Here is a 70,789-nt window from a genome sequence, read left to right on the forward strand (position 1 = left end):
ATTCTCCAATTGATGGTTATCTACTATTGGGTTTTTGCTGCTACAAAAAATGCTTGAAATAATTTTGATATATATGGAATCTTTCTATTTCTCTTTAACCTTCTTGGGATATATCCCTAGCACTGGAATTTTAGAGTCTAACTAAAAGCTATTTTTATTCAGAAGCTGGATCCAACCTGAAAGTATGTTCTTTGAAGGCAAATTTTATTTTTGTCTTTTTAATACATTTCTATTTAATTTCTAGCCTTAACCTAACACTACTTCATATACTCCCCATAGTAACTAAACTGGACTATTCTCTATCCACTAGTCTACTCTTTCCCATATGTATGCTTTTTCTTACCCCATTCCCCATACCCGAATACCCTTCTCCATACTATGTCTCATACCCCTACTCAGAATCACAGAATCTCAGAGTTGGAAGGTGCTTCTAATGTCCTATACCTGTAAAAGGAATTCCCCCAAGTGGTAGCTAGGTGGCGCAGTGGATAGAGGACTGGCCCTGGATTCAGGAGGACCTGAGTACAAATCCCACCTCAGACACTTGATACTTACTAGCTGTGTGACCCTGGGCAAGTCACTTAACCCCCATTGCCCCACCCTACCCCTCAAAAAAAAAAAGAGTAGAAGACCATGTAGAGTTGAGTTGGTTTTCAAGCAGAAGAGTTATGACCATAGTTATAAGTTACTACTGCTGCTTAAGTCTTTGCTAACACATGCTTGTGAGACATGTTTTGTTTTGTTTTGGTGGGGCAATGAGGGTTAAGTGACTTGCCCAGGGTCACTCAGCTAGTAAGTGTCAAATGTCTGAGGCCGGATTTGAACTCAGGTCCTCCTGAAGCCAGGGCTGGTGCTTTATCCACTGTACCACCTAGCTGCCCCCATGAGACGTGAGTGTTAAGCATTTCTTTTTAATATTTGTTGATTTGACTTTTGTGTGCAGGAAAACATTAGCTGTTCTAGACTTGATTTGCATTGCATACTGAGTATCTATTTCACCACCTTTTCGGGGAGACCAAATCTAAGCTTTAAGTGAGTCTCCTTGAGGGTATGGGATGGAAGAGCCATAAGAGCCAGATAGTGGAAGAAAAAGTTGGTTGAGAGAACTGGATATGTTTAGCCTGGAATGGATCCATGCATGCAGACCAGGTTCTATCCTGATGGAGCTTGATAATTTCGTTATATTCATCCCACCATTCTGGCTTGTTGAAATAGTTTTGGAAAAATATTGACAGGCATTCCAGTTTTAAGATTTGTTATCTGTAAGTTTGAAAAACATGACATTTGTGCTTTTATCCAAATCACTGATAAAGATCAGCACAGGATCAGGGACAGATCCGTGGGGCTGTGTCCTTGAGACTTCCTTCCAGGGTGATATTAATCCACTAATCATTACTCTTTGGGTGCTTTCATTCAACCAGTTAAAAGCCATCTAACTTTAATATCTATTATCTGAGGGCAGCTAGGTATCAAAGTGGATAAAGCACTGGCCCTGAAGTCAGGAGGACCCAAGTTTAAAATCCAGCCTCAGACACTTGACACTTATTAGCTGTGTGACCCTGGGCAAGTCATTTAACCCTCATTGCCCTCCCCCCCCCAAAAAAATCCCAAGTAATATCTATTATCTGTTCAATTCAACAACTACTTAGGAAATGCCTGCTATGTACAAGGCACTAGGCTCACATTTTCCTATGATGTTCATATAGATAGCATGTAAAACTTTGTTAAATGCTACTTCCCCACCCCACTTCTCCAACTCTCCATACATTTTCTTGGCAGCCCCATAGAGGCATGAACTGAGGATACTCTCCAGTGCTGGCTCCTAACCCCATGTATTCTGCACTTGAACAATTGATACTTCATACTTAATGAAAGACTTTATATTTCTAGTCTGTCAAGAATTTTTTATCCTGAGTGTATTCTAACATCTTAACTAGGTAGATGTTCTAGCCTTATGTCATCTATAAATCTCATTAACTTGCTATTTATACTTTGTTCAAGTCATTGTCAAAAATATTTATAAAAATCCCATATCTGATACTTATTACTTGTGGGACTTTGGGCAACATCTCTAGGCCTAAATTTCTTCATCAGTAAAATAAGGGGAAATATCTTTTAATTTTAGATCTATGATCCTGCAATCCTAAGGGTTAAACAACACGGAATGAAGTATAGATTGCTGAGGCACTCCACTACTGAGTTCTCTCCAAGTTGACAGAACCTTTGTGAGAAATAATTAATTTGGACCCCTACTCTATTTCAATCAGTATTAATCAGTTTGATATGGTTCCACAGGGTAGTGAATATAAATTCTGTATATTAGGCCCCAGAGCTGTGAACTGCAAGTAGTAGGTTCACTTTCTTTTTTTTTTCTTTTTTTGGTGAGGCAGTTAGGGTTAAGTGACTTGCCCAGGGTCACACAGCTAGTAAGCGTCAAGTGTCTGAGGCTAGATTTGAACTCAGGTCCTCCTGAATCCAGGGCCAGTGCTCTATCCACTCCACCACCTAGCTGCCCCTATAGGTTCATTTTCTTAATCATAGGAAGCTAACTAGAGGTCTTCTACCCTTGTTTTTGCTTGTCATGGTGACCAAGCCCAGTGTGGCAGAGGTTACTCAATTACATGGAAAATCCTCCAATTTATCTTTGTACCTCTGTACTACACATGAGCAAATGACCATCTCATGACTATCCGGTCAGCGGAGATACTCCTTGCTTCACCCAACCTGTAACCCTGCTGACATGCTTCCCCCCCCCCCCCGCATTATTTCCTCGTTTTATTTAGAAGTCTAGGCATATCTGTTTCATGAACAACAAAGGATAAATCAAACACTCAGATGCTAAGAATTGGTCTTCAAACATTATATCAAATGGTGCCACTCTTGCCTATGATATTGCCAACATAAAACCACATACATACCTCAGTGTCCACCAAACTATTTAGCAGAGCTTCCTTAACTGTGAGATTTTTGAAGCTACCAGTTTGAGCGGATGTGATTATTTTTCTCAGGCTCTCAATGGCTCTGGGGATCTCAGTAGGACTTGGAGGAATCAACTCAACCTTGGCATAGTGCCAAAATGTGACCAATCAAGGCTTTGAATAAGTTGCAGCAGCAATTAGCAGGACCAGGGCCTTTTCGATGGCATTGCTGATCAGCTGGGACACAGGGGTGGGAGGCAAACAGAGGTGAGCACGGCTAGTCTGAACCGACCCTCAATCCTGACATACTATTTTTGTTTATTTTAGCTTATGTGTCATATGCCTACCAATGGAATTCTGTACTTTATATAGTCACTTTAGAACATCCAGGTAATAGATCTGGTATCAGACCTTTTAAAGATATGGCCCTGGAAGGAGGGATCTCAGATCTTGAGGAAGATCTGAAGTCTACTTCATTGGATAATGAGTGAGATGAGCAGAACCAGAAGAACATTATACACATTATATGTTGATCAACTGTGATAGATTATTTTATTTTATTTTTTTGGTGAGGCAATTGGGGTTAAGTAACTTGCCTGGGTCACACAGCTAGTAAGTGTTAAGTGTCTGAGACCAGATTTGAACTCAAGTCCTCCTGACTCCAGGGTTGGTGCCCTATCCACTGCGCCACCTAGCTTCCCCGACCATGGGCCTTTTAATAAAGTACCATTGGCAGATGATTTTGATTACATTAAATTAAAAAGGTTTTGTACAAATAGAAACAATGCATCCAAAATTAGAAGGGATGCAGAAGGCTGGGAAACAATTTTTATGGCCAGTACTTCTGATAAAGGCCTCATTTCTTTCTTTCTCTCTCTCTCCCTTTTTTTTTTTTTTGCAGGGCAATGAGGGTTAAGTGACTTGCCCAGGGTCACACAGCTAGTTAAGTGTCAAGTGTCTGAAGCCGGATTTGAACTCAGGTACTCCTGAATCCAGGGCCAGTGCTTTATCCACTATGCTACCTAGCTGCCCCCAAAGCCTCATTTCTAAAATATATAGGGAACTAAATCAAATTTATAAGAATCCACGTTATTCCCCAATTGAGAAATGGTCAAAGGATATGAACAGGTAGTTTTCTGATGAAGAAATCAAAGCTATCTATTCCCAAATGAAAAAATTCTCTAAATCACTATTGATTAGAGAAATGCAAATTAAAACAACTCTGAGGTATCACCTGACACCTATCAGATTGGCTAATATGACAAAAAAGGAAAATAATAAATGTTGGAGAAGCTGTGGGAAAATTGGAACACAATCATTGTTGGTGGAGCTATGAACTGTTCCAACCATTCTGGAGAGCAATTTGGAATTATGCCCAAAGAGCATATGCCCAAAAGTCATGCCCAAAAAGTTGTGCATACCTTTTGACCCAGCAATACCACTTTTGGGTCTTTTTCCAAAGAGATCATAAAAAAGGGAAAAGGACTCACATGTACAAAAATATTTATAGCTGCTCTTTTTGTGGTGGCAAGGAATCGGAAATTGAGGGGTTGCCCATCAATTGGGGAATGGCTGAACAAGTTGTGGTATATGGATGTAATGGCATTCTATTGTGCTGTAAGAAAGCAGGAGGAGTTCAGAGAAACCTGGAAGGACTTGCACGAACTGATAATGAGTGAGATGAGCAGAACCAGAAGAACATTATACACATTATATGTTGATCAACTGTGATAGATTAGATTCTTCTCACCGATACAACGGTACAAGAAAGTTCCAAAGGACTCATGATGGAAAAGGCTCTCCAAATCCAGGAAAAAACAAACAAACTGTGGAATATGGATACAGATTAAACCATACTATTTCTTTTGGTTTTGGTGCTGTTGTTTTTCTTTTTTGAGGTTTTTCCTTTTTTGCTCTGATTCTTCCCTTATAACATGACTAATGCAGAAATATGTTTAATGTTATTTTATATATACATATATAAAAGCTATATCAGATTACCTGCTGTCTAGGGCAGGGGGGAGGGAGGGGAAAAAATTGGAAACTGGAAATCTTATGTAAACAAATGTTGAAAACTATCTCTACATGTAACTGGAAAATAATAAAATACTTTCATCAGGAAAAGAAATAAAGTACCATTGGCTCAGAGCTCTGTCTCAGTCTTTTTTATTGTAGGTTGGACAATTTTAATACCTACACTATTAATGATTTCACTCTTTGGGTCTGGTCATTTAATCAGTTCCAAGTTCATCTAATCATATAGTAGTATCGCCAAGCCTACATTTTTCCATTTTGTCCCTAATAAAATGGAAGAGTGTAAATTCTTTTATTTTTTTCAAATGGAGATATGCCTTCAGTATTCCTCTGCCCCCAAGTTATTAAATTCTGCCATTTCTTCAGGACCTAGCTCAAATGCCACCTCCCTCAGAATTCTTCCTTTTCAATCCTCCTCTCTCCAATTTTTCCCTCAGAAATACCTCTTAGGGGCAGCTAGGTGGCACAGTGGATAAAGCACCGGCCCTGGATTCAGGAGTACCTGAGTTCAAATCCAGTCTCAGACATTTCACACTTACTAGCTGTGTGACCCTGGGCAAGTCACTTAACCCCCATTGCCCTGCAAAAAAAAAAAAAAGAAAGAAAGAAATACCTCTTTACTTTTACAATAATTAATTGCCTTCTGTGTACCAATCTAGCAAGCAATTATCGACCATTTGCTATGCCCATCCTCTCCAAGCTACTTTATCTTCCTAAACCACAGATCTGACCATGTACCTCTATCCTCCCCACTCAATAAACTCCAGTAGCTCCCTATTCCTTCTAGGATCAGAATATAGAATTCTCTGTATGGCTTTTCAAATCCTTTACCACCTGCCCATTTCCTACCTTTCTTACACTTTGCTCCTTTCCATATACCATGCCATGATCCAGAGACAGTGACCTGGTTTACACAGAACACCTATCTTCTTATTCCATGCTTTTTCACTGGCTGTCTCACATGCCTGGAATGCTTTTCATCCTCAACTTTTCTCTAAAGACTCAGTTCAAATTTCTCCTCCTGCAAGAGGTCTTTTTCTCTCTCCTCAGTTGCTAATGCCTTCTCCTCTATGATTACCTTTCATCTATGCTGTATATATATCTTACATGTACAGAGTGGTTTGTATACTTTCCCTTCACTAGAATATGAATTCCTTGACAAGAAAAGACCATGGTTTTGCTTTTCTTTGTATGTTTTGAGGGATAGTAAACACTTGATGAGTATTTGTTAACTTACTGGTTCTAGGCACTGTGCTAGGACCTAGGAATGGAAACTAGCATTCAAAGTAGTTTCTGACCTTAAGGAGATCACATTATACTAAGTAGCTACAATGTAACAAATAGACGATAACTTGAGGAAGAAAAAACATTGATAAGTAGGGGTCTACGGAAAGGCTTCCCCCTGGAGGTGACACTAGCTGAGACTTGAAGAAAGAGAAGGATGCCAACAGATAGAGGTGAAGAGTGAATAAATTCCAGGCACAGGGATGGTGGGGGCAGAAAATGGAATTATGGCTTAGAGGAACATTATTAAGTCATTCAGTTTGGCTGTCATGAAGAGAGCTTGGAGGGAATAAATGTGGAATAAGTCTAGAAAGGCAGGATGATCATGTAATTGTGTATTATAGTTTTCTAGGTTTAGCAATAATAACCAATTCTGGGTTCGGGAAGGATGGGGCAATCTTACTCTCCACTAAAGAATACCTCTGCTGGAGACTCAGGCATGGTGATCTGTACTGAGCTTCATTGGGGAGGAACCTGGATTCTAATTACATAAATTAGGTTCCCTTATATTCTTTGGCTTGTTACACTCCCACTAAAGTGCCCTGGAGAAATATTAGTCTACTCAAAAGGATGGATCACAATATAAATCAGGTATGTTACAAGTATCTATTTCTTACAATGGTGAATGACACCAAAACACTCATCATGCATTGATAAGACTGAAGAAATCAGTAACATAACTATTGTTATAATCTTCAGAGACTGAATCATAAACATTGGAATTGAAGCAGTTTGTGGAACACATTTCACCTTGCTTCTGCATTGTCCAAACAACTACTGGTCTATCTCTTTTAAAGCCAGTGCTGGCCAGGGATTTGGGTTGACCCCTTTGTGTTGGTCATTTGCTCTAAGAACACTGATGTAAGGACAGCTAAGAGGCACACCGGCTCTGGAGTCAGGAGGACCTGAGTTCAAATCTAGCCTCAGATACTTGACAGTTACTAGCCATGTGACACTGAGCAAGTCTTTAAACCCTGATTGCCTCCAAAAAATAAGTTAAAAGAACACTAAAGTAGTTGCCAGAGACTCCTCCCTTTTGCTAGTCAAAAGGACCACAGAACCTCTCTAACCTACAAGGCGGCATCCAGATCTGGACATGTTCATGTCAAGATTGATATTCATTGGGGCAGCTAGGTGGATAGAGCACTGGCCCTGGAGTCAGGAGTACCTGAGTTCAAATCCGGCCTCAGACACTTAACACTCACTAGCTGTGTGACCCTGGGCAAGTCACTTAACCCCAATTGCCTCGCTAAAAAAAAAAAAAAAAGATTGATATTCATTTACCTAAGCTCAGGAAAGAAAAAAAATTGAAAAGCAGCAGCCCAAACCCCCAGGATGAGGATTTTGTAGAGTTTTAACTGCCATATGCCCACTGCAGCATGGTTGCAAAAGTGGGGGGATAGGGCAAGTCTTTCTTACCATCTTTCACAGGAAGTGGCTTCAAACAGTTCTGATATGATCTTTGGAAGAGAACCAGAAGTTGAGGTCACTCCCTTTTTAAAGACCCACTCAATCATGGACTCTTCCTTCTCAGTGGCCAATAAGAGGATTGATACATTATCTAAAAGTGCCAAACTCCCTCAGTGCTTAGTCATGCTCATATGGTGTGCCCAAATCAGGAAAGACAGTTTTTCAAGTGCCCAGTATATTCCCAAGTTATATTTGTATGTATTAAATTCTGTTAGTATCAAGCAAGCAACAAGCATTTGTTAATTGATTATGTTCCAGGCACTGTGCCAAATATTGGGAATACAAAAGCAAAATGGAAACTATTCCTGTCCTCAAGAAACTTACATTCTAATGGGGGAAAATAACACATATATATTAAAATAAACAAAAGGTGGTTATGGGAGGAAGGAAAGGCACCAGTTACCAGGGAGACCAAGGAAGACTTCGTGTAAAGGGGCTTTCCAATTTTTGTTGTCCTCTGTACCCCTTGGATTTCAGTAAGCATTCCTGTACCCTATATTTAATGAAAGGAAATAAATGTCATATCTTTATATATGACTTAAAATAGATTAATTTCTCATAAAAAATTATGTAGCGTTTTTAGTATCATATAAGCTTGTTCGGTATTTATCAGAATAGTCAAATAGACTCAGCTGTTTTTTTTTTTTTTGCCAATCAAGTTTTATCGTTGTTATGATTTTTGAAAGAGATACCTGTATATCATGTTCAGCTTCCAATTTGTTTCTTGCTTTAGACTGGATTGGGACCAGGACCTAGAATCTTTTATTCGCAAAGATAAATTGATATAAACGAAATTTAAAACCTTGTAGTAAGAATGAGATGTATTCTTTCAAGAGTATTCAAAAAATATTTTGTACTCTCATTAACTGGTAACCATTTGGGAGTTTCAGGTTATTTTGACTATCAATTATTTTGCATTTCTTCGAGTACTTGGTTGTTTTGTGTTTTGTTCTGTTTTTTCCCCGGAAAGGTTTCCTATCCAAACCTCACTTATCTGGTTTTGGTTAGCAGAAATTATTCCTTTATCTGTCTCTTACAAATTTTTCAGCTCCCGCCATCTCACCTTTCTTTTTCCAATCCATAATTTTCCCCCACTATTGCTACTACTTTTGAAATGTCTCGAATACTCCTTGTACCCCTGGGAGGCACAAAGATCCTAGGAAGCAATCCCTGATGTAGAAGATGGTACTTGAGTATTCTTTTTTTTTTTTAAACATATAAGGTATTTTGTACTTGAGTATTCTTGAAGGAAACCAGAAGGTTCCAAGAGATGAGACGGAGAGCTTTCTAGACAAGGGGTGCTTAAGGAGCTAGGAAGCAAACTGTGCTTAATCTAAACTTCTCCTTCCCAACAGCTGTGCACACAGTTGAGCTTAATCTAAACTTCGTCACCTTCCCAGCACCTAGTAAACAGCCGTGCACACAGCTGAGCTTAATCTAAACTTCGTCTCCTTCCCCAAAACCCAACAAATCTCTCTGCACACAGCTAGAGACCCTAAACTTTGTATCCTTCCCAGGTCCTGGTAAAGTGCTCAGCACACAGCCCTGCTCAATCTAAACTTTGTATCCGTCAGTAGTCTCTGCACACAGGCCGGCTTTAATACTTTGCTGGTTGAATTTAATGAGCCCCAAGCTCAAGTCCTGTCCACCTAGTCCAATCTTTAATTAAACCCTTCCTCCCCACCTGTCAGCCGTGCCAAGAAATCCCAGGCGGTGTTAAATTCTTCCCAGAACTCATAAATAAGTCCGGGCTGCGCGTTTAAGGAGGACGCCAACACTATACGTGGTGACGTAAGGGAGCACGTACCACCCAAGAGGCTAGGGGGAAGGCGGGGCGCTTGGGGGGGGGGGGAGGTAGAGGTGGTGGGGGGGCCTGCCGCTGGAAGAGCAGCGGCTGGAGCCGGGGCGATGGCGAAGCTACTGAGCTGCGTCTTAGGCCCCCGGCTCTACCGGGTCTATCGGGAGAGGGACTCAGGACGGACCCAGTCTAGCGTTCCCGGGACTCCGGCTGCCATCGCCACCTCCCCGGCTGGCTCCTGGGTGAGTCTTTTTCTTCTACCCCGGCTGGAGTCATGGTACGGCCCAAACCCGTTGCTGCTTTAGTCTCCCGGAAGCACCCATAGTTGGAATTAGGGAGAGCGTGTTAGCCTGCCTATTCCCGCACAAATACTGCGCACCTGGGTCTTTCTGGTGTAACTGGCGTGCTTGGGGGGGGGGGGGTGTCTTTTTGCCTTTCTCTCCATCCATCCACTCACTCCTTTTCCGTATCTCATTTATCTCATTTGCCTTTTTTTATCCACCCCACCCCCACTCCCGATCCCCCGTACAACACCCCACCCCTCGTGTGTGTAGTCTTGGTTCGTGCCGGACCCCAGGTGCTGCCAGGAAGACCCTGGAAGGGTGTGTCCTAGAAATGGGAAACGCGGTGGGGGATGGTTGCCGTAAAACTCAGTATGTCTCGCCTCCAGCTGTCTCCTTGAACTGTTCAGCCTTCGCCTGTGTTTTCCCTTTATTTGGCTCTTACTTTTGTTCTCAAAATGATTTCCCATCAACTTAGCGGTACCACTCCTCGCCCCCCCCCCCGTGATGGTTCTGTCCACTGAGCACGCTCCCCCCCCCCCCCCCGCTCTGTTCAGCTGGACACGGAGCGCCCCACAGGGCAATTCTATTTTCAGAAGTGGGGGAGATTTTATATCTACACCCTGATTCTGTCCACTGTCACAGACCCCCGGTCTCTTTTTCTAATCTCACCTACATTTTCAGGCTTCCCTAGTTTATTCTTACTTCATAAAAGACCCTGGACTTCGCCTGTCATGTTGTCTTCTTTTGCCCCTTTCGTCTGCACCTTCTCATTACCCCACCCCCACCCACCTTGGTTTTATCCATTCCCTAGAAGGGAGTTGTGAAAGGGGACAAAAGTCATTCATTGCTTTCTTCTAAAGTCTTAATTCCTTGGATTGGCCTTGGGGGAAGGGTTGGAGAGACAGAGGAGGGGAGGCAGATCTTGAGGTGGTTCTCTCTTGGGTCGAGGAGACCCAGGTTTGGAGTGGGCACCTTTTGCTTGAGGGTTCAAAGAGGAGTGGAACTCCTAGAGGGTGGGATGGGAGAATGGGGGTCGTGGAGGCTCTGAAAGCAGGTGGGATGCCAACTAGGATGGGGAGCAGTAGAAAAGGATCCCTGAATGGGTTGTTTTTGCAGGAGTCCTATTATCAGCCCAGGGCCCTGGAGAAACATGCTGACAGCATCCTGGCGTTGGTGAGTTGGTCTTTTGCACTCTTACCTCACTAGACCCAGTCGTTTTTTACCTTCCCCTTCCTATTGCAGAAGACTGATTAGGTTCTGAGGAAAGGGTTTTGAGTCTCAGCTGAGGCTTTCTTCCCTTTTGGTATGCTATACAGCTTCCACTGGGACAGTATGGGTCATGAGGAAAACATGTTTACTCTCAGTTGGGACCTTCCCCAGGTACTGGATGCTACAGTCTCTATAGACCTATCTCCTCAAGCAACCAGGCTTCCTTTGCTTCAGTGACAGCTCTTCTCTCCACTAGGGTTCCCGTGTCAACATTTATACTGTCATTTGGGGACCAGAATGTACCAAGTAGCAATGATGGAAAACATCCAAGCAAATTGTATAAAAAGAGGGACTGTGCCTTTTAAGTTTGAGCGGATCAGATTTTTGAGGCTAGCTGACTTGGAAAAATGCATTTTTTCCCCAATATACTTCTCTATCCCTACCCTTTTTCTCCAATATATCTCATAATTTTTTTTATCCCAACTCTTTGACTTCCCTATATGGTAGTGTGTACAGTATCTTTTAGCCTTCTCATCACCATTTTTAATCACTCTAGGAAGAGTGCATTTTGGCAGGATGGAACATATGGTGTTTTGTTTTTTTGGTTTTTTTTTTTTTTTAGTGAGGCAATTGGGGCTAAGTGACTTTGCCTAGGGTCACACAGCTAGTAAGTGTTAAGTGTCTGAGGCTGGATTTGAACTCAGGTACTCCTGAATCCAAGGCCAGTGCTCTATCCACTGTGCCATCTAGCTACCCCATGGAACATACTTTCTAACTTTCTAATATATAAAACTCACTCCTCAGCCTCCTCCTCTCCCCAATGTGGAATGCCTCACTTTCTCCAGATTGGTCAGAATCCAGTGTTGGAAATGGGGGAGCAGTCAAAACCAAAGAAAAAAGCTGATTGTCCATTCATCTGTTTTTCTATTGTAGGCCTCAGTCCTCTGGTCCATATCTTATTATTCCTCTCCCTTGGCTTTCTTCTACTTGTACAGAAAAGGTCAGTGTGGGGTTAAATGGTTGGGTGGGGTTTGGGGTGGTGTGGATGTTGATTAAAAGGAGAAGCTTGTCTCAAGAGAAGGGTTCCTCTTCTGTTAGTAGGTATAGTCAGTGCTCCCCAGAATGGACAGCAAAATGCCCCAAATTATCTATAGGATAGAGGGGAAGGAGCAATCAGTGAAGGCAGAACTTAAACTCATCTCTTTTTTTCTTCTCAGGTTACTTGTGTATGTCAAAGGTGGTGCCATTCTCTCATTATGCAGGGACATTACTACTGCTTCTAGCAGGTGTGGCCTGTCTTCGAGGTGAGTGATCCAAAATAGGCATATTCAATATGTGAATATTTATTAATTGGCTCCTGTGCTAGGCTTGGCCCCAGATAGGGGAAGGTGGAGATGCAGAAGAATTCCTCATGGAATTTAAAGTTTTGTTGGGTAGATAAAACACAGAAGAATGAAAAGATGCAAAAAGTGCCTCATGATAAATGTCAAATGGATGTATTGTTTAGAGATTATAACTAAAGATTCCCAGAAAAGGTAGAATTTGAGTTGGGCCTTGAAGGGTGGAAAGGCTCTAGATAAATGGAAGGGATAGAGGAGTACATCATAGTACCTGGAAAAAATATGAGGTGAGTATGGAGGTAGGTTAGCAAATGATACATTTAGGAGATAGTGAGGACACTAGTTTGGTTAAAGTGTTTTTAGGGAAGTAGCGTGAAATAAGGTTTGGAGGGGGCAGCTAGGTGGCGCAGTGGATAAAGCACCAGTCCTGGATTCAGGAGGACCTGAGTTCAAATTTGGCCTCAGACACTTAACACTTACTAGCTGTGTGACCCTGGGCAAATCACTTAACTCATTGTCCTGAAAAAAAAAAAAAAGAAGAAGAAATAAGGCTTGGAAAGGTATGTTGGCATCAGGTTATAGAAGGCCCTGAAAGACCAGATTGGAATTTATTCAATAGACCAGGTAATGATGAAAATGCTGTTTTATGAAGACTAATGTGATGGATTAGAGAGGGATAAGATTAGTTAGGAGGTTGTAGTAATAATCCTGGGAGGACATGAGGTAGACTTGAATTAGGGTTGTACGAAAGAAGGAAGCAGAAAGGAAGGGATAGGTGAAAGTAAGAGACATTTCATTTTTTTGTGTGTGTGTGAGGCAGTTGGGGTTAAGTGACTTGCCCAGGGTCACACAGCTAGTAAGTGTCAAGTGTCTGAGGCCAGATTTGAACTCAGGTCCTCCTGAATCTAGGGCCGGTGCTCTATCCACTGTACCACCTAGCTGCCCTGTAAGAGACATTTCAAAGGGAGGATGCATAAGACTCTGTTTGTGTTGGGGCATCAAAGAGTTTTTGATACAGGTCACTAGGATAGTGGCAATCCCATAAACAAAAGCAGGGAAACCCAGTTTTTTAGTGGTCAAATTGAGGAAGAAATTTGACAGTGAAAGGAAGAAGAAAACTAACATCGGGAGTAGGGCCACATGAATTATTAAGATAGGGAAGGCATGTTAGAGGTGAAGAGATTGAAGAATCCAGGAAGAAGGAAATACTTGAGGGTGTGTGATCTTTGAAGAACTGGAAAGTGAGATAAAATCAACTCCTCTTACTTTCCTATGAACCAAGGTTTTTATCCTGAAATTCTTGGTTTCCATGCAATATCTTTCTACTTTGGCTTTTCTTTTTATAGCCTCATCTCCCATTCCCCAAATCCAGGCATGTTATCTCCTGCCCTAACAGGTTTTTTTTGGTACATTCTCTCATTCAGGCATTGGCCGTTGGACCAACCCTCACTACATCCAGTTCATCACCATTTTGGAAGAGACTTATAGGAATAACTCCCCAGAGAATAAGGTATGGTCCTAGGTGACACATAAGGGTAGAGTAGAGGAAAGTTAGAGCTACAAAAGACTTTAGAAATTATCAAATTGATTTTATAGATCAGGAAACTTAATAAATGGAGAGAGACCAAGGGACTTACTCAAGGTCACGCAGCTAGTGAAGAGCAGAGCTGAGTTTCAAACCCATGTTCTCTGACTTCAAATACATTGCTCTTTCCATTATACCATGATGCTGGAGTGGCACAATCCATTATGTAGCTATCTGTCTCATTCTGCCCCATAACTTTTCTATAATGGACCCTCTCCTCTTCCTTCCTCTTTTCCATCCCTCCATCAATCTCTCTCTCTTCCCTTCCTCATCTCCCTCATCTCCTTTTTGTGCCCAGCCGCTGCTCCTGGGCTCAATCCCACTACTGATTAAAATGGAAGCTTTGCTCTACCACGTTTCTGACCTGGATCAATTTACCCCTCTTTAGGCATCATGCAACCCTACCCCTATCTTTTCAGGTTATTGGTGGTGGCTATGAGTTATTCTGTCTGCAACTGTAGTTCAGAACTCCATTAGCCCAGTTTCCCAAGTACCCAGGATTACAGGCTTGCATTACCACCCCTGGAGGCTCATTTATTCTTTTTTTTTAAACATTTTAAAATTATCTTTTCTTTTTTTTTCTTTTGCATTCCTTTCTTTTTAAATTTTTGAGGTCAAATTCTTACCCTCCCTCCCATCCTCTCCTATACCCACTGAGAAGGCAAACAATATGATATATTTTCATATGTAAAAACAGATTGTAACATGCCATATCTTTTTTTTTTTTTGGCGAGGCAATTAGGGTTAAGTGACTTGCCCAGGGTCACACAGTTAGTGTTAAGTGTCTGAGGTCGGATTTGAACTCAGGTACTCCTCACTCGAGGGCCGGTGCTCTATCCACTGTGCCACCTAGCTTCCCCATATCTTTTTTAAAAAGAAAAAACATAAAGTGAGAAAATTATACTGCAATTTGCATTCATTTCATCAGTTCTCTCTTTGGAGGTGAATAGCATTTTTTTTTTCATTATGAGTCCATTGGAATTGTCTTGGATCATTTTATTGATCAGAGTAGCCAAATCTTTCACAGTTGATCATCATTACAACATTACTGTTACTGTGCATAATGATCTCCCAGTTCTCACTTTACTTTTCATGAGTTCATAAAAGTCTTCCTAGGTTTTTCCAAAATCATCCTGCTTATTTCTTTTTTCTTTTTGCAGGGCAATGAGTGTTAAGTGGCTTGCCCAGGGTCGAACAGCTAGTGTCAAGTGTCTCAGGCCAAATTTGAACTCAGGTCTTCCTGAATCCAGGGCTGTGCTTCTGCTTATTTCTTTTTTGGGGGGGGGTGGCAGAGCAGTGAGGGTTAAGTGACTTGCCCACGGTCACACAGCTGGTTAGTGTCAAGTATCTGAGGTCGGATTTGAACTCAGGTCCTCCTGAATCCAAGGCCAGTGCTTTATCCACTGCGACACCTAGCTGCCCCTGCTTCTGCTTATTTCATTTTTCTTTTTTTTTTTTTGGTTAGGCAATTGGGGTTAAGTGATTTGCCTAGGGCCACACAGCTAGTAAGTGTTAAGTGTCTGAGACTGGATTTGAACTCAAGTCCTCCTGAATCCAGGGCTGGTGCTCTATCCACTGTGCCACCTAGCTGCCCTTTCTGTGTATTTCTTATAGAATAATTCTATCACAATCATGTATCACAACTTGTTCAACCATTCCCCAGTTGATGGGCATCCCCTCGATTTCCAATTCTTTGCCATAAAAAAAGTGTTGCTATAAATTTTTATACATGTAGGTCCTTTTCATTTTTCTTTGATCTCTTTTGAATAGACCTAGTATGGTATTGTTGGGTCAAAGGGTGTGCTCAATTTTATAGCCTACTGGGCGTAGTTCCAAATTGTTCTCTAGGATAGTTGGACCACTTCACAACTCCACCAGCAGTCTATTAGTGTACCTATTTTTCCTTCATCCCCTCCAGTATTTGTCATTTCTGATAGGATTAAGGTGTATCTAGGAGTTGTTTTAATTTGCATTTCTCTTATCAATAGTGATTTAGAGCATTTTTTCATATGATTATAGATAGCTTTGCTTTTTTTTCCCTGAAAACTACCTTTGACCATTTATCAATTGGGGATTGGTTCTTATTTTTATAAATTTGACTCAGTTCTACCCTCAGCATATATTTGAGAAATGAAGACTTTATCAGAGAAACATGCTATAAAATTTTTTTGATATTCATTGTCTGTGGTACCTCTTAGTATAATATAGTTTCCCAGATTGTCTTTTTTAATTAGGTCTGGTTTTGCTTTTGCTTTCTCTGGGATCATGATTACTACCCCTGCCACTTTTACTTCTGCTGAAGCATATTAGATTCTGCTCCAGCCCATTATTTTAGCTCTGTATGTGTCTTGTAAACAACATTGTTGGATTCTGGTTTCTAATCCATACTAATATCTGCTTTCATTTTATGGTTGAACTCCTCTCATTTACATTCATAGTTATGATTACTAACTATGTAGTTCCTTCTATCCCATTATGTTTCTTCTCTCTTTTTATCCTGTCCTTCCTCAAAAGTCTGTTCTGCTTCTAACCACTGCCTCCCTTAATCCTCCCTCCCTTTTATCATCCCCCCATCCCCTTTTATTTTCTTCTTGGCTAAGTTACATTTTTTTGTTTTTTGTTTTTTGTTGTTTTTTTTTTTTTTTTAGTGAGGCAGTTGGGGTTAAGTGACTTGCCCAGGGTCACACAGCTAGTAAGTGTTAAGTGTCTGAGGCTGGATTTGAACTCATGTACTCCTGACTCCAGGGCCGGTGCTCTATCCACTGTGCCACCTAGCTGCCCTGGCTAAGTTACATTTTTACATACAACTGAGTGTGCATATATATTCTTCCCTTTTTGAACCAATTTCAAAGTGAGATTCAAACATTGTCTACCACCCCACCACTCATTTTCCCCTCCATTGTAAAATCTCTTCCTTGTGTGCCTCTTTTATGTGAGAAAATTTTACCTATTCCACCTTTCCCTTCTCTTAGTGCATCCCTTTCTCTCCTTTTTTTTTTTTTTTGGAGATCATTCCAACCTTATTGACTCACACCCATGCCTTCTGTCTATGTAAACTCTTTTTAACTGTCCTAATAACAATAAAGTTCTTAGGAGTTATGAATGTAAACAGTTTAACTTTTGAGTCCCTTATTAGTACATTTTTATGTCTAACCTTTTATGCTTCTCTTGAGCCTTCTGTTTGAATATCAAATTTTCTGTTTCTATTTTCTATCTCTGGTCTTTTCATCAGGAATGCTTGAAAGTTCTGTATTTCATTAAATATCCATTTTTTTTCCTTTGAAGGGTTAAACTCAGTTTTGTTGGGTAGGTTATTTTGGTTGTAATCCTAGCTCCTTTGCCTTCTGGAATGTCATTCTAATCCTTTTACTCCTTTTTTTTTTTTTAATCTTTTTTGGGAGGGGGAGGGGGAGAGTGAGGCAATTGGGGTTAAGTGACTTGCCCAGGGTCACACAGCTAGTAAATGTCAAGTGTCTGAGGCTGGATTTGAACTCGGGTCCTCCTGACTCCAGGGCTGGTGCTCTACCACTGTGCCCCCTAGCTGCCCCGCTTTTACTCCTTTAATGTATCTTACATTATCCTGATTGTGGCTCCATATTTGAATTGTTTTTTTGTGGCTGCTTGAAATATTTTCTTTTTGACCTGGGAGCTCTGGAATTTGGCTATACTATTCCTTTGAGTTTAAATTTTAGTAGCTCTTTCAGGAGGTAATTGGTGGATTCTTTCAATTTCTATTTTACCCTCTGAATCTAAGATATCAGGGTAGTTTTCCTTGATAATTTCTTGAAACATGATATCTAGGTTCTTTCTTTGATCATAGCTTTCAGGTAGACTAATAATTCTTAAATTATCTTTCCTAAATCTATCTTCCAGGTCAGTTATTTTTCTGATGAGATATTTCACATTTTCTTACATTGTTTTCATTCTTTTAACTTTTCTTTCTTTCTTTCTTTTTTTTGGCAGGGCAATGAGGGTTAAGTGACTTGCCTAGGGTCACACAGCTAGTAAGTGTCAAGTGTCTGAGGCTGGATTTTGAACTCAGTTCCTCCTGAATCCATGGCCGGTGCTTTCTCCACTGAGCCACCTAGCTGCCCCCTTAAATGAATGTGTGTGGGTTTTTGTTTGTTTGTTTGTTTTGGCAGGGCAATGAGGGTTAAGTGACTTGCCCAGGGTCACACAGCTAGTGTCAAGTGTCTGAGACCGGATTTGAACTCAGGTCCTCCTGACTTTATTTTTTCTTGATGTGTTATGGAGTCTTTAGATTCCTCTTGCCCTATTCTGATTTTTAAGGAATTGTTCTCTTCAGTGAGCTTTTGTACTTCCTTTCCTGTTTGACCTATTTTTCTTTTTTTTTTTTCTTTAGTGAGGCAATTGGGGGGTTAAGTGACTTGCCCAGGGTCACACAGCTAGTAAGTGTTAAGTGTCTGAGGCCGGATTTGAACCCAGGTTCTCCTGACTCCAGGGCCGGTGCTCTATCCACTGTGCCACCTAGCTGCCCCCTGACCTATTCTTCTTAAGTTATTCTCTTCAGTGGATTTTTGTACCTCTTTTACCATTTGGATAATTCTTTTTTAAGGTGTTCTTTTTTTCAGTATTTTTTTTTTGCCTCTTTTACTAAGCTGTTAATTCTCTTTTCATATTTTTCTTGCATCGCTCTCATTTCTTTTCTTGGTTTTTCTTCTACCACTCTTATCTCTTTCTTTAACTCTTCCCAGGCATTGTTGTTTGGGGTCCAGTTAGCATTTAAATTTGAGGCTTTGTGGCTGTTTTAACATTGTCTCCTTCTGAGTTTATGTCTTGGTCTTCCTTGCCACTATAGCAACTTCTTATGGTCAGATTATTTTTTGTTGTTGTTTGCTCATTTTTCCAGCCTGTTTCTTGACTTTGAACTTTATGTTAAAGTTGGGCTCTGCTTGCCCTGGGGGTGGGGGAGGCACTGTACTAAGCTTCAGGCTTTTTCATGCTGCTGTTTTCAGAGCTCGTTCTGGGAGTCAGTAAGTTTTTGGTGCTTCCAAGGTGATGTGATGGAGGGAGAGGTTTAGTCACTGCCTTCCTGAGCTTTACCCAGGAAGAGCCCCTGGTTCCCTGCAGCCACAAATGCTAGGGTTCTCTTTGCCTTGGAATGGAGACGAGGGCCCCTGCTCCCTTGTTTCTGACCCTCAGTGCTCTTCTGTCCTGGAACTGCAACCTGGTACAGTGTATGGGCAACAGAGTGCCAGCTGTATCCAGTGCCAGCAAAGGCTCCCTTGTAATCTCTTTCTGACCAATTGTCCAACTCCCTTACTGTTGCTGGGCTGGAACCTTCGAAAGTTGCTGCTGCTGTGGTGTGTGTGGGCTCTGGAGAGGTCTCACTTCTCCTGCTGACCCCTTAAGTTTTCTTAGGTTGAAAAAATGTCTCACCCAGAACTTTTGTTGGCTCTGATTTGAGACATTATTTTAAAGTTGTTTGGGGTAGGGAATGTTGGGAGAGTTCAGCTGGATGACTGCCCCTAATCTGCCATCTTTGCCAGACTGATTTATTCTTTTTTGTTTAACTTTTTTAAAATCATAAAAGTATTTTATTATTTTCCAGTTGCATGTAAAGATAGTTTTCAACATTTGTTTTCATAAGATTTTTAGTTCCAAATTTTTCTCTCTCCTTTTGCTCCCCCCACCCCAAGACAGAAAGCAATCTGATATAGTTTATATATGTACAATCACATTAAACATATTTCTGCATTAGTCATGTTGTGAAAGAACACAAGGGAAAAACCTCAAAAAAGAGAAAAAACAACAAAAAAGTAGAAACAGTATGATTCAATCTGTATTTGGAATCCACAGTTCTTTTTTCTGGATATGGAGAATATTTTTCATCATGAGTTCTTTGAAATTGTCTTGGATCATTGCACTGCTGAGAAGAGCCAAGTCTATCATAGTTGATCATCACACAGTGTTGCTGTTACTGTGTACAATGTTCTCCTGGTTCTGCTTATTTCACTCAGCATCAATCCACTTAAGCCTTTTCAGGTTTTTTCTGAAATCTGCCTGCTCATCATTTCTTTTTTTTTTTTTTTAAAGTATGAGGTATTTTATTTTTTCCGTTACATGTAAAGATAGTTCTCAACTTTTGTTTATACATACTTTACAATTTCAGGTTTTTCTCCCTCCCTCCCCTCCCTCCCCCCCTCCCCTAGACAGCAGATAATCTGATATAGGTTATATCTATATATCTCTATACATATACATATATATATATATATATATATACACACACATATATATATATACACACACACATAATAACATTAATCCTATTTCTGCATTAATCTTGTTACAAGAGAAAGAATCAGAGCAGTGATGCAAAACCTCAAAATAGAAAAAAAAAAACAACAGCACCCAAAACAAAAGAAATAATATGGTTCAATCAGCATCTATACTCCACAGTTCTTTCTTTTTTTTTCTTGGATTTGGAGATCCTCTTCTATCATGAGTTCCCTGGAACTCTTCTGTACCATTGCATTGGTGAGAAGAATATAGTCCGTCACAGTAGGTCAACACTAAATGTTGATGATACTGTGTACAATGTTCTTCTGGTTCTGCTCATCTCACTCATCATCAGCTCACATAAGACCCTCCAGGTTTCTCTGAACTCTTCCTGCTCATCATTTCTTACAGCACAATAGTATTCCATTGTATTCATATACCACAACTTGTCCAGCCATTCCCCAATTGATGGGCACCCCCTCAACTTCCAATTCCTTGCTACCACGTAAAGAGCAGCTATAAATATTTTTGTACATGTGGGTCCCTTTCCCCCTTCCATGATTTCTTTGGGCAAAAGACCTAAAAGTGGGATTGCTGGGTCAAAGGGTATGCACAGCTTTATCGCCCTTTGGGCATAATTCCAAATTGCTCTCCAGAATGGTTGGATCAGCTCACAGCTCCACCAACAATGCATTAGTGTTCCAATTTTCCCACAGCCTCTCCAACATTTATTATCTTCCTTTTTTGTCATTTTAGCCAATCTGATAGGTGTCAGGTGGTACCTCAGAGTTGTTTTAATTTGCATCTCTCTAATCATTAGAGATTTAGAGCATTTTTTCATATGGGAATAGATAGCTTTGGTTTCTTCATCAGAAAACTGCCTGTTCATATCCTTTGACCATTTCTCAATTGGGGAATGACTTGGATTCTTATAAATTTGATTTAATTCCCTATATATTTTAGAGATGAGGCCTTTATCAGAAGCACTGGCCTCAAAAATTGTTTCCCAGCTTTCTGCCTCCCTTCCAATTTTGGATGCATTGCTTCTGTTTGTTCAAAAATTTTTAAATTTAATATAATCAAAATCATCCATTTTGCATTTTATAATATACTCTATCTCTTGTTTGGTCAAAAACTGTTTTCCTTTCCAAAGATCTGATAGGTACACTATTCCTTTCTCTCCTAATTTACCTATGGTATCACCTCTTATGTCTAAATCATGTATCCATTTTGACCTTATTTTAGTATAAGGTGTAAGATGTTGGTCTATACCTAATTTCTGCCATACTATCTTCCAGTTTTCCCAGCAGTTTTTGTCAAATACTGAGTTCCTATCCCAGAAGCTGGAGTCTTTGGGTTTATCAAACACTACATTACTAGTGTCATTTACTACTGCATTTCCTGAGCCTAGCCTATTCCATTGATCTACCACTCTATTTTTTAGCCAGTACCAGATAGTTTTGATGACTGCCGCTTTATAGTAAAGCTCCAGGTTTGGTACCGCTAACCCACCTTCCTGTGAATTTTTTTTCATTATTTCCCTGGATATTCTTGATTTTTTGTTTTTCCAGATGAATTTTGTTATTATTTTTTCTAGCTGTATAAAATAATTTTTAAGTAGTCTGATTGGTATGGCACTGAATAAGTAAATTAATTTAGGCAGTATTGTCATTTTTACTATATTAACTCTGCCTATCCATGAGCAATTGATATCTTTCCAATTATTTAGATCTGATTTGATTTGTGTGAAGAGTGTTTGGTAGTTGTGTTCATAGAGTTCCTGGGTTTGTCTTGGCAAGTAGACTCCCAAGTATTTTCTGCTCATCATTTCTTACAGCACAGTAGTATTGTATTACATTCATATACCACAACTTGTCCAGCTACTACCCAATTGATGGGCATCCCCTCAATTTCCAATTCTTTGCCACCACAAAGAGAGCTGCTATAAATATTTTTGTACATGTGGGTCCTTTTCCCTTTTCTGTGATCTCTTTGAGATATAGACCTAGTAGCATGGTATTACTGGGTCAAAGGGTATGCACAGTCCCATAGCCCTTTGGGCATAGTCAGACTGATTTACTCTTTTTTTTTTTTTTAATGTATTATTTATTTATTTGGTGAGGCAGTTGGGGTTAAGTGATTTGCCTACGGTCACACAGCTAGTAAGTGTTAAGTGTCTGAGGCCGAATTTGAACTCAGGTCCTCCTGACTCCAGGGCTGGTGCTTTATCCACTATGCCACCTAGCTGCCCCCTGATTTACTCCTGAAAATTTTTTCCTCTTCCCCACATCTGATGAAACATTCCTCCAGGAAAATCATCCCTACCTTAGGAAGTTAATAGTGGAATATTCCATAGGAGAGAATTTTATTTCTTCCTTGTGGAATATATATCTGGACAATTTAGTCTAAGAAGTAAAGCTAATATGAATTCAACACCACTTGGCTATGTAGTTAGTGTAAGGCAACAACAACATAAGCCATAGTCTATGTCTTGGGGGGACAAGACATATATGCTTGAAACCAAGACTAGTTTAAAGTGGTTTATGAGTAAGTACCAGTGCTGGGCAGTGTGTTCTGCAGCAGGCCGTTGAAGGGAAATGTCAGTGATGGCAGGAAGAATGAAAGCCTCATGATGGTTTCAACTGGGGGACTTGGGATGAGCCCAGATTGAAATGTACTGGTTCACAAAGTGATTCTAGTTCCTCAGGCTTTTCCTTAGGCTAGGAGTTTCCCAAACCATTGATACTAGATCATGAAAACATTTGTTACCAGCACTTTCTACCTTTTACTGGGATGAAAATCCAACTATTAACTGCCATCCTTACTCTCTTCCAGCAATTTAGATTCTTGAAAACACCATTCTTTTGCTCTTATTCTACATACCCATCATACATCGAGATGTGCTGGTGGTTCAGGAAAATCAGGAGTTCCTCATTGAGGAAAGATTGGGAATTCCTTTCCTGCTCTCTTAAACCACTAGGATATTCACCTCTTCTTTAGGCTATAGGAACTTATTAGCTTTCTACCATTCTTAGAAAATGAAAGGTGCCCTTGCTACTTCTCCTAGTCAATACATTAGAATAGTTCTCAATTAATAATAAGCATTTATATACCTACTGTTTACAAGGCATTATGCCAGGTGGTATGGACACAATACAAGGCAAAAATGATAGAGTCCCTGCCTCCATGGAGCTTGCTTCTAATGAGAGACAGCATAATAAGAATGTGTAAAAGATGTGCAAAATAAATAAAAGGTAAATTTTTTTTGGTGGGAGAGGAAATGATAACAACTAGTAGATTAGAGAAGACATCATGTAGAAGCTGTCACTGAAGCAGTCTTGAAGGAAATAAGTAATTTTTCAGAGATGGAGGTTAGGTGTGAGTGTGTTCCAAGTAATAAGGGACAGCCAGTGCAAAGGCACAGATGGGAGAGAGTGTACTTCGTAAGGAACATCCAGAAGAGCAAATTGTCTAGACCTTAGAATGTGGGAAAGGGAGTATATAATCAAGTTGGAAAGGTAGGTTTTTAAAAGTTCAGCGGAAGGACCATAGAAAAGGGAAAAGGACCCACATGTACAAAAATATTTATAGCAGCTCTCTTTGTGGTGGCAAAGAATTGGAAATCGAGAGAATGCCCTTCAATAGTGGAATGGCTAAACAAATTGTGGTATATGAATGTAATGGAATACTTTTGTGCTGTAAGAAACGATGAGCAAGGGCAGCTAGGTGGCGCAGTGGATAGAGCACTGGCCCTTGAGTCAAGAGGACCTGAGTTCAAATCCGACCTCAGCCACTTAACACTTACTAGCTGTGTGACCCTGGGCAAGTCACTTAACCCCAACTGCCTCACTAAAAAAAAAAAAAAAGAAATGATGAGCAGGAGGAGTTCAGAGAAACCTGGAAGGACTTACATAAACTGATGCTGACTGAGAGGAGCAGAATCAAGAGAACATTGTACACAGTAACAGCAACATTGTGTGATGAACAATGGGAATAGATTTGGCTCTTCTCAGCAATGCAACAATCCAACAGTTTCAAAAAACTCTATTCTCAACATCCAGAAAAAAGAACTGTGAATTATGAATGCAGATTGAATCATACTGTTTCTACTTTTGGACTATTGTTTTTTTTCCTTCTTGTTTGAGGTTTTTCCTTTGTGCTCTGATTCTTCTTTCACAAGATGACAAATGTAGAAATATGTTTGATGTGACTGTACATATACAACCTATATCAGACTGCTTTCCTTCTTGGGGAGAAGGGAGGGAAGGGGGGGTGGAGAAAAGAAAAATTTGGAACTAAAAATCCAGTGTAAACAAATGTTGAAAACTATCTTTATATGTAATATGTAACTGGAAAATAATAAAATAAAATTTTAAAAAGTTCAGCAGAAGACCTCATAACTGATCTCAGAGGCAATAGGGAGCTATTAGAGCTTATTATTGAGTAGAGGACAGTCAGAGTGAGTTGTGGGAGAGAATGATAATGAGTTTGGTTTTGGACATAATGAGTTTGAGATACCTACATGATATCCAATTTAGAGGGTACTAATGATGGGTATACTTATTATTTTCTTCACTTTTTTTTTCCTCCCCTGAAAACAATAGAAGCAACTGTCTGCTTACAACTTTGACTTTAAGAGCTGGCCTGTTGACTTCCATTGGGAAGAACCCAGCAGCCGGTGAGTCCCCTGCTCTCTTTTGCCTTGCCTTACCCGTGGCAGCCCCACCTCTTAGGGATTCAGCCATCTTTTCCTTATACATTCCTGTCCACTCTCTGCCTCCCCCTCTCCCCAACCCCCATTCTTCCCTGTCCCTACCTCAGCCACTTCTTAGCATGTCCCTTTCTTAGATACCATTTCCATTAGGGACTTGGGCATCTTAGCCCTTGGTTCCAACCTTCTTTGGTATCTTCCCTGCCATGTCTCCTGCCTCCAGGAAGGATTCCCAGCGTGGTCTCTCCCACAAAGGTGTATCCCTGCTTCGAACTGAACCGCTGCATCGGGGGACAGCTGATAATTTCCTCAACCGTGTTAAGAAGCTTCCCTGTCAGATTGCCAGGTGGAGGATTGAGGGGTGGGATTCTCCATAGAGGAGGAAACCTGGGACCATAAAATTTAGATCTAGCTCAGTTCCCTCACTTTATGTGCTTGGGGTAGACTGCTGGGAGTTAATTACTCCCTAGCCTTCAAACAGGCTTATGTAGTGGGAGGAAGTACTGGAGTTGTGATAACCATCACTGCTAACTGGTTTGGGGGAAGACAGGTAATCCTAGACTATATGATTGTTTGGTGAGTGTGCTGATCAGTCATTGATGGGAAGGGCGGGACTTGGGGTTTTTGAAGGGAAATGCTTTTTGGTGATTAATTAGGGTTTCCATTTGGTGGATTTGGAAGAATGCTGGCAGGGGGTGGTATTTGGTAATACTGGTTGCTTTGCCAGAAGCGCTTCCATGTAGGGTTACAGCTTGCTAATGATTAGGAGTTTGTTGTGTTCAGAATTAGGGGTTCTGAGTGCTTCCTGTAGAAATAACCCCAGGTGGTCCCCCTCTACATTTCCTCATAGTTTCTTGGTAGCACATACCCTGGGGCGCCGAATGCTGTACCCTGGTTCTGTGTACCTGCTCCAGAAGGCCCTCATGCCCATGTTGCTGCAGGGCCAGGCTCGGCTGGTAGAAGAGGTGAGGCGCTCTTGATTTGTCCCTCTCCCCTGAGCAATTCTCTAGCCTCACTGCCTTATCTCGGTGTATCCCTAGCCTTAACCCCTATCCCCCTCTGTCCCTCAGTTTAATGGTCGACGAGCCAAACTGGTGGCCTGTGATGGTAATGAGATCGACACCATGTTTATTGACCGGAGAGGCATGTCAGAACCTCAGGGACAGAAGCTGGTGAGTTGAAGTTGGGGGATGGGAGGGTGTGATAGGGATTGTGTGTTGGTACATTTGTGGTCTGGAGTGCAGGACTTAGAGCTAGGGAGATTTGGGTTCTAATCCTATCTCTAGACATTGATGTGTGACTATAGACAAGTCACTTAATCTCGCTGGACTTGGTGACCTTTCTTCACATCCCTTGTTCTGGTTCTAATTAGTTATAACTAGAGCAACCCTGAGAGAGAAGCAGAGGGAAATAGATTTTTCCTTTGCCTCTGCCCTCCTTTAAAAACCCTACCCTGACCAAAGGCTCCTTGTTATAGAAAAACCAGTGGATGCATGTTATCCGCAAGGTCCAGAAAGTTATCCAAGGGGGACAGCACACGGTGTGAATGAGAATCGGTAGATCTGGGTTCTGCTCACAGCTTGGAATTTACTATGTGATGTTAGACAAGTACCTTAATCCTTCTAGGCCTGAGTTTCCTTATCTGCAAAATGGACTGGTAGAAGTTAGTAACTTCTAAGATCCCTTCCAACTCTAAATATAGGATCTCATAATTCTAGAATTATATTGTGGTAGGACATTCATTATCAGTAATGTAGCAAATAGTTATTTAGCAAATGCTTACTGGGCAACCAACTCATTAATAGTTGTTGGGGGGAGGCCAGCTAGGTGGCTAAGTAGATAAAGCACCATCCCTGGATTCAGGAGGACCTGAGTTCAAATCCAGCCTCAGACACTTAACTAGCTGTGTGACCTTGGGCCAGTCACTTAACACTAATTGCCCCACAAAACCAAAAACAAAACAAAATAGTTGTTGGGTCCTTAGGAAGTGGCAGTAGAAAATACAGATGATCCCTAGCCTTAAGGAGCTTAAAGTCTCCAAATACTGGGTATACACAAATAAAACAACTAGAGAACAAAAGCATAAGTTTGTTCCTTTTTGTTTGTTTGTTTTGGGGTGGTTTTTTTTGTTTGTTTTTTGCAGGGCATTGAGAATTTAGTGACTTGCCCAGAGTCACACAGCTAGTAAGTGTCAAGTGTCTGAAGCCGGATTTGAACTCAGGTTCTCCTGAATCCAGGGCCAGTGCTCTAGCCACTGCGCCACTTAGCTGCCCCCTGTTCCTTTGTTTTTGAGACTGGGTCTCCCTATCCTGTCAGAGCCAGAAGTGCAGTGGTCACTCATGAATCCAATACCACTGCTGAATGGCACAGAAACTTTATTCTGCTTTGTTTTTAACCCGGCCTGGTTTTTAGGCAGCCTGGTGGTTCTCTAATCTCCTACCCCCCCACCACATTTTAATGTCAAATTGAGTGTTTAGATGACAGAGTGGATAGATCACTAGACCTGGAGTCAGGAAGACCTGAGTTCAAATCAGCCTCAGACACTTAGTTGTTGTGTGACCCCCGGGCAAATTACTTAATATCTGTTTGCCTCCTCTGTAAATTAGGATAATAAAATAGCCCCTCCCTCACAGGATTGTTATATGAGGATCAAATAAGGTAGACATTGCAAAGTGCTTTGTAAACCTTGAAGAACTGTATAAATGCTAGCTGCTACTGTTATTATTATTACCACTAGCATCAATTTTATTATTACTTAGTACACCTGATGGGTGTAGCATCACAACTTCCTAGGTCAAAGGATCCACTAGGCTTAACTTCCCCAATAGCAGGGATAACCAGTTTGCTCCACTTTCCCTGGTCCAAAAGCCTAAATATTTTGTAGACCATCAGAGCTGGGAAGGATTTTGTATCCTATTTACTGCAACAAAGGAAGCTTGCTCAGAGGTCAGGTTACTTGTTGGAAATCACACAGCTAATAGACTCAAACCCTGGGGACCTTTCTTCCAACCTCATTTTCTTGACACAACCTTCCATTGGCCAAGTTGTTCATCAGTGTAGTTCAAACAATATATGCCTCATGGTAAAGAAATATAAAACAAGCCATTGGTCTGCTTTGGACTAGGATCAGGCAGGGACTGCTTACAGCAAGAGTTGAGTCCCTTGGGATGGTCCTGAGGAAGAATGATCTCTACCAGCGAAACAGGCAACAGGAGTGAAATCATGGAGTCTTTGTATATAAGATGACCTTGGGGAGAAAAAGCAATAGAGAGCTCTCGGTAGTGCTTGGTGATTTAATGACTAAATTGTAGCCATTAACAAAAAGATTCTTCCCAGGGCCTAGGGGACATGGGAATCCACCTTGCATCTCATTTTTGGGCACCATATATGAGAGAACCCCAATGTGGCCTTCTTGTTTCCCTCCAAAGAGTCCAATCCAGTCACCTTAGCTATACCCCTCTCCTTGCTTAGGAGCAGTAGGGGAGATATCTCACCCAGACAAGATTCCTCCCTCCCTTAGGTCATCTGCTGTGAGGGCAATGCTGGATTCTATGAGGTTGGCTGCCTCTCCACACCTCTGGAAGGTGAGACCTTTGAACTGTCCCTTCCTCACCTGTGTATCTTTTTGTCCTTTGGTCTAATCCACTCTCCTCCTTTCTCAGTTCACATGGCTATGTTCCTCCTTTATGTACTTCCCTTTTTATTACCTTCTGAGACTTTGCCCTCTTGAACCCCCTTGGTATGATTCCTGCCCCCATCCTCCACTCCCCCTTAATTCCTTTTTGGTATAATATATCTCTCCTCTGATAAAAGATATCCCTCTCCTTGGTATCAGTGTCCTCCTAACTATCCCTTTCTTGCTGTTCCCCTCACCATGGTGCCCCTCTGCAGGTAAGTGCTTCTGAGGAACTCTGAGGTGGGGGGAGGTGCTAAAGTAGTTTATTTCATCTCTCCCCAGCTCCCCTTCTCTTTCCTCCCTGCCCTTTCCCAGGCCTTGGTACAATCTGCCCACCTAGTGCTAGAATATGTTGGAAGTATTCATTTCCAAATTGGGGAATGTTTATTAGAGCTCTCTGATAAGTTTTTGCTGTACTTCCCTTATCTTCCTTTGTGGTTTTCAGGATATGAGATCTCAGGATTCTGAGATCACTGAGTTCAGATCACTGTCTTCCCTCCCTTTCCATCCCTTTTCCCCCCAACCCTGTATTACAGCCGGATATTCGGTCCTGGGTTGGAATCATCCTGGCTTTGCTGGCAGCACGGTGAGAGCCTCTCTTTAGTCCTCTGCCTTCCCATTCTCAGGCTGGGGGAAAAATTTTCCGTTCTCCACTGGGAGAGGGAAGTTGTAGACTTCTGTACTTCTCACCTTGCCCTGGATTTGCCCTTTGTGTAATCGCCCCAATAATTGGGTTTGCTGGGGAAGTCCAGCTGTCGGGAGGTGGGGATTGTGGAGATGAAAATTTGGGGTTTTTTTCTAAGTTATTAAATATACCTGTTCTTTCTGTATACCAAACAGATTGGGAATATCTGTCCTTTATAAGGAAGTAGGGAAAGAATCTCATTAGTTAATCACCATGCAGTTAATAAGGGTTTATCTTTAAGAGAGAGCTGCCTTTTCTACCACATCTGTGATCTGCTCTGCTCTTCCTTTCAGTAGGAGGCTCTGGGAATATTTTCTCTGGTTTAGGACTTTCAGCGAGGAAGGATCTGTGTTTGGTTGCAGGTGTAGCACAGTGACATCTCACCTTTATCTTGTTCCTGTAGGGAGTCCCATTCCCTCAGAATGAAGCCAATGCCATGGATGTGGTGATCCAGTTTGCTATCCATCGCCTTAACTTCCAACCACAGGACATCGTGCTCTATGCCTGGTCCATTGGGGGTTTTACTGGTACACACCTCCCTCCCCATGCCCTTATGTATTGTAGCCTTTGCTGCTTTCTACGCCCACCCGAGATAGCTTCCCTGAGCTTTCTCACTTTCCTTTTCACATACTCCTCGGCTAATGTCCCCTCAAAGAGCATAGGAAGTTAGAGTGGAAAGGACAATGAAGATCATATTTCTTTTTTTTTTTTTTTAGTGAGGCAATTGGGGTTAAGTGACTTGCCCAGGGTCACACAGCTAGTAAGTGTTAAGTGTCTGAGGTCGGATTTGAACTCAGGTACTCCTGACTCCAGGGCCGGTGCTCTATCCACTGCACCACCTAGCTGCCCCTGAAGATCATATTTCTAGTCCCAACTTTTCATTTGATAGAAGAAGAAACCAAGTTCTGGAGCAGGGGAAATGACTTACTTAAGATTACACAGCTAGGAAAGGGGTAGGGGTCGGAGGGGGGGGGGGTCGAGTAGGAAACTAGTCAAGAAGGGAGACTTACTCCCAGCTGTAGGCTCAGAATTGTGCTATGGTTTGGGCACAGAGATAGGGGAGAATTGATGAGCCTGTGAGGCTAGAAGGGTGGGATATATCCACATTCCCATATTCCTCAGCACTCTTTTATCCTCGGCATTTTGTGATTGCTCACCCAGACTATCACTGAGATAGGGAAGAAACCCTAGGAGAAGAAGAATAGGACCTAGAAATGAGAAGATCCTTGTGTTTGTTGTCTATACCTTAATGGTGAAGATAATGTTAATAAAATGGTTCATTTTCCCACATTTTCTCCTGAGATAATGTATCTTGGGTAATTAAAATTAGAGGACTAGGGGTGGGGAGAAAGACCAAGAACATAAAATTAAATGAGTGGCATGGACAATGGCATTGAAGGGGTGGACTCTGGGAGGAGTAGAAAGGCTCCAATTCCTATCTTGATTGTGTCTCCTCTTCCCTCACCCAGCCACGTGGGCTGCCATGTCCTACCCAGATATCAGTGCCCTGGTATTAGATGCCTCCTTTGATGACCTGGTACCCTTGGCCCTAAAGGTCATGCCTGACAGCTGGAGTGAGTGGGGACTCATGGAGTGGGGTGGGGGATTGGATGGGGAAAATGGGATAGTCCATTGAAGGGGGGAAATCTCTGATGAGGAGGGTCTGGGGAACTGCCGTAGAGTTGCTGATAATGCAGTGCCTGAAGAGGGCTCTGAGAATTTCATGATTCTATCTTCACATATGGGGTCCTCTTCTGATTTCTCTCATCAAGACAGGCCAGTAGGGTCACCCTGCTAGCAGGTCTTGCCAAGCTGAACAAGTCAGGCTTAGACATAGACAGTGGTGGTGTTCGTGTTCCAAGGCTAGAAATTTTAAGACTCTAGCAAACTTAGGAAGATCATGTACGATGAATGAAGGAGTTGGGATCTGGCTTGGAGGAAGGGAGTTCCCACACTGATGAAATCATGGATTCCTGAAGTATGGTGGAAATGTCCACATCCCTTTCTTTCTTTTTCTTTCTTTCTTTCTTTTTTTTTTTGTGGGGCAATGAGGGTTAAGTGACTTGCCCAGGGTCATACAGCTAGTGAGTGTCAAGTGTCTGAGGCCAGATTTGAATTCAGGTCCTCCTGAATCCAAGGCCAGTGCTTTATCCACTGTGCCATCTACCTGCCCCCCACATCCCTTTCTTATGTGGGCATAAGACTGTGCTGTCATAGAGGGGGTAGTTTGAGATATTCCTCTGTGGCTTTAATGACTTCCTTCCCCTTCCCCAGGGACCCTTGTGACTCGAACAGTGAGACAGCACCTGAATCTGAACAATGCTGAGCAGTTATGCAGGTGAAGAAGCCTTGAGCAGGGCCTTAAGGCTAATTGGGGTACAAGGGGAGAGGAGATTGTTGTGACGTTTTGGCCTCTTACTTCATGGGCTTCTCTTCTTGTTTCTCCAGGTACCAGGGGCCAGTGCTACTGATCCGACGAACCAAGGATGAGATCATTACCACTACGTGAGTCATGAGATCAGCCTACATCCCCTGTGTCTCCTCCTCTTTGCCCCAGCCCTGCTTCTCAGGGAGCCCTGGAGTTTGTACTCCTCTTAGTTCTTTCTTCCTCTCATCCCCAGGGTCCCTGATGATATTATGTCCAACCGTGGCAATAACCTTCTGCTGAAACTTCTGCAGCACCGGTGAGAGCCGGGGGGAAGCTTTGAAAGAAAGGGTGGGGAAGGGAGGGAGAAAAGACCTTGACCCCCAACCCTGTCTCTCTCAGGTACCCCAAGATAATGGGGGAGGAGAGTCTTCGAGTGGTGAGACAGTGGTTGGAGGCTTCCTCCCAGCTAGAGGAAGGTGAGAAGGAGGGGCTAGGAGTTGGGCTGAGGTGGCTCCTGGTGAAACTGGCTTTGACTGTCTTTCCCTATCAACCTCTGCCCTAGCCTCTGTGTATAGTCGCTGGGAAGTGGATGAGGACTGGTGTGTGTCTGTTCTCCGATCCTACCAGACAGAACATGGGGGTGACTTCCCCTGGAGTGTTGGTAAGGCTTAGGAACTCCAGAGAGGTTTATAGGAATTCCTCATGGGAGTAAGATTTAGAGATAGGGAGGAGGGAAACTCTGGGGCTAAAATGCCTGGGTTTTTTGGGGAGGTGGAGGGTGGGGAAGGGGATACACTGTATTTGAATAGCTCCTTTTTCTTTAGGAGATGACATTAGTGCAGACGGGCAGCGGCAGCTGGCTTTGTTTTTGGTGAGTTTTGTTTGATTTCCTTCCCTTTGGGTCTAGATATCAAAAGTGATCAAAATAATACTGGGGGATTAAGGGATGCTGAAGAGAAGACCTTGGGGAGGGGGAGAGAATCTTTGAAATACTGCTACTCTTTGGCCCATGTCCTGGTTTTTTCCTTCTTATCTGGTTCTCTTTCAGGCTCGGAAACACTTACACAACTTTGAGGCTACCCACTGTACCCCACTTCCTCCCCATGAGTTCCAGATCCCTTGGAAGCTCTAGAAGAACTTGAAGTGGGGGTGGCCTTTTAGGGGAGGGGTATAGTGAGTGGGGAATCCTTTTCTCCGTGATACTTCGTGTTCTTGTTGTTGTTTATTGTTTTGGGGGAACAGAGGGATTGTCCATCCTCCTCCATTTTTCCCCATCCTCCTTCCGCAGCACGACTCCTGCCTCCCCCATCTCTCTGCATTTTCTTTCCCACCCCTTTAAATGACCACAGATTATTCAGAATAATAAAAGGTATTTTTTCTATCTGGCTGACTGATTTTGTGATGGTGAAAGTGTTGGGGTCTTAAGGTCAGGAAATCTGGGCTCCCAAGGAGATGGGGCCTCAGGGATGGTTCCAAATGGAGCTTTCCTTCTCTGTTCAACCACCATCTTTTTGTCCTCTCAAGCTTAGTCTTAAGAATGCCTCCTCATTCCTCTGCCAGCATCTAGTTCACTGTCAGTCCTATCCCTTCCTTCCTCTGTTCCCACTGCCCTCATTACCTTTGACCTAGATTATTGTACTTTTCCTCCCACCTTATCTCCCTGCCTCTGGTCTCTTCCTGTTCCATACCACCTCCAGATTTATCATTGCTTCCTGTTATCTGATCAGATTTATATTTCTTGGACTGACTCGAGAGGCTCCACCATTGACTCCTACCCCCGGTTGAGCATTTCTACCCTTATGTGGTATACCCCCTCCCTTTGCTCTGTTTTTCTCTCAGGAAATCTTTCCTGATTCTTAGTAGAATCTCCTTTTCTTGGTTTCCTCTCAACCCTCCCTTAGTTTGGATAGTGTTATGTACTTATGTATTTTCTAGCTGCTTTTTGTGTATCTTTTCCTTCATCTTAATTTTCTGTGGCTGGATGGCTTATCTCCTTTCCTTTTCCAACCCTAGTGCCTAGGATAAGACTGCAACCAGAGGTTGTTAATCCTTAGATTAGTAAGGGGCTAAATGCCCAAATACCAAAGGGGAGCTGGAATGGAAAAATGCTCCTTAAGCAAACATCAAGGACGTGGAGAAATTTTGTGAAGCAAACAAAGCTTGGAATAGTAGGGATGGGGAGGGGGCCAAGACTACCTGATATTTTTGGATCTCACTCTTCTGATAAAGAGAATCCAGGGAGTAGCTTCTCCTTGTAGGTAAACAGTGAAAGAGGGGCACTAGCCCTGAAGTTGAGAGGACCTGAGTTCAAATACGGCCTTAGACAGACTGCCTGTGTGACTCACTGCAAGTCACAACCCTAATTGCCTTAAACGTCTGGGGCCATTTCTAGTCGTTCTGATACAGATCTTGCCACGATCCAGATGGCTCTGGTGGAGAGGGTGAGGTTGGTGGCCTTGCACAATCCTCCCTCACTTCAATTCACTGAAAGCCATGACATCACCCCAAGTCATCCTCTTTGAGAATGTATGACAACAACAAAATGAAAGGGACCTGGACCCCATTTAAGTCTCAACTCACCCCCACAACTCCACAATGTCCATACTTTTTTTTTTTTGTGGGACAATTAGGGTTAAGTGACTTGCCCAGGGTCACACAGCTAGAAAGTGTCACATGTCTGAGGCTGGATTTGAACTCAGGTCCTCCTGAATCCAGGGCCAGTGCTTTATCCACTGCGCCACCTAACTGCCCCCAATTTCCACACTCTTAATCCTGTAGTTACTATTGCCGCCAGTCTAACTCCTTAAGGAGATGTAGGTCTCCAGTTTCTCAGCCTCAAAATTTCATTTTTCTTGAATTAAGGCAAGTTTACTAAATCTGTGACTTTTGCCCCTTTAGGAACCCAGATATCCTGTTTTTCTGGTTCCCTAACACGGTGTATGCCCTTTTGTTTCTCTGGGCCACTCTTGTCTATACAATGTTTGTGTGGAGAGGGTTTGGGGAAAGATGATACCACTGAAATGGGCCCTCTGTGTTCATGAGGGAAGGGTTGAGATTCGGGCAGGGGTGTTAAAACACCTAGATCCTAGATTGTCTCCTTTCCTCTGAGTGGAACACTCCCCTTTCACCTGATAAGAAGCAGCTATGTTTGTCTACAGACTCCCCCAGGGTGGCACTGGTTCCCCCTCCCCTGCAGGTCCTCTGCCCTCCACCCTCACTCTCCACACCTACATAGTAGACTCCTGAAGAAGAGCTTGCCCAGTGATGCTGACTACTTCTGTTGGGGCCCTCAGCTCTACTGTGCTGGCCTGGCGGTAAGGAGCTGGGTGTTCTGCCCAAGTTCAAGTCCCTGGGTTTCTAGGGAGAAAGAGAAAGGCGAAGGAAGGGACAGAATATTGGGTGCAAAGGGATGTGTTGGATGGAGAGGAGGGGATGGGATGGGAAGGAAAGGCTAATTTGGGGGAATGTAAGTACAGAGTACTGTTCATGCCTATGGGACTATAGGGTTTAAAGTTGGAAGGGACATGACTGTTTGGTAAATAGGAACAGAGAGGTTATACTTGAGCTCGGGGTGCTTTCCAAAGCCAGATGGAAGAGAACCCAGAAGGAGGACTACAGCTGGGGGCATTTCCAGCACTTAGCACAATGCCTAGGGCATGGCCGATGCTTAATTAAGGCTTGTTGGATTGGACTGCTTTGGAGGAGACAGGTGGAAAGTAAACATCAACAGATACACAGGTGCTAGGATTGAGGGTCTCCTTGCCTGGCCCAGGCTGTGCCTTGTGCTATTCTGTGTGTGAAATGCCAGAATTGGTGCTGAGCTGTGTGTTTGGGATGCAGGGTTGGTTCACACCCACTTGGGGAGCCTGCTTTATACTCACTGCTGTGATGGATGAGTGTGAGTCTCCAGGAGTGAGATCCCTTCAAATGGGCCTCTGGAACCTTGGTCTTTGGACCCTGCTGAGGCTTATCTGGGTCCACAATTCTTGATCCTTCTCTTCCTCAAATTTTCCTCCTCTTCCCCCGTCTCCACCCTCAGCCACTTGCCCCCAATGACCCCTTGTAGTGCCCAGGGAGGGGTCCTCAGTGTGGAAGATGTCATCTGATGTGATTATGGCAACTATTACACCCAGCTCCCTTACCCCCAGAATGTCTCCAGCCAACCAGAAGATGGAGCAACCAAGGGAGGCTTCCCATACTTAGGAGCCTCAACCCTGCCTTGCCTTCCCAGTCAGAGCAAGGAGAGACAGAGCTAGGCCTTGCCAAGTTAGCAGCAGGGCAGGATTAACAGTCCCCAAACCACACCTTCCCAAAAGAAGACCAGGCCCCTGCCCAACACCAGTACCCCATCCCCTCTGAGTGCCTAGCTGCCCTTCCAGGACCTCCTCTCCTCCAAAGGTCCTTAATGCAAAGGCCACTGGGCTCCCTGGCTCCAGTCAAATACTCCCCTCTAGACTCGGTAGGAAGGCAACCGCTACAAAGGACCCCCTTCCATCTAATCCTGTCGGTAGCACTCAGTTTCGGGAGAGGTGTGTTGGAAGGTCTATCAGTTTTCAACCTCAAATCCCTTCCCATCTCACCTCCCTTGTTCCCCGCCCCCCTTCTAGTACCCTGATTGAATTCATTCTGATCCTCCTTGCTAACTCTCTTTCTATATCCCATTCAACAGTTAGTTCTTACAATGTGCCAGACACTTTTTTTGGTAACCTTTTCTCTCTCTCCACCCCCCTTTCTTCTGTCATTTTTCTCTCCTCTCTATCTCCCACCCATTCAGTACCTCTTTTATAACTCCTTGACCTTGATGGGGCACTGACTCCAAAGTCTTGTTATCTAATAAAATGAGATTTCTATCATAGAACTGGGCTCTGGGACTTCAACCACTCTAAACTCAAGTTCAGACATGTATTTTAAGGGGTGGGAGAGGGGTAAAAAGGATTTTACATTCCTGGAAGAGGGGGAACAAAGATATGTGGATCCCTGAAAAAAAAAATTAGTAGTGGTGGACATTATCAACAATCCTCTGGGAAAAAACTTTGGAATAGAGATTGAGGCTGAGATACAGTGTTACCAAAACAAAGGAGCACAGTCCACCTCAGAGTTGGAAAGGATATTAGGGACCATATAGTCTATTATTTTACAAAGGGCCCTTGGGGGTCAAGTGGAATAAGTGGCAAAGGCTGGACTTAGACTTGACACCAAATCCAACATACTTTTCATTTACTGAACTGGTTCTTTTTCTTTTTCTTTCTTTCTTTTTTTTTTTTTTGTGAGGCAATTGGGGTTAAGTGACTTGCCTGGGGTCACACAGCTAGTAAGTGTTAAGTGTCTGAGGCTGGATTTGAACTCAGGTACTCCTGACTCCAGGGCTAGTGCTCTAGCGCCACCTAGCTGCCCCAAACTGGTTCTTTTTCAAGGGAGGAACAAATTATATTACATTGTAAACTCCTTAAAGAAAAGTCTTTTTTTTAGTTTTTAGTTTTAGGGTTTTATTTTATATATTTTTTGGTTGTCCCTTCTGTACTCACTGTATCTAGCACCAAGAACATGCTTAAGAGTTTGTTAGACTGATGGATGAAAGGGATGGAAAGAGGCAGAATAAAAGAGATGGAGAAAGGAATAAAGAGATACCCAGAACATAAGCAAGTCACCTGGAACATTCTACTGCTACCCTCTATCTTTTACAGGGGTTCATGAGGGCTCTAGAGTTGGTCTTCATTGTGATGTGACAGCGCCGACTGCTGGGGAAGATGTAACTAGGTCATGGCTAGAGCTGTCCCAACCAACCTGGGTTGGATAGGCCTCTGGGGTCCTGGGCAGGAGTTTCCTCTGTGGCTTCCTAAGACATCAGAAAATGGGGGAGACTGTGAAAGGCAAGAACTCAAGTGGGGAGAGCAAACCCACAGTTCCCAGAGCCCCCGCCTTATGGGCAGAGTCCAAACGGAAGTCAGGACAGAATGATGACTTACTTAGTCCCCAATCTTTTGGGGGCTGAGGGAGGGACTTAAGGAACTTGACTTCAGGAACCCAGCTGGGGAAACTGAGTCTTAGGGAGCCCAGATGAGGGATCACCCCCCCATAGGTCCATAGGTCTTTTATTACACATGCCACCTGAACTCCTTGGTTCTTAAACTACTATCACCACTGCCCCCGCGTCGATTCCCAGGAGCTGGGTGTTCTGTCCCCTGGTTCTGGTGGGTGAGAACACCCTGTCCTTCCTGGCATGTCTTCTGGACCTTACCCCTACAAGGGGGTGGGGGACATAACACCTACCTGGTAATGGCCCTGAAGATACCCCTAGTCTCCAACCACTAGCTGGACCAGAGCCTGTTTAGGTAGAGGTTGGGTTGGATGAATTCTGAAGTCCTTTCCAAATTGAATTCAAGTTTTAGGATTCAAACTCCTTTCTGCCCCAGCCCCCAAGATGCAGAGCAGAATGTTCACCTGTATTTTGGTCTTGGTGGGCTCTGCTGTAGGTAAGTTAGTGGAACTGGAGGATGATGTATTTACTAGATCGTTGGGGAGAAGGGTGGGGATCTGGGGTATAGAATTGCCCTCTTGTGTTTGCTGTCTTTGCCCCCTTCTATTTTCCTCAGCTCGACATGGGCCCTTCCAAGCCCGGTTTTGCCATTTGTGTCTCCTTGAAGACCCATTTCTGGGCTGCTTAACTGGATCAGACATGTGCATCCCACACAACAAAGGCCAGTGCATGGTGATTAACATCTATAATGGTGAGAGTCCCCTCCCCACAAGGATGCAGTGCTTGGAGGAGGAGGGCATCAGGAGAGGGAGAGGGAAGAAGGGAGGGAGAAAAAACAGGGCTAAGAGTGGGGCAAGGGGCGAGGAGGTGTCCTGCACATAGTAGACTCTTCATGAAATGTTTAGTGAATTGAGAGGGATTGTGGAAATGGATAGGATCAGGACTAGGGAGAGGGAGAATAAAGCCGGGCATTCTTCAGATCCCTTACCTTCTTACCTTACACACAGAGATGTGAAACCCATGGAATTTGGGCTACACAAAGGAGAGAGATTGTTCTGGGGGAAATGGGACAGGGCTATATCCTTTCCATTCCCAAAACACATAATCTTCATCTGGGAGAAGCTTGTGTTGGGATCAGGTTGGGGTGGGGGATGGGTAGCCCAGAATCAAAAGAGAAAGATCTAAGACCAAAGAACATCAGAGCTGAACAGAAACTTAGAGACCATTTAGTTCAACCCACTCATTGTACAGAGGAAATCTAAGAGAGGGAAAGGTCCAGATGGAGAACCCTCATCTCCTGATTCTCTGTCTAGGGCTGAAATAGCCCATTGTGCCTCCAAGCAACATCCCACAGAAAACTAGGTCTGTTTGTCAAGGTTCGAGGTTGTGGGAGGTGAAGGAGAGCTCATCCCAGGGTTAATTCCTCTCCTCTCTCCCCCCAGGTTCCAAGCTGAAATATCTGGTCAGAGGCTGTGGTGAGCATAGTTCCTTCCATTGCAAGGAGGTCCAAAGTGGCTTCATCCTTAATTACTGGTTCAGTGCCCAGTGTTGCCAATATAATTACTGTAATGCCTGGTTCCAGCCCCAGCGCCAGGGTCCTCTCCCTGGGACCCCACTCCCAGAGGGGCTTTTGTCCTTGGCCCAGATCCAGCAGTTCTATATGATGCTGAACCTCTCCCTATCCCTGCCCACTCCAGCCCCAGGAGAGCCAGAGGATGTTGGCCTCCCACATGCCCCTCTGAAGCTGAATTTGCCTGTGGAACACCTTCACATCCTTTACCAGTCTTTCATCAAGGATGGTCTTCTGATCCTTCCCCAGGCTAAGCCATGATTGCCTGTTACGGCACCCCTCTCTCCCATGCACCTCATCCCTATGTCCCATAGTATCTTCTTGCCACTGTCCTTAATGATAATTGTATCAATATACTAACTTCTAATGTTTGTAGATCGTTTCATTGTCATCTTATTTAATCCGCACCACTCTAGGAAGTAGGTAATAAAGGATTACTAAAAGGCCAAGACTAAAAGGCCTATTCCACAACAGTTCTTGCATCCTTCCTCCTGAGCCACAGAAATCACCTCATCTAAATGACAGGAATAGCTTCCTAATTGGTTAGTCTCATCTATTTTCTTTTCTTTTTTTTTTTAGTGAGGCAATTGGGGTTAAGTGGGGTCACACAGCTAGTAAGTGTTAAGTGTCTGAGGCCAGATTTGAACTCAGGTACTCCTGACTTGAGGGCCAGTGCTCTATCCACTGCGCCACCTACCTGCCCCTCGATCTCATTTATTTTCAATCTATCCTTTATATAATTGCTAAAATAATCTTCCTAAAGCATAAATCTGATCATGTCACTCTTCTGCTCAAATATGTCAGTGATTCCCTATTACCTTTACGATAAAATGTAAATTGATCCTGACATTGAGCATTCTTTACAATCTGGTTCCAAACAATCAATGGGTCTCTGGGCAAGTCACTTAACCCTCATTGCCCTGCAAAATAAATAAATAAAAATAAATAGATAGATAGATAGATAGATAAATGAGTAAATGAATGAATGGGTGAATAAATAGATAAATAAATAAAAACAAATAAATGAATGAACAATAAAAATAAAGAGGAATACCTAAAGACCCCCACCAACCATTTCCCCTGTGACAGTGACTCTCTTCTTCTCCCAAATACTCAATGGACTATTCCCCACAAATGCCCATTATGTGTATGATACTCCTAGGTAATGGGGAAACAAAGGGAAATGCCTTTCACCTCAATTATACTTAGGAAGGGGTGAGAGTAGGCCGATGATGATCATATATTCATAATTCAAGGTAGGGAGTGTGTTCTGGGGGGAATTATGGAGAAGCAGGGGAAAGAGGAGAGAGGCAAGAATATACTCAAGGAATGTTTGAGGAAGTAAAGAATATGTACAGTGGTGGGATGGGGTTAGGGGAGGTACAGGCAATCAGGGATCTCTATTCACACCTGAACTGTGCTGTGAAGGAAAAGAAGATTAGAAAGTGAGATTGCATTCCCAGCACGGAAGATGGCTTGTACATGCCAAGCACAGCACAGGACAAAATCAAATAACATCTAACAGTTTGGCCCACATAGAAAATGCATGAAGGTGGGGCAGCTAGATGGCACAGTGGATTAAAGCATTGGCCTTGGAGTTAGGAGGACCTGAGTTCATATCCAACCTCAGACACTTGACACTTATTAGCTGTGTGACCCTGGGCAAGTCACCTAACCCTCATTGCCCTGCAAAAAGAAAAAAAAAATGTATGAAGGGAAGAAAGCAGATAGAAATAAGGATAGAATAGTAGGTTAGAGCCAGATTGGTCAACCAATCAACAAGTATTTATTAAATATTTACTATGTGCCAAGCACTGAGCTAAATGCTGGAGATACAAAAGAAAAATTAAAAATGGTCCCTGCTCTCAAGGAGCTTCAAGTTGAAGAAGAGAGACAACATATAGAAATCAGAGAATATAAGACAAAACATGGTAGATGGAAGGTAATCTTTTTTTTTAATTTTTAAAAAATTTTTAGTGAGGCAATTGGGGTTAAGTGACTTGCCCAGGGTCACACAGCTAGTAAGTGTTAAGCATCAGAGGCTGGATTTGAACTCAGGTACTCCTGACTCCAGGGCCGGTGCTCTATCCACTGCACCACCTAGCTGCCCCCCCGGAAGGTAATCTTAGAAGAGGATGGCACTAATAACTGGAGAAGTACCAGGAAAGACTATCTAGAGAAGGTGGACTTGAGTCTTCTTTATTTGTATAATAAACTTGATTTAAAAAAAAATTATTTTCAGTTGTAAATTCTCTCCCTCCCTCAACCCCATCCCCACCCAGTGAGAAAGAAAGAAATACAAACTCATTGTACATATATGAAGTAATATAAAGCATGTTTCCATATTGGCCATGCTGTAAGGAAAACAAAACAAACAAGAAAAATAAGGAAGAAAATATATCCTTTAACCTACATCAAAGCCCATCTCTCTGGAGCTAGACAGCACTTTTTATTACGAACGAGTCCCGTGGAATTATCATGGATCATTGTGTTGATCACCATCCATTTTCATTACAATATTGCTGTTTTATCATGTGCAATGTTCTCCCAGTTCTTTTGCATCAACTTATATAAATCCAGATTTTTATTTTTCTTTTTCTCCAATGTGTGCACTTTTATTTGAACTGTTCTTAAGTGAGTGTACAGGCAAAGCTCCTCCCCTCCCCCAAGCACTGACACCAATCTCAGAAAACTCCCAGGGAGAGATTCTAAAGTCTTCATTCACACCCATGTTGGGGAGGGGGCAGGGAGGGAACTTAAGGGGCCATTCATTATGGTTCTGACAATTAAAATAAAAAGGAACATAAAAAAGTGTGTGTGGTGTTTTTATTTTTTAAGAATTACATAATTTAATCAGATTACCTGCTGTCTAGGGGAGGGAGGGAGAAAAATTTGAAATTGGAAATCTTATCTAAACAAATGTTGAAAACTAAAAAATAAATAAAAAATTTAAAAATACATAATTTACATGTAAAGCTCTCCTTACCCCCTTTCCCCTCGCCCCATCTAGATTTAAGTAGCTCTTTTGTGCAGAGCAGAACACTCTTCAGAGAGGTAACTCTCTGTAACAATGCATTATACAATATTAGGAATGACTATTTTTAAAAATGTACAACTGGAAGTGTTGTCCTGAAGACACACTGTAGAACTTTGGGGATGTCTCCAGTGTATTCAGACTGCTCATCACCTTCACTGTTCCAGTTTTTAAATCCTGAGTCAAGCAGGAGGAAGAACACAACAAAAAACAGAGCTATTCCAATCTCATCTTTTGGGGGGGGGCAATTATCATTTTTGCAAAAACACAAAACAAAACAAAAACCAAACCAACAACCCCACAAACAGTACATTTAGAAGAATTTGTGATGGATAGCTGAGGGCCCAGATTCATCAGACTCTTGCTTACTCATATATGCTGGAAGAAGGCAAAATGGAGCCTCCAATCCAGAGTATTTACACTCACATGGGGCGATGGTCTTGATTTTCACTGTGCTGGGGGCTAGGGTTGTAATCTCCTTCCACATCCTGTCAGCAATGCTTGGATACATTGGGTACCTTAGTCCCACCAGACAGTACAGGATTGGCATACAAATCTTTATGGATGTCAACATCATACTTCATGATTGAGTTAAAGGTAGTTTCATGGATTCCACAGGATTTCATACCTAAGAAAGATGGTTAGAAGAGAGCTTGTGGGCACCAGAAACTCTCATTGTCAATGGTGATAAGCCAACCATTGGGGAGCTCATAGTTTTTTTCCAGAGAAGAGCTAGTTGCAGCAGTGGCCTTTTCCTTCTCAAAGTCTAGGGCTATGTAACATAGCTTCTTTTTTTTGTTGTTTTTTTGTTTGTTTTGGTAGGGCAATGGGCGTTAAGTGACTTGCCCAGGGTCACACAGCTAGTAAGTGTCAAGCATCTGAGGCTGGATTTGAACTCAGGTCCTCCTGAATCCAAGGCCAGTGCTTTATCCACTGTGCCACCTAGCTGCCCAACATAGCTTCTTCTTGATGTCATGTACTCTCTCAGCTGTCAGAGTGAAATTGTACCCTCTGTTAGTCAGGATCTTCATGAAGTAGTCCATCAGATCTAGACAGAAGATGTCATGGAGAAGGGCATAACAGTATGTGTCACACCATCACTGGAGTCCAGTCCATGACAATACCAGGAGAAGCACCAGAGGTATAAAAGGACAGCATGGCTTGGATAGCAACTCACATGACTGGGGTGCTGAAGGTCTCAAACATAATCTGTATGGTCTTTTCTCTTTTGGCTTTGGGACTCAAGAGGACTTCTGTGAGCAGCCCAGGATGTTCTTCAAGGGTCACATGGACCTCACTATAGAAAGGAAGATAAGGACTAAGACAAGGCCATTAGATTTAGTAAGAAGTTGTCAATAATTCTAGAGGTCATAATTTTAGGAGATGAAGCTAGATTCTCAGTCATAAGATGTTAGAACTCTGTTGGGAATAGGGTACTTCCCTTCCAATTTGTAGGATTGGAGCCCCAGTGAACCACTGTCTTAGGTCCAGGCAGTGCAGTGGATAGATTGCTAGGTCTAGAGTTAGACCTGAGTTCAAATTCAGCCTCAGACACTTACTGTGTGACCCTAGGCAAGTCACTTAACTTCTTTGCCACAGTTTCTTCATCTGTAAAAATGAAGATAGTGGGGCAGCTAGATGGCGCAGTGGTTAAAGCACCGGCCCTGGATTCAGGAGTACCTGAGTTCAAATCCGGCCTCAGACACTTGACACTTACTAGCTGTGTGACCCTGGGCAAGTCACTTAACCCCCATTGCCCCGCAAAAAAACAAAACAAAAAAACAAAACAAAAATGAAGATAGTAGGGGCAGCTAGGTGGCATAGTAGATAGAGTACTGGCCTTGGATTCAGGAGGACATCTGACCTCAGACACGTGACACTTGCTGGCTGTGTGACCCTGGGCAAGTCACTTAACCCCAATTGCCTCACCTAAAAATAAATAAATAAATAAAGACAAGTCTTAATTTAAAAAAAAAATGGAGATAGTAATAGCATCTACCTCCCAGGTGGTGTAGGGGCCAAAATGTAATATATGGAGCGTTAATTGGGTGACTCGCCGAAATACTGGAGTCCCGGAAATAATAAGGGACCTCTAGGTTCAAAGTTCCCTCCCCTCCAAACTTCCCTTTTAGATATTTCTGCCAGGCCAATAAAAAAGGAGCCTTATAGCTTCTTTTCCACAAAAGGATCAGATTTTATTACTTGGAAATTAATTAAACAACAAAGGTGAAATTAATTTTAAAAATCAAAGATAAGGAAATAGGGAAAAAAGAAAAACACATAAATCCTCCTAACTCTAACCTAAGTCTATACAATCCCCAGATCGTTTTCAATTAAACTAATTCAAAGGAATGCAGGGCCTATTGTGCTCACTCACCACACCTGGAAAGTCTGCTAGTTTTCTCACATCACCAGGAGAGAGAAAGTGGACCAGCAGGAACATTCTCGAAGTGACTACCAGCCTCCCCTCAACCAGCATCCAATCTCCCTCCCCCAAAAGGGGAGGTCCTTCACAAACTGCCTAAGTAGCATACATAACTTCAGGGTGGGCCAGGTGTGGCCCCTCCCAAATGAGTCAGCTAAAACTCCAATCATTTTTACCACAGTTGTTATGAAGATCAAATGATAAATATGTGTAAACTGCTTTGAAAATCTTAAAGCAATATATACATGCCAGCTGCTTTAATTATTCTGTGGGTTTGTATCTCTAAAACAATAGCTCATGAGCAACATGTTTACCGTTAAAAGCCAGATGACACAAATTCAGAGAAAAATAATTTGATGAAATGGCATAGTAAAAAAAAGTGGAACAGGGGGCAGCTAGGTGGCACAGTGGATAAATCACCAGCCCTGGATTCAGGAGTACCTGAGTTCAAATCCGGCCTCAGACACTTGACACTTACTAGCTGTGTGACCCTGGGCAAGTCATTTAACCCACATTGCCTTGCAAAAAAAAAAAAAAGTGGAACAAAATATTTCCCACACAAACCTGTGGTTCAGCCTCTCACAAATACAGCATCATTGGGAAGAGGGAACAACACATGGGAACACACATGAAGAAGCAAGCATACATGTGAGAAACATACACTGGCAGGATGCACACATGCATGGAGGGGTATAAGCACACATAGGAAACGTGTGTCCAAAGCCCATGTACAGAAAGGTGATGCATCTCAGGTGTTGCTGGTTTCATGGAGATCTTCTAGGAATGGCCTTAGAATGCTCCCATTGACTTCATGGTCTAGGTTGGATTCTACTTCTCTGGTCTTGAAGAAGACACTCACTGTCTACTGCATGTTCCCAGATGCTGCTACAATGCACACATATTAGACATGGTCTCTGCAGATGTTTTGCTGGCTATAAGACACCTCCAGCTTCTGGCAAGGCTGAAATTCTCCCTAAGATTCTTGCCACATTCTTTTATCTTAAAGCCTATGTCTAAGTTTTCCCCAGATCTTTAAGGAAAAGCAGTAAAGTCCATACCTTAGGACCATCAGAAAAACTTTCCCTCTCATTTCTCCAGAATCTTAGCTACTAATGAAGCCTTTCATTTCCCCAGCAAGGAATTTTCAGCCCAATCGTTATAATAAAGAGCAAGATTGTCCCAATTAGCTAATTCCCCTATGTTGGAGTCTTTGGATTCCTCTTCCTACTCCAGAGTTTGCGTCCCTTGTTCAGAGATCTCACCCTAGTTTATGGTGATTATTTCATATATTTCCCATTTTCATTCTCTGAAGGCAGGGCCATAAACTACATTAAACAGCTCTGGGGCTCAGGGCTTCCCAGTTTTTTAAATTAAATCTCTTCTTTTCTCCCAAGCTGACAAGTAAATAAAAAGAAAAGGTACTGACAAAAGTGAAATTCAGGGGGCAAGGTTGTCTCTGCTACTTGCCTAACCAAATTCTTGGCCCCTTCATATTCATGTGCAACTGTCCAAAGTCTGAAAGGGACTCTCCTCCATCTGTGCCACCTCCTGTCAATGGGAAAAAAAAATTCCAGTCCCTGAAGATGTCTGTGGGCATAGAAAACATCATACAGATACTAGAATTCCACATAGTTCAAATCACTAACATATCTAGTAGTTAACACTGTTATTTTTTTTATTTTGTTTTTTGTGGAGCAATGAGGGTTAAGTGACTTGCCTAGGGTCACAGGGCTAGTAAGTGTCAAATCTCTGAGGCTGGATTTGAACTCAGATCCTCCTGAATCCAGGGCTGGTGCTTTATCCACTGCACCACCTAGCTGCCCCAGTAGTTAACATTATTAAGCTGAGTACAAGGCAAATGTAGGTATCTAATACTTCACATTCATATTTATAATTGAATTCAACTAGCCATAACTCAAATAACATATATATCAAGGCACATAATTATAGTATACAAAACGACATTGTATATACATATTAATATGTATTATATATAAACACATAATATGTATATATTATATATACATATTATATGTGTGTATATTCCCCCAAATTCACATCTTATGCAATATATGACAAAGCAGAAACAACAGAGTTGCATAGGATAGCCAAATATATAGGTCACATGCAGCAACACAGCAGTCTATGTATATATAGCAACATTACATGCATAATACTATACACCACAACATGTGTAAAAGAACATATCAATAGTATTTGCAAAATATGGCTTACATATGAATATTGCATTCACATCAATGAAACATATTACAGCACCAACAGTGAAACATCTAAATCCTAAAAAGGATATAAAGCATATGTCCTATTACATGCATTTTGTTGTTGTTGTTGTTGTTGTTTGGTTTGTTTATTTGTTTGTTTGTTTTAGTGAGGCAATTGGAGTTAAGTGACTTGCCCAGGGTCACACAGCTAGTAAATGTTAAGTGTCTGAGGCTGGATTTGAACTCTGGTCCTCCTGACTCCAGGGCTGGTGCTCTATCCACTGCGCCACCTAGCTGCCCCTGTCCTATTACATGTAAAAGGACAGGGGGCAGCTGGGTGGCACAGTGGATAAAGGCACTGGCTCTGGATTCAGGAGGACCTGAGTTCAAATCCAGCCCCAGACACTTGACACTTACTAACTGTGTGACCCTAGGTAAGTCACTTAACCCTCATTGCCCCACCCCACCCCCAAAAAATAGTGAACATGTAAAAGGACACATTCTGCATTGTTGAAGCAAATTTGTCTAAATAACCAGCTGTCCAAGGCAGGGAATTTGTGGAAAGAAACAAAGGGCCTAAGTTCTAGTTATAAGTGACTGTTGCCTGACATTGTCTATTGGTGGGAATCTGGCTAGGTGAGTTCTTTTTTCTGTAACTGCCTAGAGACATGTGTGATTCTCTAAGTTATATAAGTAGGAGTAGTCTCAATGAAAGGGCACTACCCTAATTAAGCTCCTAGAAGACTGTAGAAATAGAGGTAGTGATACCTTTGTTGTTGTCATTTAGTCTTTTCAGTCATGTCAGACTCTTTGTGACCCCCTTTGGGGTTTTCTTGGCAAAGATACTGGAGTGGGTTTGCCACTTCCTTCTCCATCTTATTTGACAGATGAAGAAACAGGCAAATAGGGTAAAGTGACTTGCCCAGGGCCACACAGTAAGTGTCCAAGGCCATATTTGAATTTGAGAATGAATCTTCCTGATTCCAGGCCTGGCACTCCATCCACCGTGCAGTGATACCAGAAGGTTCCTATAACCATTTCACAATGTCCTTACCAGGACTTCTCTCTGCTGCTTCCATGGTCCTGGTGCTACCATAATTTGAAGCCAGGTCCTCTGTGATCTATTGGAGAAGTTATTGCAGGTTTAAAGGAGCAAAAAGGATGAAGAAAAGGGGGTTCTCTATAAACTGAAAAAGAAGAGGGAAACAGCTAGGTGGCACAGTAGGTAAAGTATTGGCCCTGGATACAGGAGGACCTGAGTTCAAATCCAGCTTCAGACACTTGACACTTACTAGCAATGTGACCCTGGACAAGTCACTTAACCTTCATTGCCCTGCAAAAAAGAAGAAGGAGGAGGAGGAGGAATATAAAAGAACTCTAATGATTGAAATGATGCCACCTGCTGGAGAGCTACTGTAGGAAAGCTCCGCCATGAGGAGAAGGTGTCTGAGGGCAAGCCATGTGGTCAAGGTCCTTGGCTGGCGTCAGGAAGTGACATTTGCTCATGGGTACTATCAATCAAGGCTACCAGCCAATTAGCTTGGAACTGGGGGGGGTGGGGCAGGGAATGTTCCGAGATTCACAGGAGGTGTTGGGTCCTTTTTGTTCCTGACCTCGCCATAGTGGGTCGAATGATGGGGTCTCTTAGAAATAGTTAGATTTTTACCTTTCTTTCTGATCCTAATGCTCTTTAATAAATACTTAAACACTTAAATACTCTTGCTAAAGCTTATAATTTATTATTGACCACTCATTAGATTTTTTTTTTTTAGGGCAATGGGGTTAAGTGACTTGCCCAGGGTCACACAGCTAGTAAGTGTCGTGTCTAAGGCCGAATTTGAACTCAGGTACTCCTGAATCCAGGGTCGGTGCTTTATCCACTGCGCCACCTAGCCGCCCCACACTCATTAGATTTTAGATAGTATAGCTAGGATTTTAGCCCTTTACAGAGCCTACTTAACAAAAAAGACTATCTGCCTGTTTATAGGAAGAATCCTCTTGAATCTCTGGGATCTTTGTGATTGAGGTTATGCAAGCACAATCTCAACTGTAATTGGGGCTAGAAAACAGTGGATGGGCAGAACTGCAGGTGGAAGAGGATCTGGCATGGCACCTCATTACTGCACCCTGCTACCTGAATAAGCAGTTGCCCCAAGTGGAGACTAAAGGCAGGTATTTGCATGCTGGATTAGCCAAGCCTGCTACACAGTCTGAATTAGAAGAATTGAGTCTAAAAAAAGAAAGGTTGGTCAAAACAAGGGCAGAAAGGAATCTGGGAAGAATCCTGATTACTTTTACTCTAACAGATAAATGAGTTGCTTATTCCAGGCAGAGAGCAACTGCAGTAGTAGGCCTTAAAGATAAGATTTAGGGTTAGAAAATATAGGTCAAGGGAGCAGCTAGGTGGCGCAGTGGACAGAGCACCAGCCCTGGATTCAGGAGGAGCTGAGTTCAAATTTGACCTCAGACACTTGACACTTACTAGCTGTGTGACCTTGGGCAAGTCACTTAACCCCTATTGCCCTGCCAAAGAAAAGAAAAAATACAGGTCAAGCCAAGAAGACAGAAGGGTATCTGGGATGGGTCCTGCTTACTGTATTCTGACACCCGAATAAGTATTTGCTTCAAATAGAGGCTAAATAATAGTAGCTAACATTTATATAGCACTTACTAGGTTCCAGGAATTGTGCTACATGCTTCACATTTATTTGATTAAATTCATTTGATTAAAAGCATACAATAGTCACTATGAGAGAATATTGAAGCTTGGAGAGATAGACAAATTACACACAGGATAGCAAAAAAGTTCTACTGTGAGAACTGAGCAGTGGAAGAATGAAAAGGATGGGGGGATGATCGTTAATGGAAGGGGCCCATTGGAAGTTATCCTCAGAGCATTTGGACTATCTAAGATGGCAGAAGTGTAACTAGTGTGGATGTGAAATGGGGATGAAGACGCTGTGCTCCTTTCTTGACAGTAAGTGTTACTGCTAAGAGAGGACTGGAGAGATCTTTGAAGCATCTCTTTTAGAGTAGCCTGGTCTTCTGTCTTTGCTGGGTTTTGTTGTATGTGTAACACATGATCTACACATATTCTTCCAACCTCAGTGGCTCTGATTCCCAAAGGGTGACTGCTTCCTCTGCCTTTAGAGTTTAGGGGTAGCCCTGGGTAGTTTGGACATTGTTTTTCTAGTATTATAGCTCATGAGCCCCCACCAATAGTCTTTAAGAAGGAGTTAAAAGTCAAGATAGAAGCTAGCAAAAGGAAGAGACAGAAAAAGATGGGAAACATAGAAAATTTCTTTGGTGACAAGGAAGATCAAAATACACCCTCAGAAGAATATAAGAAAGTCAAAGCCCTACATCAAAAGCTCCCAAGAAAAATAACCTAAAGTCCTATGATTAAGGTTGGGAATCTTTGGGAGGGGATAAGTTTGTTTGAGGGAGATCCATAAAACAATCTGGATAGTCTGGAATTGACAAAGATTGGTCAGCCCCAGGCAATTCATTGACCTGGAAATGGGAAGTAGGTGTGGATCAGTCAGTTCTCAGTAAATTATAGTTATCACTTCCTAGCTGTGTGGCCCTGGACAAGTCACTTTACCCTGTCCACCTCAGTTTCCTCATCTGTAAAATGAGCTGGAGAAGGAAATGGTATACCACTCTAGCATCTTTGCCAAGAAAACCCCAAATGGGATCACAGAGAGTTGGACATGACTGAAACTACTCCACAACAATAATCCCTCTTCTACTCCTCTCAGAGAGCCATCCCACATAACAAAGAATATTTTTTAATAAGAGAAAAAAAAATCCTGAAAAGCTTTTAAATACATTAGGAAAAGTCTGAAAATGTATGTAATGGATATTTGCAAGAGGTCTGGGAGTGTCTTCACATAGTTCTTTGGAGCTACAATTATTCTAAATTTGCAACATTCACTTTTGATTGTTTTGTGGTTGTTCTTTGTGTTTACATTGTTGTAGTCACTGTGTATTTATATGAGCCCCACATGTTGTGAGGCCTATGTATGGCATGGGCTGTCATGGTATAGATATTCTATTCTCCCCCTACCTTTCTCCAAGGGAGATTTTCATTCCTGTCAGGGAGTTGGGGATGGAGGCTGTTCTGCATTCCTTAAAGAAATGAGGTACCAGGCTAGAAGTATATCAATCTGCTCTATTGAATATTGTTAGTCTAAGGAAGATGATGGGATTCCATCCAATGTCTGGTCATTATTGGAGGGAAGACCAAAAAATTTATACCCAAGGCTTGACCCCTTTCCCACCAAATACAAATACACCTATTGATGTGGGGGGTGGGTTTAATTGATCAGATTGATTGTGAGGTGTTCCAAAGAATTACAAGACTCAGTGGGGGGCAGCTAGGTGGCCCAGTGGATAGAGCACCAGTCCTGGGTTCAGGAGGACCTGAGTTCAAATCTGGCTTCAGACACTAGCTGTGTGACCCTGGGCAAGTCACTTAACCCCAATTGCCTCCCTAAAAAAAAAAATAATAATCCTTGATTTTTTGGGGCAGCTAGGTGGCGCAGTGGAAAGAGTACAGGCCCTGGAGTCAGGAGGACCTGAGTTCAAATCCAGCCTCAGACACTTAACACTTACTAGCTGTGTGACCCTGGGCAAGTCACTTAACCCCAATTGCCTCACTAAAAACAAAACAAAACAAAATAATACTGGGGGCAGCTAGGTGGTGCAGTGGATAAAGCACTGGCCCTGGATTCAGCAGGACCTAAGTTCAAATCCAGCCTCAGACACTTGACACTTACTAGCTGTGTGACCCTGGGCAATTCACTTAACCCCAACTGCCTCACCAAAAACAAAAACAAAACAAAACAAAAAAAGACTCAGTGACTCAGTTTCCCAAGTTTTATTGAAAGACTGCTGACCACAGGGAGAGCACCATGGAGTGTCTAGAATAGGGGGATGAAAATGGTTATACTTATAGTAAGAAAAAGTTATTTCTTCATTATCTTAATCTCCTCCTTGTGGGAGATTAATGGGAGGTCTAATCCTAATTTGGACTTCTTGGGGTTCTAATACAACCTCTGAGGTAGGTACCTTTTTCCTTGGAGGTGTGCTTTTGGGGTTTACTTGTCGTAAGGTGAACCTAAGGACACATTTGGCCCTTTCTGTGCATGCTCCTAAAGGCATGATTAAACTTGTCAGACCCAGAGGTTCTCTGTTTATGATATCTCTTTACTTAAGATCTGGTTTCTAGGTGTCCTGTCATCTAAGAATATTAATGGCTATTAATGGTTAATGGTCCCTAGTTACAGTCTCTGTTGATGGTGAGGGTTGATAGGGACAAACCCTCTTGGCTACTGTAAGAACACAAACCTTAGTTTCTCTGTTAACCCTTTTAGGTACTATTAATAAGGACTCAAGCCTCAGTTTATCTGTTAAGCCCTTTTAGCTACTATGAATAGGTTATCTGTTAACCCTCTTAGCCTCCTCCATCACAATGAAGACACATAATGAAGAGCAAAGAAAACCCATTTATCCAAATTGGTAGCAAAATAGAAATCAGAGAAGCTATTCATAGGAGAATATTTATGAGACAATGCAGGATGAAGGAGTTCTTCCATTGGGAGCAAGATAACTCAGCTCAAACAAGAGAGAAAGTCCTAAATTTCACCTGGGGAAAACTCCCTGAAAGTCTCTAATGTAGCAGCCTAGGGAGAGGGACGTGATGGAAACCAGCTCCTCCCAAGTCTTCCTTCCCAGAGTCTTTTCCTTCAGCAACCTGAAATAGAGTTGGCTTCTTCCTTCTTGATCTTACTGGGTTTTGTTTTTTTGTTTTGTGGGGCAGTGAGGGTTAAGTGACTTGCCCAGGGTCACACAGCTAGTAAGTGTCAAATGTCTTGTGTAATTTAGTCTAAGTTTTCCCTCATTCCAATCCATAAGTAGCTTTCCTAATGGGGAATCCCAGGGAATCATCTTTATTCTAATATTATCTAGGGCATGCCAAATTCTCCATACCACACCACAAAGCCCCACAAAACCAAAAAGAGTAATAAAAATATATTCAAATTCAAACTGGCCAACATCTCTGATTAGTGAAGGTAAAGCTAGAAAAGGGGTACTTAGGATGTTTAAAAGATCCATTTGAAATTTAAAACAGCCTATCCTTGATAGTACTATCCAATTTAAAGGGACAGGGGAGGGGAAATCTTACCCAATCAGAAGATCAGAAGATGAACGTTCGGTTTTCCTCTTCGTGGTCAGCCAAACTGTGTAATTTAAGATTCTAAATGTGGATTCTAATCTGTTCCCCCAGTTTTGGGGGAAACTGACTAAAATCACTGATAAAACGAGTTTAGGTTTTTAAGGGTTTATTGGAAAATAGAAAGAAAAAGATTGAGAACAGAATTCCAACAGCCTGGCATTCCTATCTTTCCTCAAATTTCCTGTGAAGTCCTCTGCCACCACCACCGTCAAGTCAGGAACCCAAAAAGCCCCAGAGCTCTCCGTCCAGGCTCCCTTTCCTCCTTCCTGTCTCCTCCCAGACCATAGGAGGCTCCTCAAGTTGATTGGCTGGTAGCCTTGATAGACAGCACCCATGAGCAAACGTCATTTCCTGACGCCAAGGAAAAGCCACAATGCCTCTGAGGCATTTTCCTCATGGTGGAGCTTTCCCACAGCAAGTCTCCAGTAGGTGGCATCATTCCAATCATTACAGTCTGAATCCGGATTTGAACTCAGGTCCTCCTGAATCCAGGTCTGGTGCTTTATCTACTGTTCCACGTAGCTGCCCCCTTTCCTTCTTGATCTTAATCTTAATCTTCCTTCTTGATGTTGGAGGCCAGAAGTGGCCAAAGCAACTCAATGTTTGAAGAGTCTCAAAGAAGACTGAAGAAGGATGGAGCTCTCTAGCACCAAACCCACCCTGCCCCTCATGCAGGGCAGGACATTCATCTTCACCAATCAGAAAAGTCCTATACGAATGGACTTTGGAACGGGGGTTATGTTCATATTGTTTTCTTGTCTCTGCTTTCTTCACTCTGCTGATTCAGGTCATGTAAATCTTTCCACACTTCTCTTTATTCACTATATTCATAGTTGCTTAAAGCACAGTAATATTCCATTCCATTTATGTACCACAACTTACTTATCCATTTGTTGTCAAGGGGCATCTATTTTGTTTCCAATTCTTTGGTACCACAAAGAATATTGCTATAAATAATTTAGTGTATATAGACTTTCTTCTTAACTTTTGGTATATATAGGAACATTCTTATGGGAATTTACTTCCTTAGAACTTAAGTCTAATAGTAAAATCTCTAGGTTAAAGGGAATGAATATTTTAGTAATTTTATTTTTGTAATTCCAAATTATTTTCTAAAGTGGTTGTACAGATCCACAACTTTGCCCTAGTGTGCCTAACTTCCTATAACCCATTCTTCATTGACCATACTTATCTTTCGTTATCTTAACAACTTGCAGGACATGAAGTAAAACCTTAAGGTTGTTTTTATTTGTATTTCTCTTGTTAGTAGTGATTGGGATCATTCTTTCACACAGATGTTAATAGTTTGCTATTTTTTTTTGAGAATTATTTCTTTGTACCCTTTGACTAATGAACTATTTCCCGCCCCCCACCCCAGGGCAATGGGGGTTAAGTGACTTGCCCAGGGTCACACAGCTAGTAAGTGTCTGAAGCTGAGTTTGAACTCAGGTCCTCCTGAATCCAAGACTGGTGCCTTATCCACTGCGTCACCTAGCTGCCCCCTGACTAATCAACTATTGAAGAATGTCTTTTGGTTTGGGGTTGGGTTTGTTGTTTTTTGGTGCGGAAATTGGGGTGTGTAATTTAAATTTCTAAATATTGGTTCTAATCTGTTCCCCCAGTTTTGGGGGAAACTGACTAAAATCACTGATAAACGAGTTTAGGTTTTTAAGGGTTTATTGAAAGATAGTAAAAGAAAGAGAAAGATTGAGAACAGAATTCCTACAACCTGGCAATCCTATCTTTCCTCAACTCCTCTGTGAAGTCCTCTGCTACCACTGCAATGTCAGGAACCACAAGAGACAGAGCTCCCTGAGCAGGCTCTCCTTCCTCCTTCCTCCCAGAAATGGGAGGTTCTTCAAGCTGGTTGGTTGACTGGGCCGGAAGTTCAAAGTTTGTTAGCTTCTGAGAACCATGCTTTCTCTCAAGTACCAGCCAGATGTGCTTAGAATCTAGTCAACTATAAGTCAGCCAGTAATCCACTCAGGTGGGCTCCTGAGTATCTGCCAAATCTCATCTATCACATTCCATTATTTTGACAGGGGTTAAGTGACTTGCCCAGGGTCACACAGCTAGTAAGTGTTAAGTGTCTGAGGCCAGATTTGAACTCAGGTCCTCCTGAATCCAGGGCCGGTGCTCCATCCACTGCGCCACCTAGCTGCCCCTAGAATGTCTTTTGGTATACACACACCAGATATATAAACGCATATGTATATGTACACACACATACAAGTATACATACAATATATATGCATATATATATTACACACATGTCATTGATATCAAACTCTTACCTGAGAAATTTGATACAAACATTTTTTTTCCCTTTTGACTACTTCCCTTATCCTAGATGGATTAATTTTGTTTTCACATCTTTTCAGTTTCATTGTAATCAAAATTGTCTATTATTTTTTGTAATTGCCTCTATCCTTTGTTTGGTTAAGAATGCATCTACGAGGGGGCAGCTAGGTGGCACAGTGGATAAAGCACCAGCCCTGGATTCAGGAGGACCTGAGTTCAAATCCGGCCTCAGACACTTACTAGCTGTGTGACCCTGGGCAAGTCACTTAACCCCCATTGCCCTGCAAAAAAAAAAAAAAAAAGAATGCATCTACTGAGGGCAGCTAGGTGGCACAGTGGAAAAACCACTGGCTCTGGATTCAGGAGTACCTGAGTTCAAATCTGGCCTCAGACACTTGACACTTACTAGCTGTGTGACCCTGGGCAAGTCACTTAACCCCCATTGCCCCACAAAAAAAAAAGAAAAAAAAAGAATGCATCTACTTCTACTACAAGGCTTATATCCCAAGGACACCATTGATAAGAAGAAAGTCTCTATATAAGCCAAAATATTTATAGCATTGTGATAGCAAAGAATTAGAAAGGAAGTTGATGCCCATTAATTGGCTAAATAAATTGTAGTACATTAATGCTTGAGCTATGCAAGGAGACTTCAATCTTGGCTCCAGGGCCCTGGCAGATACTGGAGTGAGGGCCAACTAAAAAAGCCAACAACTATTTTCTGTACCAAGATGACTGAATTAGGAAGCAACCCACTGAAGCTCTCCCAGATTTCCCCTCCAAACCAACATAAAACTGCCTCTGAATCATCCCAGGAGCAGGGAAACAATCTACCAGCCCAGCAGGAAAGGTCTGTCTTACCTGGGTGGAAGAGAAGTGAGGTCCAGAAACAGCAGCAGCAGCAGCTTCTAGGCTCAGAGAAGGGGGCCTGAAGCAGGGCTCTGAGCATGGGGCAATCTACCAGTGAGGCTCCACCCACCTGCAAACCAGCAGCTCCCTGGGAAGGTGAGTAGTCTGGGCAGCATAGCAGGGACCCTCACCAGGTACCCCAAAGCTAGCACAGACAACCAAAGAGGCTTTGACTCCACTGTTGACCAGTAATAAAGCCCTGCTCAAGTTTGGTCAACAAGAAGTTCCCACCCCTGTGACCTCCCAGCAAAGAGACTGTCTCCAGGGCAAACCAGTACCAGGGACTCAGCCAATCGCAACAAAATTACCCTTCCAGGGCCTGCTAGCAGAGTGATTGGTTACCATAGCAACCCAGCAGTGGGATTCCCACCCCCCCCCCACACACACACACATACTTATACACACACACACACATACTTGGGCAGATTGGAAACAAAATTACTCCTCCAAGGCCTAGTAACAGAGAGGCCCTGCTAATAGAGTAACCCAGCAGCAAGGCACCACCCCTGGGGCCGACCAACAACAAGATCACTCCTCCAGGGCCAGCCACTAGAAAGACTTTGTTAACTTTAGCAACCCAGCAAAAGCAAGCAGCTAAGACCTGAAGCCCAGTGAGAACCACCAATAAGACCCAGAACCTCAGCACAAACCCTGGGACAGTTTAGGAAGAGAATCCAATTCAAATAAAAATATCAAGGCACAAAAATGAGCAAAAAAAACCAAAACAAAAACAAAAAAAAAGCTTGACTATTGACACTTACTACAGTGATAGGGAAAATCAAGACATAAACATAGAGGATGGGGGCAGCTAGGTGGCTCAGTGGATAAAGCACTGATACTGGATTCAGGAGGACCTGAGTTCAAATCCAGCCTCAGACACTTGACACTTACTAGCTGTGTGACCCTGGGCAAGTCACTTAACCCTCATTGCCCTGAAAACAAACAAACAAACAAACAAAAACCAAACAAAACTGAATAAACATAGAGGATGACAATAGTAACAAAATGGCTACAGGTGAAGCTTCAAAGAAAAATGCAAATTGGTCTCAGGCCCAAAAAGAATTCCTGGAAGAGCATAAAAAGGACTTTAAAAATCAAATTAGAGGGGGCAGCTAGGTGGCTCAGTGAATAGAGCACCGGCCCTGGATTCAGGAGTACCTGAGTTCAAATCCGGCCTCAGACACTTAACACTTACTAGCTGTGTGACCTTGGGCAAGTCACTTAACCCCAATTGCCTCACTAAAAAAAAAAAAAATCAAATTAGAGAAGTAGAAGAAAAATTGGGGAAAGAAATAAAAATAATGCAATAGAACCATGAAAAAGAAATACAAAAATTTACTGAGGAAAATAACTCCCTAAAAAACAGATTTAGCCAAATGGAAAAGAGAGTACAATAGTTCACTGAAGAAAATAATTCTTTAAAAATTAAAACTGAACAAATGGAAACTAATGACTCTATGAGACATCAAGGTACAATAAAACAAAATCAAAAGTGTAAAAAAATAGAAGAAAATGTGAAATTTCTCACTGGAAAAACAACTGACCTAGGAAATAGATCCAGCAGAGATAATATAAGAATTATTTGACTACCTGAAAGCCATGACCAAAAAAGAAAAAAAAAAAAAGCCTGAACAGTATCTTTCAAGAAATTATCAAAGAAAACTACCCTGGAAATATTAGAACCATAGGGCAAAGTAGACATTCAAAGACTCTACCAATCACCACTTGAAAGAGATCTCAAAATGAAAACCCCCTGGAGCATCATAGCCAAATTTCAGAGCTCAAAGATCAAAAAAAAAAAAGTATTGCAAGCAGCCAAATATAAACAATTCAAATACTGTGGAGCTATAGTCAGAATTATACAGGATTCATAAAGGATGATACCATAAGCAAATTAAGGAAGTATGGGATTGTTTATCAGATTTCTGGGCAGGGGAAGAATTTATGAACAAAGAAGATATAGAGAATAAAATTAAATGTTAAATAGAATTTTGATTATATAAAATTAAAAAGCTTTTGCACAAACAAAACTAATGTAACCAAAATTACAAGGGAAGTAGAAAACTGGGAAAGAATTTTTTAAACAAATGTCTCCAATAAAGGCCTCATTTCTCAAATATATAGAGAACTGAGTCAAATTTATAAAAATACAAGTCATTCTCCAATTGATAAATGGTCAAAAGATATGAACAGACATTTTTCAGACAAAAACACCAAAGCTATTTATGAAAAAATATATATGAAAAAATGCTCTAGATCATTATTGATCAGAGAAATGCAAATTAGAGCAACTCTAAGGTATCACCTCACACCTATGAGGGTGGCAAATGTAACCAAAATGGAAAATATTGGATGTTGGAGGGGATGTGGGAAAGTGGGATGCTAATTCACTGTGTAGCTGTGAAAAGATCCAACCATTTTGGAGAGTAATTTGGAACTATGCCTAAAGGGCTATAGAACTTTATATACCCTTTGATCCAGCAATACTACTGCTAGGTTTGTATCCCAAAGACATCCCCAAAAAGAGAAAAAGACCTATTTGTACAAAAATATTTATAGCAGCTCTTTTTGTGGTGGCTAAGAATTGGAAATCAAAGGAACACCCATCAACTGGGGAATAGCTAAACAAAATGTGGTATATGATGGTGATGGAATATTTTTGTGCTATAAGAAATGACAAGCAAGAAGACTTCAGAAAAGCCTGGAAAGACATGTATGAAATGATGTATTGTGAAGTGAGTAGAACCAAGAAAACATTGTACACAGAAACAGCAATATTGTTTGATGAAGAACTGCAGGGCAGCTAGGTAGTGCAGTGGATAGAGTACCAGCCCTGGATTCAGCAGGACCTGAGTTCAAATGCGGCCTCAGACACTTAACACTTACTAGCTGTGCGACCCTGGGCAAGTCACTTAACCCCAATTGCCTCACCAAAAAAAACCAAAACACCAAAAATGAATGCTAAGAACTGCGAATGACTTGACTATTCTCAACAATACAATGATCTAAGACAATCCCAAAGGACTATTGATGAAACATACTATTCACCTCCAAAGAAAGAACTGAAATTGATGGAATAGACTGAAGCATATTATTTTTCACTTTCATTTTTTTCTTTTAATCAAGTTTTCTTGTACAAAATAACAAATATAGTCATGTTTTACATAATCATACATATATAACCCATATTTGATTGTTTGCCACCTTAGGAAGGGGAGAGGGGAGGAAGGGAAAGAGGGATAAAAATTGGAACCCAAAACTATAAATAAAAATGTTTATTATTTTTTTTTTGGCCAACAACTAAGGAATTGATGGGTTCCATTTTTTCCTAAAGAAGTTTGTAAAAAATACTAGAACAAAATCTGAGATTATTTTAGGAATTTTATATCAGGAATAAAGATTCAGGAAATGGAGAATGATTTTGGATACCAGAAGACTAAAAAACAAGCATCTCACATAAAAGCATTTGAGACAGACTATAAAAAGAAGTAGAGTACTTTAAAAGGATATTAGACAGGGCAGCTAGGTAGCGAAGTGGATAGAGCACCAGCCCTGGAGTCAGGAGTACCTGAGTTCAAATGCGGCCTCAGACACTTAACATTTACTAGCTGTGTGACCCTAGGCAAGTCACTTAACCCCAATTGCCTCACTAAAAAAAAAAAAAAAAAGATATTAGACTTAACCCTCATTGCCCCACAAACAAAAACAAAAACAAAACAAAACAAAAAAAGGATATTAGAACCAAACAAGAGAAAACATTATGAAATGCAAAATGGATCATTTTGATTGCATTAAATTAAAAAGGTTTTACATAAACAAAAACAATGCAACCAAGATTAGATGGCAAGCAGAAAGCTATGAAACAATTTTTATAGCCAACATTTCTGATAAAGGCCTCGTTTCTCAAATATATAAAAAACTGAATCAAATTTATATGAAGTTATTCCCCAGTTGAGAAATGGTCAAAGGATATGAACAGGCATTTTTTAGATGAAGAAATTAAAGCTATCTATAGTCACAGGAAAAAATGTTCTAAATCACTATTTATTATATAAATGCAAATTAAAACAACTCTGAGGTACTACCTCACACCTATCAGATTGGTTAATATGACGAAAAAGGAAAAAGATAAATGTTGGAGAAGAAGTAGGGAAATTGGGGGCAGCTAGGTGGCGCAGTGGATAGAGCACAGGCCCTGGAGTCAGGAATACCCGAGTTCAAATCTGGCCTGAGACACTTAACACTTACTAGCTTCGTGACCCTGGGCAAGTCACTTAACCCCAACTGCCTCACGAAAAAAAAAAAAAGAAGGAAAACTGGAATACTAATGCATTGTTTGTTTTTGGTTTTTTTGCAGGGCAATGGGGGTTAAGTGACTTCATTAATCGACATCATTAATGATTGTAGTACAGAGTGATATCCACTATCATCAATGATATATCATTAATTTATATCCCTTATCATCAATGAGAACAGAAATAAATCCATATTTAAAATAACTTTGATAATTTCTAATTTGGGGGGCTGAATTCTTGTCAGAGTTTATTAGATCTACCTTGTAAGATGTAGGAGTGTGTCATCACTTTCATTCTCTCATTGTTTGGTTGTGCTTATATTATTCCCATTATTATTTCTTTTTTGCAGCACAATGAAGGTTAAGCAACTTGCCCAGGGTCACACAGCCAGTTAGTGTCAAGTGTCTGAGGTTGGATTTGAATTCCTATTATTTTCAGTCCATGAGTAGGAATTTTTTAAGTTACCTGTCTATTTTGTTACATAAGCTGTAAATCCTGTGACAATTAACTCACATAGTTTCTGGGTAATTTAATCATTTTATTTAATTTCATTCATCAGAATCATCTTCTGAGTATTATTTAACATTGGCAGTCTCTAGATAAAAGGTCTTCTGCACATCTACTTAGCTGACTGGCCATACAACACTACTTTCCATTTGTGTATCAGAAGTCCAAATAATTCTCTAATGGATAATATAGGTGATAGTGCATTGTCTGGGGCTATTTTATGTTAGATAACCTATATTAGATGGTTTAAAAAATTGTATTCATTTTAAACTGAAATACAAAACAGAACAAAATAAGGAAAAAAACCCATTTCTATGTACACAGAACATAAAAGAGGATTGAATATAAACCAATACCTTTTCATTTCACAAAAACCTATGTAATAAATCCTACTTGTTGTTTTCAAAGTAACCCAGCTTTTCTGTGCTTCCAAGTTTTCTTTTGTTCTCTGCTATACACTTTTTTTTCTCTCCCAGAAGACTACAATTAAACACAAATATATATACATATACATACACATATACATAAACACAAACATACACATATATGTATACATATACATATGCATATTGAAAGAAAGGAGATGGATTCAGAAAAACCTGCAAAGATTTGTATGAATTGATGCGAAGAACAGAGCCAGGAGAAAAATTTATACAATAATAGGTATATTGTAAAGATCTGTGAAAGTATTAGTAACTGATCAGTAATTTCATTATAATTGACCAACCACAGTTCCAAAGGATTCATGATGAAACATGCTAGACACCTGGAGATAGAGAACTGATATAGTCAAAGTGTAGGTAGAAGTATATTTTCTTCTCTCTCTCTCTCCCTCCCTCCTAATGTGGGAATTTGTTTTGAATGACTATACATATTTGTAATGGACTTTGGTGTTTTCAGGGTTTTTTGGTGGTTTTTTTTTTCTTTCTCAATAGGTGGGAGAGGGGGAGAAAGGACAAACTTTTGAAATGAAAAGAAAAGAAAATTGAATTAAAAAAAGAAAGAAACACAAGAGACCTGGGGACTCATGGTCTGAGAACAAAGAAACCTATGTTGAAAGAGACTTTAGGGGTTACTGAACAATTATTCCCTTTAGAACATATGGCCACTATATACAGCTTTTGTTGTGGTTGCAGTCTGGGTTAAGTGACTCGCCCAGGGTCACAAAGCTAGTAAGTGTCAAGTGTCCGAGGCCACATTTGAACTCAGGTCCTCCTGACTCCAGGGCTGGTGCTTTATTGGCAGTGCCACCTGGCTGACTCTGTATACAGCTTTTCCAGGGAAGGAAGAGGTCAAGACCTAGGAGATGGAACAGTTTTGGTTCATTAATATGAATGCTTATATTCAAAGTGTTCATCAATTTAAGTTCCTCGCTTGGAGTAGAGAAACAAGAAACTCCTTGAGAAAGGGAGGGAGAATGGCCTGGAGGCAGGGAGGTTATAGAAATTAGGATCTGGATGCTAATGTGTCCTGGCAGTGAGTCTCAAATAAGGGGAGTTTGCTGAGGAGTAGCCATAGAGGCAGTTGCTGTTGGTAAGGATGAGCCTACAGGCAGGGTGGGCCTGTTGTCCACAATGCTTTCTCCCCTCAGTAATGACTGTGAGGGTTGTGCTGGATACAGGCCTGGAAATCTGGGGGACAGTGTTATTCCCAAAGCTCTTGGGCTCAGGCTCCTGGGCTGTCTCCATCTGAGCTCTGAGGGGATATGATGGTCAAGGTTTTGGCAATGCTGCCTCTTGTCTCTCTCCAATTGTACCTTGCAATGAATTAAAAGAGTATTTCCTCACCTAGAAGTTCCTGTACCAAAGTGTCATGGAGTGCAGAGCACCCCAGAAGTTCTCTGGGGCACATCAAGGAATCTTCTCCTAGAGAAACTAAACCAGAGGACAGATATGCCTAGAGAGATAAACGGAACCAAATCGGATTGAGCTAGCTTAATCTCCACCCTTCATTCTGATCTCCCTTACCCCTGGGGAGATAAATTTGGGTGTGGCTTCGGCCTTTATGTCCAGAAGAGAGAGATGGCTTGAGAGATCTGTAACCACCCCTCACCCAACTCCTCTATCCACCACCAGTGGGGGATGGTCCTCCCTCACTAAAGGAACTTTCCACAGGCAGATGGTCCACCCCCCATCAGCTCCCTATAAAAGTACCTGCCAATCTCCTGCTCGAGGAGATTGGTACCTCTGAGCCACGTGCTTTGTGCCTATCTCCCCATGAGAAGTCCAGGGATTTCTTTCATGGTTCCCCTTCCCCCCCCCCTTCCCTTCCCTTGCCTCTAAATAAACTACCATCTTATTTTAACTGCTTTTGTGTGCAAGAGGGTATAATTCTTTAAAGAGGAATTCCTAAGAACCCCTACCCTTAACCCAAACCAGTACCCCATTTCCCCCATTACAAAAGGAACCATGGATCTATTTCCTGTCCCTATCTACAAGGCATGGTGCTAGGCAATGACTGCAGAGATAAAAACAATCCATCAGGATTCTAAAGCAGTTTACAGTCTAGGAGGTTGCCAGCGGTGAGAGATGAAGGGAAGAAAAGGGGTTGAGGCATGTATATATGAATATAATACAAGTTAGAATAGGATAAGTACATAGAAGTCCCACTGAATGGTCTGACAGAGATTCAGGTAGGCAGCTGGTGGCACAGCGAATAGTGAGTTCTTTGCCTGTAGTAAGTCATGTGTTCAAATCCCACATCAGATACCTACTAGGTGTGTGAGCCTGGGCAAGTCATTTAACTTCTGTTTGCCTCAACTTTCCCAACTGTAAAATGAGGATATTAATAGCACCAACCTGCCAGGATTTTTGTGAGGATAAATAAGATAATATTGGTAAAGCACTTGGCAAAATGCTTCACATATAGTCAGTTCTATAGAAATGCTTATTCCTTCCCTTCTAGCTTAGAATATCAGAGGAGGTTCTATGGAGGAAAAGATAATGAATGGCCAGTGCCTACTGGGAATGGCAGCCTTCTTACTCCAACCATAACATCCCCCTACCCCATTATTAGTCTTGCTTCCTCACAGCCATTATCCAGGGACAACACTCCTGGGAAGAAGGGGCCAGCCATCTCTACTAATTGCCAACCAACAGCCTTCACACAGGGCAGGCAAGCCAGCCTACTGGAAGGAGCAAAGTATGCTGGGGGAGAATCAGGAGGCAGCATGTGCTGGGCTAGTCACCACTCCCATCACCATCTTCCTCCAGACTCTGTCTGGAGGCAGTGTAGGACTAAGAGCCTTGGGAATGGCAACGCTTCTAGCCCAATTCCCCCAGCTACCACTGTGGGAAACAACACCTGTGGAGATAGAGCCTGGCAACTGTTTCTGCTGGTGCTGTAGACATAGATCTAGTAAAAGACCCAGGAAAGAAAGTTGTGGGCTATAAAATTGAGCATACCCTTTGACCAGCAATACACTACTAGGTCTGTATCCCAAAGAGATCATTAAAAAGGGAAAAGGAAGGGGCAGCTAGGTGGTGCAGTGGATGGAGCACTGGCCCTGAAGTCAGGAGGACTTGAGTTCAAATCCAGCCTCAGACACTTGACACTTACTAGCTGTGTGACCCTGAGCAAGTTACTTAACCCTCATTGCCCACCAAAAAAAATAAAAAAAGGAAAAAGGGACCCACATGTATTAAAATATTTATAACAATTCTTTCTGTGTTGGCAAAGAACTGAAATTGGGGGAATACACAACAGCTGGGGAATGGCTGAACAACTTGTGATATATGAATGTATTAGAATACTATTGTGCTATAAGAAATGATGAGCAGGCAGATGTCAGAAAAACTTGGAAAGACTTACATGAATTGATGCTAAGTGAAGTGAACAGAACCAGGAGAACACTGAACACAGTAACAACAACATTGTACAGTGGTCAACTATGATGGATTAGCTCTTTTCAGCGATCCAATGATTCAAGACAATTGCAGAATAACTTCTCCACACCCAGAAAAAAGAACTGAGGATTCTGAATGCAGATTGAACCATACTGTTTCTACTTTTTGGCTGTTTTTTTTTCTTTTTGAGGTTTTCCCCTTTCATTCTGATTCTTCTTTTGCAACATGACTGAAGCAGAAATAGTTTAATGGGATTGTACATATATAACCTATATCAGATTGCTTTCTGTCTTGGGGAGGGGGGGAGGGAGGGAAAGAAATTTGGGAACTCAAAATCTTATGAAAACAAACATTGAAAACTATTTTTACACGTAACTGGAAATAATAAATACTTTTATGATAAAAATGAATGTTGAAAACTATCTTTACATGTAATTGGGGAAAAATAAAATACTATTACAAAAAAAAAAGACTCCATCTTCTGACTGTGCATTTTCCCTGACTGTTTCCCATGCTTGGAATGCTCTCCCTCCCCTCTCTGCCTCTCAATTTCTCTGGCTTCCTTTAAGTCTCAGATAAAAGTCTCACCTTCTACAAGGAACCTTTCCCAGTCCTTTTCAATCTTATGACTTTCTTCTTGAGACTACCCCTTATTTATACTGAATATATCTTATTTGTACATAGATGTTTTCATGCTGTCACCTCCACTAAACTGTGAGCTCTTTGAGAATAGGAACTGGATTTTGTTTTTCTTTATGTCTATCCCCAGTTCTTAGCACAGTGCCTGACACAAGAAAAACTTCATGTTTTTTGACTTGCCTGGGCTCTATCCATGCCTTTCTGCTACTCCCACCCTTCAGGGAGGACAATTCCCAGATGGCCCCTCAGGAAGGTCAGATCCTGGCATCCTGGGGATTAACTTTACAGCCTGAGGTTTGGGGGTGGCAAACTTTGGGTTTGTAACACTCTGCTGTTTGGCATGTGAGAGATTCAAGAAACTCAGCTGGTGGGACTATCAGAACTGCATTGGACTGTTGTGCTGAATTGGACTAATCTGTTCTGGTCTCATTGACATCTGACACCTAAGCAGCACCCCCTTTATCCCTTGCTATCTCCTCCCTTCACTCCCTCCCCAATGTCATTAAATTTGGACACTTTGTTTTGCATCATCAATTTATTATGGAGTAAAATTAGAGACAAAGACTAAAGTGTGGAGAGACATTTCCAACTCTTCTTCCAACCATTGATGAGGAAAAGGGGTGTGGGGAGAAAGTGGAGATAAAGTTTAAATGATCCAATACAGAGGGAAGAAGTCATGGAAAGAACATTACTCTGCTGGAACTTAGGAGATGTGGACTCTAGTCCTGACCTTTGACAGTGATGATGTGACCTTCATTAAGAATTAAAACTGACATATGTATAGTCTAGAGTTGACAAAATGCTTATTCCTTCCCTTCTAGCTTAGATTATGTGAGGGTTTCCTCACTTTACAGAGATTAGGAAAACGAGGTCTAGAGAGGCAACCTGTAAGATGTTTGGGGCCCCAGGAAGTGTAGTCATTGGGCAAGATGGCCTCTGAGGTCTCTCCTGGTTCTGAGTCTATCTTATGTATTGCCTGGGGGTAATAGAATGCCTAACAATATCCTACATGTAGATGAAATGTTCCATGAATGTGGTGAATTGATTTAGATTGTATTGAAGAATTTGAACAGAAAGTTTGTAGGCAGAATTGAGGTTGGGGCGGGGGGGGGGGGGGGGGGTAGTGTCAGTGGGGATGGGGGAGGGAACCCTGAGGAACAGGTTGTAACTTGGAGCTTCCTGATAGAACTCCCAAGGCAAGGTATAGGGGATCTCATTGGGGTAAAGATCCCTAGCTGTATTCTAAGGCAGGATTTGATTTGGGGTCAAGTAGGGTCTGCAGTCTCTAAGAGAAAGGGGCGGTTAGGAGTCATAGTCTGAGGGCCATTCTGTCTGACTGGTTGAGGGTACCATGGGAGTGGTGGTGACTCTAGAGTAAGGAATGGGAACGAGGAAGTCCAATACAACACTAGTATTTTTATCTTGATTCTGCAACAAGGCCTGGTCACGGATCGGTGGAGAATTACAGAGTGGCTCAAGGCAGCATCGAGAAGATACCCAAAAACCTGGCACAGGAGAAGCCAGCGACAGTGAGCATTCTGACAGTTGATCCTTCGACCTGCAGTCACTTATGATGATTTCCTCCTTACTGCCTGAAGGGAGAGAGGGTTACTCTTCCTGTCCCACCAAGATCCCCAAAATGTCCTTGCACCATTCTTCAGAATGTCCTCACTCTGCCTCCCAAACTATTTTCTTTTGTATTGTATTTCCAAACTGTCCTTAAGTCCCTGCATACTGTCATTTTGTCTTCATTTTGCATTTATCATCCTCTATCATCAGTAGATGCCCTCTTCCCTCTCAAACTGCTTTGTCCGGGGTACTGTCCTTTTTTGGTAGCCAAACTACTTTTATTGCCTTCAAGGTACTTGAATCCTTCCCCAAAACTTTACCACCCTTAGCCTTACATTAAAGTGAAGATTAGGGGTGGACTTGAGATGTGTGCGGCACCATGAGGGCGATGAGTAAAGTTAAGCGGGGAGAGGGATGCTGAGAGGAGAGGGGGGAATGGGGACAGAATGAGGTTGAGGTTAAGAGTAAATCAAACAACAATTTGATCTCTTAGGATAATTTTTTGGACAAATGAGAACAGTGAAGAACTGGCAGTAGCTGGAGCCATCCGGATACCTTGGTAACAGAATAAGGACAGTTGAAATATTAGTCAAGTTTGGGCCTCCTGATGTAGCGGTTTCTGTGAGCTGGACAGGAAGATTTGAAAAGCCTCAGTTTAATGAGGCAGGGAAAGGGGTAGAGGTCACTCACCATTGTGAATAATGGTGGTTAGGCAGCCTCCGCCCTTGGCTGTGAGGCAGATGTCGGAGCCCAAGACGCAGCCTAGCTCCTTGGTCTCCAGGATGCATCGGTAGCAGCGGAGGAGTTTAGGGTAGAGGCGGGGGCTGAGGTGGAGGTTGGCACCTGAGATGAGAGGGGCTCGGTACAATCCTGCTCAACCCTTCCCCCTGGTCTCTCCTGCTCCCACACCAATTTAGAGACAGGAAGACAAGGGTGGAAAAGACCTTAAATTTCATACAGTCCAATCTTATTTTAGAAAAGCTACTGAAGCCCGAGAAGAGTATCTTGCCCAAGGTCACACAGTGGCAGCTTCCTGACTCAAATCCAGGGCTCTGTCCCCTGTAACCTGCTTACCCAAGGCCAAGGTCAGCAACGCTCCTCTAAGGATGATGGCCCTCATTTGGAGAGCTCAAGGGAAAATTCCTAACAAGAAGATGCGACTCCCAGCATCGCTGTTGCCTCAGAAGACAGGGGACCATTCCGCACCAGGAGTTATATATATCATTCCCCTCTCCAAGGGGGTGTGTTGTGTGCAAGCTGGGAGTGGGCAGAGGAAGGAAAAGCTGCCCATAAGGCCGGAGGAACAGAGTGTTCTCACCCACCCGAGGTCCCGAGTACAGGGGCAGCGTTGGAGGAGGGGGCGGGCAGTTTGGGAGCCGAGGGTAGGGCTGGAATGTGACACGATAATCTATAGCCAGGTGACTTTGCCTCACGGACCCACACGGCTCTTCTGGCCGAGGGAATTCCTTAGTGGGACGGCACACCTAAGTCCATTCCAGAATCCCGCCGGGGTCATGGACACTGCGGGCCCTTCAAAGGGGCTTGCGGCCGGAAGCTGTGGGTGGCCATGTGAGAGAGAAAGCCGCGCCGCTGATCCCGCCCCCAGCCCATGTGGGAGGAGCCAGCCTAACCTAGTCATGCCCCCCTCCGCCCCAGGCAGCGCCGTGACCTCACACCTCACAGCGCAGGCTCCGCCCCGGGAGCCAACCGGGAGGTCCTCCGACAACCAATAAACGGAACTTGGGCTCCTGTCAGATTGAACCCCTTTCACATTTTTTGGATTTGGATCATCGATCCCTAGCTTCTAAAAACAATTTTGCCTTAAGAGATTTTGGGAAATTTTGAAAGGGGCAGTGACCGTAAAAAACTAGGTTCGTTCTTTAGAAACTCTCAGTGAACTGACAGTTTTTGCAACAGCCAAAGATGTCACAAAAACAGGATTTAAAATAATTTACCCTCCCCCTTTCTATGACCTGACAACTTTCTCTATTCACTTAATTTGACTTCTGCTCTTTTCTCAAATACAACCTTCCATTTTATCTTGCAAACTAGGCCAGGCTTTTTTGGGGGGGGTGGGTGGTAGGTTAAGAGTGCCCAGGTTTTGGACATATTTAAAAACTCCCCTTTCCCCAGTCATTGGGCTGAAGCTGTGCCTTTTCCTCCACTTTATTTCATACTCCCACCACACCACCACAATAATGACTTCTTCTTAATTTAAACTAAAAACCATTAGGGGTTCTGGAAAGGTGTGTGTGTGTGTGTGTGTGTACTGGGGGGAGAGGGGAAGGGAATGGTGTCACAGCCTGAGGTGTTTGGGGGAAGGGGAGGAGACAAGTCAGCGGATGGTCTTGACAGGGCTCTTGAAGTTGCTGGCTGCCTGAAGCTGCAGTTGATAGGCCATAGGGTGGATCTTGAAGCCATACAGCCTGAGGAGAGGGAAAGGATCAGCAGACCCCACGGTTCTCATCCCACAACCTGAGAAAAATTTAAGTGGCCCCCTTTGAGCTCATCTCCTCCCAACAAACTACCTTCACCTCCCTTCCTTCACTGGTTTTCAAGGGAGGTGTTCCAAGAAAAGGGGCATGGTTGAGCCCTGATCAGCCATTCTATCCAGTCTTTTTTCATTCTCACCTGGGCACAAATTGGTTGGCAGGCCGTTTGGGCCTGTACTCAGGATGCACCATGAAGAGCATGTGGGGAAAGCCAGTGCCAAAGTAAGCACCATCTGTGTGGTGGTGCCTGGACGACTTGGGGGTGTAAACATCCATGCACTTGGGGCAGTACAGCTTCACCATGGCCTCACCTGGTATGTCTGACAGTCCTAAAAGCAGTGAAAGGCAGCTTCAGCATCTGATTCTTCACCACCACCCTACCCCCAACAAAAGAGCTAGGCATTTGGTCCCATATATCCCAGCTCCATTCATCCTTACAATTTCCTCCCCTCTCCCCACCAATACTTACCAATGGGCAACATGGGCTGGTTTTCACAATATACACGGGGACAATAGCCAAAGTCTCCCTGCTGGTATTTTTCCAACTGAGAGGGGGAATATAATTGGGAAACAGAAACAATATTAATGTACTGGTCCAACAGGGGCTACACATACATGTATGTGTGTGTGTTATGTGTGTGTGTGTGTGTGTGTGTCTCTCTCCCCCTAGATATAGACATATATAATATCCATGGGACACATTTCCACTACAGATATAAAGTGCTGCACTCTATCTCTAAAGTATTCACAATAACTACAACGTGGAGCTAGAACCATTTATTCTTTTCCCCTTGCTCCCATTATGACCATTTTCTTTGTTTAGACATGACATTTTGAAACTTTGTCCTCGTGAAGCCGTTCACCTCAGATGAAGATAACAAACCCCCAATGTTAAATGGCTTTTACCTTCCCTAATGCAGAGCATAAAAACTACACAAGGAACTACAGAAATGCAAACAGAACAAATCTGCCATAAATAATAAACAAAAACTGTGGGATAGCTCAATTGTAAATCCTCCCACATGGGAAAAGTCCTATACAAGTTCTGATCTCTTGCTTTCTTACCTCTAAGGATAACAAAAAAGGTAATTTGCACTTAAGATTCTTTCATTTTCCTCAACAATCAGTAAACAAAATTGGATCGAGGTGGGATAACCT

General features: G+C 42.3%; 4 protein-coding genes and 1 pseudogene across 4 annotated transcripts in view; 2 read left to right on the top strand and 3 right to left on the bottom strand.

Moving 5' to 3' along the window:
* Positions 1-2,852: 2,852 nt before the first annotated feature.
* On the bottom strand, positions 2,853-8,764 carry LOC122754926 (annotated as a pseudogene).
* A 795-nt stretch (positions 8,765-9,559) lies between these two features.
* Positions 9,560-32,986, top strand: ABHD16A (abhydrolase domain containing 16A, phospholipase). The gene is made up of 20 exons (XM_043963498.1): positions 9,560-9,746; positions 10,905-10,961; positions 11,931-11,997; positions 12,215-12,301; positions 13,762-13,847; positions 24,770-24,843; positions 25,100-25,222; positions 25,727-25,841; positions 25,947-26,048; positions 28,397-28,460; positions 29,089-29,138; positions 29,641-29,764; positions 30,707-30,811; positions 31,512-31,575; positions 31,686-31,742; positions 31,859-31,921; positions 32,005-32,081; positions 32,168-32,266; positions 32,430-32,476; positions 32,654-32,986. The coding sequence occupies exons 1-20, from the start codon at positions 9,615-9,617 to the stop codon at positions 32,735-32,737; spliced, it is 1,677 nt and encodes a 558-aa protein (XP_043819433.1). The 5' UTR covers positions 9,560-9,614; the 3' UTR covers positions 32,738-32,986.
* Positions 32,987-38,217: 5,231 nt separating this feature from the next.
* Positions 38,218-39,582, top strand: LY6G5B (lymphocyte antigen 6 family member G5B). Its single transcript, XM_043999422.1, has 2 exons — positions 38,218-38,333; positions 39,025-39,582. Exons 1-2 carry the CDS (start codon positions 38,282-38,284, stop codon positions 39,411-39,413), a joined length of 441 nt encoding a protein of 146 aa, XP_043855357.1. The 5' UTR covers positions 38,218-38,281; the 3' UTR covers positions 39,414-39,582.
* Positions 39,583-66,690: 27,108 nt separating this feature from the next.
* LY6G5C (lymphocyte antigen 6 family member G5C) lies at positions 66,691-68,259 on the bottom strand. The gene is made up of 3 exons (XM_044003356.1): positions 68,214-68,259; positions 67,830-68,012; positions 66,691-67,162 (listed from the first exon to the last, which is right to left on the bottom strand). Exons 1-3 carry the CDS (start codon positions 68,257-68,259, stop codon positions 66,873-66,875), a joined length of 519 nt encoding a protein of 172 aa, XP_043859291.1. The 3' UTR covers positions 66,691-66,872.
* A 1,030-nt stretch (positions 68,260-69,289) lies between these two features.
* CSNK2B (casein kinase 2 beta) overlaps positions 69,290-70,789 on the bottom strand; it is a 4,510-nt gene continuing 3,010 nt past the window's right edge. The window contains 3 exon segments of the mRNA XM_044003358.1: positions 69,290-69,565; positions 69,771-69,960; positions 70,101-70,176. Of these exon segments, the coding sequence (XP_043859293.1) occupies positions 69,475-69,565; positions 69,771-69,960; positions 70,101-70,176 (357 nt within the window). The 3' untranslated portion in view covers positions 69,290-69,474.

The sequence above is a fragment of the Dromiciops gliroides genome, chromosome 4, assembly GCF_019393635.1.
Source record: "Dromiciops gliroides isolate mDroGli1 chromosome 4, mDroGli1.pri, whole genome shotgun sequence".
Classification (NCBI taxonomy): domain Eukaryota; kingdom Metazoa; phylum Chordata; class Mammalia; order Microbiotheria; family Microbiotheriidae; genus Dromiciops; species Dromiciops gliroides.

Excerpts from the sequence above, each read along its gene's own strand:
- ABHD16A (XM_043963498.1), top strand. The coding sequence starts at position 9,615 with ATGGCGAAGCTACTGAGCTGCGTCTTAGGCCCCCGGCTCTACCGGGTC. Across the intron at positions 26,049-28,396 it reads AACCTCAGGGACAGAAGCTG|GTCATCTGCTGTGAGGGCAA; the intron begins GTGAGTTGAAGT and ends TCCCTCCCTTAG. Across the intron at positions 31,576-31,685 it reads AATGCTGAGCAGTTATGCAG|GTACCAGGGGCCAGTGCTAC; the intron begins GTGAAGAAGCCT and ends TTGTTTCTCCAG.
- LY6G5B (XM_043999422.1), top strand. The coding sequence starts at position 38,282 with ATGTGCATCCCACACAACAAAGGCCAGTGCATGGTGATTAACATCTAT. Across the intron at positions 38,334-39,024 it reads GGTGATTAACATCTATAATG|GTTCCAAGCTGAAATATCTG; the intron begins GTGAGAGTCCCC and ends CTCTCCCCCCAG.
- LY6G5C (XM_044003356.1), bottom strand. The coding sequence starts at position 68,259 with ATGAGGGCCATCATCCTTAGAGGAGCGTTGCTGACCTTGGCCTTGG. Across the intron at positions 68,013-68,213 it reads GTTGCTGACCTTGGCCTTGG|CAGGATTGTACCGAGCCCCT; the intron begins GTAAGCAGGTTA and ends GGAAGGGTTGAG. Across the intron at positions 67,163-67,829 it reads AACCACCATTATTCACAATG|GCAGTAAGGAGGAAATCATC; the intron begins GTGAGTGACCTC and ends CTCTCCCTTCAG.